Here is a 72,089-nt window from a genome sequence, read left to right on the forward strand (position 1 = left end):
GGTTAAGGAACACTTTGTCTGATAATAGACTTGAGTCATTCATGCTGATGAACATCGAGAAGGAAATTTTGAACGAGATCGACAATGAAGACGTAATCAATCGTTTAGGTCAAACTACCAAACTAATGAAGGGTGCATTATTGTATTAATGATTGTTATATTATAAATTATAATATTTATGTTCTCTAATAATCTGTAAGAATACTAATGTTTTGGGTTACCTTACTTACTGTTTTATTATAATAATGTTTATGTTTTGTAAGAAACTTAATTTTATGATTTTTTTCATTATCATACATATTTTTTAATAAACACACCATTCACAAAAAAAAACATAATTTGCTGATCGCTGCTTATAATTTTGGCCTGCCATCAGTCAGTTTCCCGGTATGATTTTAGTTGCCCATCCACCCCTGCATACAAACTGCAACCGGGCGATAAGTCGGATGAGGTTAAGCGAGCTTTCACATATAGAGTGTTTAATGAGTCTAATTTTAGGTCAGTTACTTCAGTTTTGTTTCGAAATGCGGTCCTGTCGAAAATATGAGAAACTTTTTATCTAAGGTATTAACAAATCCTTTTGCGGAACATTTCAACTGGATGGGACATGGAGACGAAGACGGATTTAAAAACACGTTTACAAAAAAAATGTTATATGTTAAGTGTTATATGGTAAGTCTCTAATTCTTAATGCATAATATACATGTCAGGTGACAGCGCATCATACGAGTTTGAATTACAAGATCAAACGAACTTAGCCTAAGTTCGATCTTAATTATATGAAGGCCTCGTTTCATAAAATCCGATACAACTAAAAACCGAACGAACCTCGAGACCTTCGCACATACATCATTTTTACAATACACCTTAAGGGATTGATTCTGTCCTACCAGATCAGCATAGCTTGTAAATAGTATATTAAGTAACCTGAGAGAATGGTTTAAAGCCTCGGGCTTTAATATCCTTAAGGGAACAAAAACTAGTTTAACCCAGTGTTGCTTATACTATTTTTTTCAATACCGACCGATTTAAATCCATTTCGAAATTCATATGCTTTTTATTATAATAAAAACTATCAAAAAGTACCGGTCACAAGTAGTTACGAAACCGACACGTGGGGTGAAGAAAACCCCAGCTTTCAGGCTAATTTCACAACTGCAAGTATGCAACTGCCACGCGAAAGCAACGACGTGAAGTTGAATACCTAATCGAAAGCTACTACGGCGCTGCTGGTGATTGGCACAAGAATTAAATATTTTTCGAGTATTGTGCGGGAGCTGGGATTTATCACACCCAACGTGTCGGATGCCGGGTTAAGATTTTGTCATATTTACATTGCGGCTCTATAATGGATATCGCCGGAATGTGTTTTTCTTTAAGTTACAAACTGTACGATCCTCCCTTGAAAAAGGCTCCCTCTAAGAAAAAAAATGAAAAGATTGGATCTCGTTGAGTGGTACAGTTGATACTTTTTGATTTGCGCTCTCTTTTCGAGAATAATAAATCAGCATTCAAAGACAGTTTTGCTAGCACAATGCCAACGTCCCTGATTTTCAACGAAGGTCGTGTTACGACGCAGGGTTTGTTTATGGCGTCATTGCTTCAAAATGATGCCACTACACGTGGTCTTTCTAGTATAAGTTGATACGGCCGCAATTTAAAAATAGATCCTTACATGTAACGGCGAAGTTAATATTAATAATTGTATTGACGACAGTTGAGTATGCGAACGCCCTGCTTCAAAAGAATCGTTTTTCTCGAAATTTTATTAACACGAGAGCCGCGTTACTTTACCTCCGACTTTTTATCCGCACAATTTTTACACGAGTTTAAAATTTGACCCTACTCCAATTCAGACCCACGAGCGATTTACGTTTTTTTCCCAAATAGTAAACTTTGCACGGAAGATGTTTGTCTCTAGAATTCTCGTTGATACTTGTTTGCGGACACTCACATGGCAGCCTTCGAACTTTTCCTCGACAAAGAAGAGCAGTGCGTATCATTACAAATACAGACTAATAGGGCAGACTGTAAACAAGCTTTTGTAACATCAAAAATTATGACACTACTTTGCATGTTTATTTTGGAATGTATAATGTACATTAAAAAGAATTATCATTTGTTTAGTACACATAGGGATTATGACTCATACGACCTTAGAGGGCGTGATGAGATACATTCCAAATACTACCTACATAACAGGATAAGCAAATCCCAAAACAACCCTCACTATTGAGCAACTAAGTTCTATAGCAGTCCCTTCTAAAAACCAATAAACTAAACAAATATAGAAAACGAGCTCCTGGGTATGGCTATAGTATGTGCAAAACCAAATTTTAAACCTGACGTTAGTTTTGCTTTTATTTATAGTGTATATGTATGAAATTTCATTTAATTTCGTCCATAAATAAGAAAGTTTGCACTGCACATCCTACACAGAACCAAATTTGGAAAATTGCGCTACATTTGCTTTTATTCCAAGTGGGTATGTATCAAATTTCATTTAAATCCCTTCATGCACAAAAAAAGTTTGCAATTCGGTTTATAAATGGTCGAGATGCGAAACGGGCACTGTGAATGTTGATCGATTAGGCTCAATTTCTGGAATTGCGTTTTATATGGCTAAAGCTATACGCATATTGAATTTGATGCAATTCGGTTCATAACTCACGGAGATGTTAAAAGGGCCTTCCTTATTTTTTGGGCTACATTGCCAATTCATTAATTAGTTTGAATATTGTTGCCTTGGCTTCTGTATTTTAATTTTCCTTCGTGTGCGTTGATATTGTGAATTGGTATAGTGCCGATAACGAGCGTAAGAGATTTATTTTCTGTGACGCCAAAACAAAAATATTCAAATTAATTAATATGACAGCCAGATCTTTATTTATTTTCAGAGGATATTTTGGATGAATAAAATTAAGCGCCTTTCGGAAGAGATTTTGTCATTTAAAAGTAGACATAAGGAAAAACAATACATGTCAATCCCTATGTCTACTTAATAAATTCACTGTATACTAATGAGGAATATTTCAATCACAAGCACGATTTATAATCATAATACCTGCGTTGACGTTTGCAAATACATTTCTATATAAGCACGAAAATAAATCAAATCAAATCATCAAGAAGTGAAGTTACGATAAAGAACATTTTGATTTGACTTCCTATTTTAAAAAGGTTCTATCTAGAAATACTTACGACCCCAATTTCGCGACAGATGACAGCATATTGTTAAAATGTTATGAGCGCTGGCCTAAATAAATACATGGCAAATACGTGCTCTTGTTTGCATATATTTGTATTCAAATGAAATTCAGAAAATCGTCATCCCCTTACGATAGAAGCATTTATTCAAAAAGATCAAAAGGTTAAACATTATACGAAGACGTTCCAGCGTACAATTGCCTGACACGACGTAACTAAATTTTGCATTCAATACAACCACTGGCGAAAAATGAACGGAAAAGTCGCTTGTTATCGCATTAGTGTCTATATGGGACGGGAACTAAGGGGAATTACTGTATATTACTAATTCCACGAAAATACTAGCGTATTTTATTTCTATCTAAACTTTCCGTGAAGTTTTGGTTATGCTACACGCTACTCTACCGTGCAAAGGTAAAACAATAGCCATTGTGAGTAAAATTGCGCGAAGCTTAAACCTGTTGCCGTTCGTTTATTTATTTAATACTGTGTTTAATATAGTAATAATAATACGCGAAGTGCATATTTGATATAAAATATGTGAAATAAGCAAAATTTTTTTACTCATGTGGAAGTAATTTCCCTTACCTTGTTTTTCCAGTGCACTAATAAATAATTTTTTTTTATTTATTCACCGTAATTAACAACAGTCTTATTCCAAAGTATATTGGGAAATTAAAATATGTTTTTAAAGTGTAAGTATTAATTTTATTATGAAATAAGTACGACAAAAAATATTTTTTCTACAACTGTCAAAAAAACCTGTCATTTTCTGACGAATTTCGAAGCGCGAAGTACTAGATTTTTAAACGGTTAATTAATAAGTAAGGTTGCCCTTGACAACGTGCGCGAAATCGTCAACAGTGAAAAAAAGTATTTCGCGCACGTGACAAAGTTGAACTTAAACAGCAAATTTAATTAACAATCGGTTCAGTTGTAGAAAAAATATTGTATATAACGCTAGCGCGAAGTTATTTCGCGCATTTGACTGATATTTTAACTCGGCTTCGCCTCGCTAAAATACCTTCAGTCTCAATGCGCGAAATTGAACTTCGCGCTCTTGTTATATAAATAACTATAAAATGGAATAAAAAATTACATTCCTTCTTCCAGCAAGTCAGAAGAGTTGTCATTTGTGGAAATGTTCTGCCAAAAAGGTTTTCTGTTTTGATCCATCTTACCCACCAATTCAGTTATAATACTGCTCTTTTTTTGTACGGCAATTCCGCGAGGTAACAGCTTGGGTGGCGGAAATTCCAGTTTTCGAAGTCCTTTTTATATTCAAATCCTATGAAACCTTTCGAAAATTTGGTCTCCACAATATCTTTAAATAAGGGTACCTGTTCTTCAACTTCATCTGGAATTGTTTTCTTAATTGTACGTAGTGTGGGTTTATCAGTATCTTTCTTCTTGTAGGTTCGCCTTTTTATATCATTTTGTAGGTCGATAAAATCAGTTGTGCTCATAATTACAACTTCCCAAACTGTTGCAAAATCGTAAAAATCTTATATGTTTTTCTTTTTTCTCATACCCTGCTCAATTCTACCGTGAATGCCATCAGCCGCCGTGTAAGTATGGTCACAGCACACCTTGTGCCGATTTACAATCTATGTTTTTCTTAAGATACGAGCGACTTCTGGAATAGGATCGTCCTAATGTTGAACAAACAGTTTTTTCGTTCAACGTTGACACGATACTATCCCGGAAGTCGCTCGCATCTTAATAAAAACAGATTTTAGACCGGGATCAGGTGTTCTGTGACCGGTAATCTTTCCTGGCGAGAGGTTTACCCATGATTATCTTTGGTTGACAACAGCATGTGGTGTAAAACGGTTTCATACTTATATCCGAATGTAGAAAGAAAAAACTTTTGACATACCTTAACACTTTGGGCAACATCTTCAGTATTATATTCGAAGTGATATAATCTTGTATAGTTTCTCTTACTATTCTCACACTTTCTTTTGGCTTTAACTTCTTGAACATGCCCTGTTAACCATACTCTTTGCCTGTGCCTATCCAAGCTCCAGAAGTCATGATGAATTTTTAATCTTTCTTCTTCTGGTATTTTTTGAATGCATTTTTTCATACATTTGCACGCATTTACTAATAGCGGATGCTAGTTTCTATTGTGCTCTATTTGTTCCTGTAATTCCCTTCTGCGTTTCGTTGTTCTTTCTTTCTTCTTTTTTACACCTACACTTTCAATTTCTTCACCTGTTTCTGCTGTCTCTTCTCCGTTACCTTCAGCAAAGTCTTGTAATTCTAGTTCATCATCCGAGTCATTATTTCCTGCGGTAGGGGTGAGAAGCATGTCATTTCTGCTACTTTCATCACTATCTTTATCTAATTGAGGGTTGTAGTCCAGGTCATCTATAGTATCCATTTCTTGCAAATCGTCGGCGTCATCATTTATTGTGGTATTATAATAGCCTGTCTCATGGTAATCGTGTTCCAAACTTCCTAAAATGGAGGTACTACGTCCATCTTCTGCATTTTTTTATGTTATTGCGATATTATTATCATTGCCTACATTGTAATTTTCAAGAACGACATCAATAACTACAGACCTATAAGCCTACTAAACACTCTCTCCAAGGTCCTCGAAAAAATTATTTACACTCGATTATTGAAAGACATTGAAACACTACATACCCTGCCACCTTCTCAATTTGGTTTTAGGAGAGGGCACTCAACATGTCACCAGCTCCAACGCGCCAGCGAAATTATCTCAACTGGATTTGAAAATAAGTGTTACACCACAATGGCCCTTCTCGACGTAGCACAAGCCTTTGATAAGGTTTGGATCGAAGGTCTGAAGAAAAAGATACTGGATCTGAGCATTCCTAGCTACCTGCAAACAATAATCTTCTCCTTCCTTGAACGTCGAACATTTGCAGTTAAAGTAAATTCTTACACATCACAAATCAAAGCAATTCACGCTGGCGTTCCACAAGGAAGCATCTTGGAGCCACTTCTCTTTAATATCTTTACAGCAGACATACCAACAGTAACAGCATCCCTAGCCATATTTGCCGACGATACTTCCATCATTACACAGAGAACAATATTGGAAGAAGCAGTTCACGAATTACAGAATGCCGTAAACAAAATTATTAAGTGGTACAATAACTGGAACATCAGAATCAACCCACCAAAATGTCAAAGTAAGATATTCACTCTGAGAAGAATTATTGACCCACCCAACATCGAAATAAGCGGAGTTATCATACCATGGAACTCAAAGGACAGTGCAGTAAAATATCTTGGAGTTCATTTAGATACTCGTCTCACCTGGAGTTACCATATAAACCAAAAACTCTCCCAAGGCAACAATCGACTAAGACAGCTTTATCCGTTAATAAATCGAAAGTCCTCACTCAAACCCGAATGCACTACGTTGCTATACAAGACTTTATTACGACCATTAATACTCTACGCTAGTCCGATTTGGCTCAACACTTCCAAAACCAACATTCAGAAATTGCAGCGATTTCAAAACAAAATCCTTAGAATTGCTGTAAACGCCCCTTAGTACATACGCAACAATCAGCTCCACTACGAATTAGGCGTTTCATCTATTCAAGACTTCACGTTAAAATGTGCAAAGAAGTTCGTTAAAAATGCAAGTGCGTGCGACGGTGCAGTGTTTTGCAATCTTTGCCAAAAAAACTTATTCGTTAGATTAAAACTGCCGCAAGATCTTATAGCTTCCGAAGACGATAGTGATTAAGCCAATCCTTTAAATGTTATACATTCAATTTTTATAAATTCGCATGATCCGTCAGAGACATTAGAATAAGTCTTGTCATTATTCTCGTCATTTTGTGCCTTTACTTTCATAAATGTCATGTATAACACTTGTATGTTGATCTGACAATACACGATTTAATTAAAAAAAAAGAATTGAGAGAACAGGAGTGTTATCATCTTGGTTGTTACAGTCATTTCTCATTGTATGTACTATATTTACTGGTGGTAGCCCGTTCTGTATCAAAGAATAGATTAGAAATATTATCATAATGATTGGGTAAATAATATTCTGCGTTCAGAGTTGTAGTGTATTCTTTCTATGTGTCTTTTACTACAGCATTTTTAGACGAGAGAATTAGAATATTATTATTGTCTTAGACCCGTCTTACACGAGTCATAATTATGGCCACAATTGTGATAAAAATTTGAAGTATATTTGTGTTCTTAAAATTATGTTTACGAGAACTATACCGCCCTTTACACGTTTGTCAAACTATGGATATAATTATGATAAAAAATATAGGGAAATTCTGTATTCAGCTGTTGGAAATCTAGGGATTTTTTTGAATGGCAGCAATGTACATACTACATAACCAAAAATAATATATCACATTCAGTTTTCACTATTCTCTGTCACTATATTAACGGTTTTGTGCAATAAGCAATTTCTTGTGATTGTAGCAAATAACAATCTTTTAATAAATGTCGTGGTCAAGAGAGCAGGTCACCATGCTCATTGAAGTGTACAAAAATCACCCTTGCTTGTATGTGGTTAAATCCCCACAATACAAAAACAAGCATGCGAGAAATGCTGCCTTAACAGACATCTGTTCAAAGTTGGAGGCAGTGAAAGCAGGTGTAACGATTGCAGATGTAAAAAATAAGTTTGCAGCTCTTCGACAAAATTTCTTAGTGGAATATCGTAAACACGAAAACTCCATGAAAAGTGGAAGCGGTACAGACCAGGTAAATGCAAATCTACATTGCAACAAATCGTATAGTTCTAAAAATGTATGTTTTAAGGTGTATATACCTACCATTTGGTATTATGATTTAATGCTGTTTGTTTTGGAGCATTCAATTGCAAAGACAGCCATTTATGATAGCATCCCCAAGCCTCTTTCACCTTCTCTTTCATCAGACAGTAATATTGAATCATTGGAATTTACGGACATTTCACAATTAGAGGTTGTTTATGAAGACGAACCAGACGATTCACAAACTGAAGAGGTATTTCCTTATATTTGTCAATAAGTATAATGTTTCGGTAAATAAATGTACTTTAGGAACCTGTCAATGGAGGCGCCTCAAATGTGCATGTAATTGAACAGACGCCACAAACCAGCCGACCACAATCTCAACTAAAGAGAAAAAAGGGGAATGAAATCGACTATTTAGCAGATGCCAGCAGAGCGATAAATGAAATTGCTAATGCAGTTGCACGCAAGAAGCCTGATGTTAGCACTATCAAGGCGGATAGGATTGATGTCTTTCTTAAGTACATTGAACCAAAATTACGCCGCATCAAGAATGACGATTTGTTAGATAAAATAGAAAGCGATATTGTACATATAATTTCCAAGAATTTCAAATAAAATCTGAGTGATCCTATATACATATATATACACTTATTCAAATTGTATGATTAACAATTGTGTCTTAAAACTGCTGCATCCTGCCACTCTACACTGCCAGTAGGAGAACAAAAGTAATTTTTGTATTCATCCCTCACAGATAATGCTGATCTGGAAGTTCGATTTGTTCCCTGTGGTTTCCATGTATCCAATGTGATAATTGATGCTTCGTCAAAATCAGTATAAAATTGTCCACTATTTGTACATAAATAGTTATGTAGTGCCACACAAGCTAAAGTAATTTTTTCTACTTTATTTGGTGACAGACATATCGGATTTAACAATACTCTAAATCTGTTGGCAAGAATACCAAATGCATGTTCAATGATACGTCGTGCCCTTGATAACCGATAGTTAAATATCTTCTTGTCGTGAGATAAACCTCGTTGTGGATAAGGTTTTAATATTCTTGTGGACAGTGGAAATGCGTCGTCTGCAACTATCACATATGGAACATTGTTACTGGATCCTGGTAATGGTCGAGATTGTGGAAAATTTAACGAATTATTTTGAATTGCTTTTGACAGAGTACAATCACGAAACACTCCACCATCACTTATTCTACCATTAACACCAATGTTAATGTATGTAAATTTGCAGCACGCATCGGCCAATGCCAATAATACTAGTGAATGATCCCCTTTGTAATTGTGGTAAAATGATCCAGCCGATTTTGGAGGTCTAAATGTAATATGACGTCCGTCAAGCGCCCCTACACATTGAGGAAATTGCCATAGTTCCATAAACTGATCAGCAATTGATTGCCAACTTTCGGGAGTAGATGGAGTCTGTAATGTAGAAGAGATATATATAGAGAATTGATAAAATAAAACTTTACCATTAAAAACTCATCTTTTAAAACATTAAATATGACTTCACAAACTTCAGGAATGAATAGAGAAATGGTTGATTCATGTATCCTACTAGAATACATCAACGAACGGTAAGACTCTCCGGTTGCAAGAAAGCGAAGCGTAAGTTCAAGCCTGAATAACATGTCTAAAATATATACCACTTTCAATCAGCATTTTCTTTACCTGCTTCTCGCTGAAACACATTGCCTCATAACAGTATCTTGGCGACTGATATGTGGTTCTACCAATCGCAACAGTTTTTCAAATTGGTGGTTAGTTAGCCGTAAAAAGTTTTTATATGCTGCAGAGTCTTCTTGTAGTAGCTCGTCATTTAACATATGTAATATCCCCATTCCCATATTCCTTCTTTCATGCCATTTTCTTGACCAAACTCTTCGCCTGCGACGTGTATTGAACTTTAGGGCTAGCATATTTGTATAAATTGCCACTGATGCAATACTATACAATGTGTATTCGTCAAATTCCATACTTTAAAATTATATTCAAATTACAACTAGGTAGATACTTCGATTAATTGACTACAGACCTGAAGACAAACAAATACTCTATTTTCTTTTTAATGAATTTCAATTTTCAATTACTTTGATAAACAATATCCTAGGATCACAGTTTGCGCATGCTGTTTGCGCATATTATGCACACAAAAATAGAACACGTTCTATTTTTATGGACAAAATTTTTTTTATGGTTATAATCGGTGTATTACACGCACCATATTCTTTCCAACACAATTAAATTCAGAAATAGGGACATATTTATTGCTCGTGTAAGACGGGTCTTAAGAAGTAATTTTCAGCAACTGCCACCACAGGTGGTGTATTACTACTATCATGTTCAACTTCTGTGGGTTCTGGTATATTTGGTACAGAAATATTTTGATTGATGTGATTCGTAAAATGTTCCTCGTTATTGAACTGAAAGTCACCCAGTAAGTTTGTATCATCTAAGCTCAATGAAACTCACAATTATACCACGAGACATGGCGCTAAACTGCAGTATAAACGTCATAGTCTAGAATTCTATAAATCAAACCCATTTTATATGGGGGCAGTACTCTATAATAAATTAGATCCAGAGGTAAAGACTTTAAAACAAATCAAAAGATTTAAAAATGCCGTCAGACAGTTTTTAATAAAAAACGCATTTTATTCAATCCAAGAGTACATGGAGTTTGTATTATAGGTAATGTTATTGTGATATTGTGTGTTATATATATTAATATATTAGTCTGTGATACTTGCTGAAAAAGATTATTTTAAATGTAATGTTATGCTTGTAGTGTTGTGAGCCTACTGTAACTGTATTTTACTTGACGTATCCCATGTTTTTTCTGTATAAAGCCGGTTGGACAAATAAATATTATTATTATTATTATTATTATTATTATTATCAATACAGAAAAGTACAGGAGGTGCATGTAACGCCCCGTGTATATTCATTAGGTAGATTAGATAGGTTAAATTGTTTTCTTTTGTTTAGTTCAATTTAGTAGATACTTTAGCGTAGGTTAGAATATAGATTTTACGGAATTCGAAAAAAAAAGGGTCCGGCAATAACATCACACGTGTGGTCATGGGACAGTTACGTTAAAACCAATAAGACAACATAAACAACCCCGTGTCAGCATTTCTGAGTAAATCGACCTGAACCAAAAATATAAAGTGTCAGATCTAGGCGGGTATGTATTAGACTTTGCTATTGAGGGCATCAAAACAAGCACTTTTTTCCAAATAAACCGAGGGTCCAACGTGTTTCGTTTGGGAGCCACCCCCCAAAGAGTGTTGAAATCTGCATTTCTTCTTTAATTTTTTTCTCAGCAACCATAAGAGTTACAAAGTCGGGTGGCATGTCTTTGAATAGGTTTTTGGGTGTGCTCTTTCCGATTTTGCAATTTTTTTTTCAAAATTCCTACCCCTAAAGGGCGCACCCCTAAACTAGTGTGCAAAAAAAAATTCTGATTTCGACGAAATTTGGTATCTGGGGGTTTTTTAACATGAAAATCACGAATCTGAAATTAGTTTTTGAAAATTCGAAAAAAAAAGTTCCACTGCAATTCTTGGCGGGACAACGAAAATAGAGATAATTCCACGAAATTTGTTGTGTACATACTAAACGAGTTAAGGAACAAAACTGTCGAACAGTTTTTTAAAATAACTTTTCAAACAAAAGTTATACTCATTTGAATGTTGGTCCTTCGGGTCGCGAAGTGTCCCAAGCCTACTAGTAAGCCAGGAGCGTGTTCTTTTGGAAGTTATTTTTCAACCTAAGATTATGAAAATTTTTGATCATAGTGAAAAAGTATCATACGGAAAGTGATTTGACTTTTTCCCCTACCTTATTTAGATAATAAATAATCGATCAGCGCTTTAAGATACCTTGGTAGGTGTTTTAATCGATACATCGGATTTTTTAATCATTTAATGACCGAATTAATTCCAAATAACAAAATATCGACTCAAACCGTTAATCTTTTGTTTTTGCGACATTGTCAACCAACACATGCGAAATTATGGCTTACTAGTAGGCTTGGGACACTTCGCGACCCGAAGGACCAACATTCAAATGAGTATAACTTTTGTTTGAAAAGTTATTTTAAAAAACTGTTCGACAGTTTTGTTCCTTAACTCGTTTAGTATGTACACAACAAATTTCGTGGAATTATCTCTATTTTCGTTGTCCCGCCAAGAATTGCAGTGGAACTTTTTTTTTCGAATTTTCAAAAACTAATTTCAGATTCGTGATTTTCATGTTAAAAACCCCCAGATACCAAATTTCGTCGAAATCAGAATTTTTTTTGCACCCTAGTTTAGGGGTGCGCCCTTTAGGGGTAGGAATTTTGAAAAAAAAATTGCAAAATCGGAAAGAGCATACCCAAAAACCTATTCAAAGACATGCCACCCGACTTTGTAACTCTTATGGTTGCTGAGAAAAAAATTAAAGAAGAAATGCAGATTTCAACACTCTTTGGGGGGTGGCTCCCAAACGAAACACGTTGGACCCTCGGTTTATTTGGAAAAAGTGCTTGTTTTGATGCCCTCTACAACCCGATTTTTTTTTCGAACGGTCGTGTAACACCCTGTATAATTCGAATCGAACCGTATCGATCGCTAACAGCGGCGATTCCTGGAAAAGGGAATTTTTTTTTGTGGTAAAGCGGACGGAGAATTGTAATTTAATTTGAACCAATCAGGGCGATTCGGCCTCAAGGAATTCAAAGTTAATTGGAGATTTTGGGGCGCGTGGTAAAATTCGGGCGTGTCAAAAGGAAAATCACAGGGGGATAGTTTGAAAGTATAAAGAGGAGAATTATCGCGGCGATCGTGGAAGTCACCACGCCGCCGATAATATAGGTTTTGCTTAATTTTTCCGGTGAAGTACAGACGCCGGGAACTATTTGGTGAATGTCAGAAAGTGGCACATCGCGAAGGCGCTACCCTGTACCTAAATTAAATTGTTAAGTTCCGCGTCCGGCAAAGGGTTTTGGTACGGGTCGAGGTATAAATAAATTGGTTAAGAAGTGATTAGTAAAGGGCGGTCGATACGGTGAGAATCGGTGATTTTAGTGCGGTAAAGGTGCTCACTGGAAATCGTTTCGAGCATAAGCAATAAGTGTCGACTTTTTCCCCGGACCACCGGGGTAACCACTATTTACTTGCCCATGATCACACCGACAATAGGCAACGCATTGTATTTCATCGTAACCAAACGACGCGACGGGCCCAGAAGATAACGCGAGTTAAGAGGTCAACCAATTCGCTGAGCCCAACTGCAGGATTGGTCAAGGTTAGTTATAAGTTCGTTATTCAGTTCATGTCTGTAGATTTACGTAGGATTAGGTATGTGTATATTTCGTTAATAGGTGGATTTTTTGCTTTATAATAAGAGTTTCAACGGTAGGGTGGCCACCTATTTTTTTTTTATTATATCTCACTAGGAGGTATTTCTAGCAAATAGAGTGTTTTTTTTTGTAAGAAATCCTGGAAAGGAAAAGCCTATTCGGTGACCAATTCGTATTTTAATTGTCAGTCAATATACTGGTTAATTTTGCCTAGTGTTTGTTGGTTTTTTTTGAACAAGTAAATATACCCACCTAGAAGGAGTTTAAAGGAGTTCGTACGACGAATCCGGGAGAGGTTTGCCCAAGCTATTTTAGAAAAAAAAAAGTTCCTGTAAACATAGGTCCTATTTTGTTCTTTCAAAATAGTGTTACGTGCCAATATTGTCGCCACTAATAACACTAAAAAATCGCGTTGCATTGCAAGGTATGCGTCTGCCATAGCCATCCACACGTCTACAATTTTATTAAATTATCTCAAGCGGTTTTGGAGAAATAATCTAATTTTTAACTGTTTTTTTTATATTAAACTAAACCCTAGGGAACCTACGTTTATAGGGACTTTTTTCAAATAAAATGACCTGGGAAATCAGTATTCTTCACCTTATAATATCGACACCCTGTATAATAAGTATATAAGCAATTAAAAATTCGCCGCTCATGGACGGTTACAGTTTTTAGAGGTTAGATATAATTTAAAAAACTTACATTCTCTTGTTGGGGATTTTCTTCCACATCTGCCGTTTTCTTTTGTAATGCAGAATGCAGCTAGTTTAAGTATTATTTCCACTTTAACAATCAAAAACACAAAATTTAAACACATTCAAGAATACTAACAGTTACTTTTTGCAGTGACCAGTTTAAATGAATTATACTGTAATGTACAATACATTACAATTTTTGTAGTATACTAGGGCATTGTGAAGCCACAATACTGAGGATAATGTAACAATGTTAGGGAACGTTGCTTTGGAAATACACTGCATTATACATTAGCGTGTTTTTCCAGAGTAGTTATGGTCAAATACGGTCTTATTCCACTGTGGATAGGACTGTACATGTCATAATACGGTGTTTAACCGAATTATATCTTGAAAACCAACCATTTGGGATAAACACTGTATTTTCTGTTCAGAAGACAGCGAAATTTCAAATGTAAAGGTTATAATATGTCCGCATTAAACGTCCTATGACTTAGAATTAAGTAACAAAAAGCAAAGCCAGCATTTTAACAAAAATTAGAAGTTAATTTTATATCTTCTGTGATCGATGCTAGCAGTTGCGAAATGATTTCTATGTCATCCATTTTACCTCCTGCATTTTTCAGCTCGGCCACTGTCTTTTCGAACTCCACAATATAGCTACCAAGTGAGTCGGTTCCACTCCTTGCCGTCGCTGCCCGGATTTACCTTATTGACTCTAGCCAGTGGCCATCGTGTTGGCGTTACTACGTCGTCCTTTATGAGCACGACGTCTCCCACCTCTAGATTGTTTGGTTACTCCATTTTCTTCTATGCTGTAGGTTATGGAGATATTCGGTGGACCAAACCTTCTAGAAATCCCTTTTCATTTTTTGTAGGAGTTTCCATCTTGTAATGGACCGGACCGGACCTCCTCTGTCAGATCGGTCTCATCTGGTTGTCGTCCGTTGACGAGATGGGACGGGGTAAGTACCAATAAGTCCTCTGCATTCTCCGGTACTTCACTGTCGCTAATTCTTCAAAGGTCAGCATACACGTACTGTCTGCAATTATCCTCTTCATATGGAACTTGGTGGATTTAACCGGTTTAACTGGTACACGTATGGTATTCCTCGCAGTTGTTTCTGCCTGAAGGCATCGTGGTATATGCCACCACAACTCACTCGTCTGGAGCTGTCGCACTGTTGTTCCTCGGGATATTAGGTCGGCTGGCCAGAACTTACATGATTCCAGATCGTCTTTTCTGTCAAGGTTTGAATTTCGCTAATTCTGTTTCCCCACGAAATTATTGTATTTTTCGAGCTTACCCTTAGTCCATGTTAATGCGATCATAGTAACACTTATTGTAAGAGAGCCAAAGATATCAAAAGAAATACCGTTGCAACGTTTTAGTAAAACTGTAGTCTTTGTCAAGATATAGTAGATTTTCAATTATTCCAAAACTTTAACCTCAATTTTCTAGGAAGAATCGGATTGTAGTTGCTGCGGTTTTATATTAACGGCGCAAATGGTTAACTTAGGAGTTATGGGCAAGAATCTGACACGACGTCCTTGTTGTTTGTGAATAGCAAGACGTAACAAGATATTCCTGCACACGTATAAATTTCCATACTAAAAGGAACTCCATTAATGAAAGTTGACACGTTGAACGGTTTAACATATTTTAAGTTTAATCGCTCTGTCGTTAAATAATTCGAGGTCACCTACACTGCCTTAGTCTACAAAATAATTTTATGTGCCACCCTAATTTGTTCTATTTTGCATTTGTTGCGCACTTACACTTAAAATTACGATTTGTTGATCCAAACATTTACATCCGGAATGAATCGATTGCCAAAAAAGTTTCAAGTACTTGAAGTACGTAGATTAGAAACATTACAAGAAACGTTGCTGGTTGTATTATAAAATTTCATGGCATCACAGATTATTGAAAAAGATGGGGGTTTTATTTTTCCAATTTTCTGTCTTTATTATGGAAAAAATTTAAAACTAATACGGTTGATCGACGTAAAAATTTTTTTCTACAAAGAACCTTAATACATTTTTGCTTTAAAATAATTTGGGGAGCCAACAATCGCATGTTATGAATTTTACATTGAAACCCTTATGATGCGTTACGCAAGTCACCACCCTGTATACTAGTATATGATTACGTTTTTTAATAGTCTACTATAAACGCGTTATATACGGAACTGTTGCTTGGGGAACGAACTATGCTAATTTTTTTTATAAGAAACTAGCTGCCCGACCCGGCTTCGCACGGGAGTTTATAATTTTCGTATTCGTGGTTACATGTTGAGATGGATGTGTATGGTTACAGACAAAATAATACCTTACAATTTGGATTGAATCCCCTTTCCCTAATTATATTTGCACCAAAAAATGATGTAATTTGGAATACACATCAGTTATAATGTTGAATATTCTGCAAGAAATGCTTCGATAGAGGGTTTTTCCCTGAAAGTACTCTTTTATACAAACCTTGCCCTGATAATGAGAAACACAACAAAAAAGAATTATCTAATTTGGTGCAGTCGTTTTGAAGTGATGCGCGTACATAAATTTCGGCGATATATATATATATATATATATATATATATATATATATATATAATATTTGGCCATGTGGTTACGTAAAAACGTTTCAATTTTGGCAGCATCTTGATTGTCCAAAAATATGTGTCCGCATGAATCTGAAATCAATACCTTCTCCGCAAGTAGCCCTAGCTAACTGTCCCTGCACCTAGTAATAATATTTATGCGTTTTTCGAAGACCAAATACGCCATTTTTTAGTGACACGTATGGCAGTTTTCCATTGGTTATAGCGTCCTGAGGTGTCATCTTCGCGATTCTTTTAGGGCACTTAATTTCCACAATGCCATCGCGTCCTATTAATCCATCAGGGCTAGCAGCCAAAAATTGATGTTGCTGATGTACGAAAATACCACACTCCTCTATAAATAAATTATATAGTTCCGAAAAACTCCTCTTAGCTATTGGTTCTTTTTCCGATCCCCACTGTGTTGTTCCCTCGGAAATATGTTGATTTCTATTATCTTGAGCGCACAGTTTTTCCTGTTCCCGATTCACTCGATGTCCTACGAGTATAACTTTTGTTCCGGTTTCTATTCTATTCTATTCTCAGGGGAGCCCGACCGGGCAGCACTTAGGCATCAGAGGCCCATTGTGCCTACCCCCTTTCTTCGCAACTGAGTTCAGAGCCCGTTCCTCTCAATGAAGGATAGGACCCTGTTTAGCCTAAGTTGCTTCACCCTCCTCGGTTCCAGGTATCTGTCTCCAAGGAGTTGATATCTGTCCCTGATCAAAGCGTCACAGTGACAGACCACATGCTCGGTAGTTTCATCTGCCTCGCCACAGAACCTGCACGTGGACTCCTCCGCGAGCCTGCGGTTTAGCCTGCTTTCTGAAAATCAGTAGCGTCCTTCCTTAATGTCCAAAGTACCTGTATCTACGCCAATTTCAATACGATCGGTCACTTTCAAAAGAGTTATATTGCACGCAGACGTACGGACGGACAAGTACGAGTATAAGAATCTGAGGATTGATTCTTAATAATTTAGTGACAGTGCTGTATTGTAAAAGGGCGAAGTCAATCTTTAGTGGCTAACTTTTAGGTGATAGTAATTCATATCCATTCGATAAAGTTGTCACTTGCCTCTTACAACGAGCTTTATAGCTTTTTTTCCGATATGAACTTCCATCTTTTCTAGAAGTGCGCCCCATTTGCATACAAGTCACAATCTAATACAAAAGCCGAAAGCAAAAGTAGCCGATACGAGATACACGGGTGTACCTATACGTACTTTTTGATTTATTTACGAAGGGATACTGTAATCGGATGTTCCTAGTAAAACTCTGAGGTTTACTCATATGAAACGTTACAATGTATTTACAAACAATCCCCGAGTATTAGAATGATGCGGTTCGCAAACTCTTATCCGCAGATTGCATTAATAGGTGTTTGTCTATCGCTGTTACTAAATGATATAGACAAATCATACTAGATTACTGCTTACCTACTATATTTATTCTTATTTGGCTTTTTTACACTAATTTAAACAAAATTACCTATTGTATTATGTGAATTGTGAACAAAACATTGATTTTTTGGGGTCTCTCCCGTAATATTAAACAAATAGGTAAATACCTATCTTTCTGTCCTCACTTTTCGTTTGCTATTGGACGAACTCACTTAGGTGCACCTCCCTCTAGTTTACAAGTCACAGCAATAGACACACCCAATATCGTTAAAATCCCTACAGTTTTTGCAATTGTATTTTGGATTTATTTTTTAAAATATTTTGAAATAAAAAGAAGCAATTAATAGCAAATACAAAACTATCGAGTTATGTGGAATTTTTTTCTTATTGAGTAATTTTTTTATGTCGCTCTCCTTCTTTAATTTTTTATGCGAACGACGTCAAACACATGTTCAAAGTCATGACGTAACTTGAGGTTGAGACATATAGCCATTCTGGATCTATCCTAAAAGACAGAATCCATTTTTAATAAAAAATAGAGCTATAATACTCTAAAAACTTTTGCGTCGCCTTGATAAAGTCATCTTAATTATAATATAATTATAAGGGTAGGTCGACGATGACACGTTGAACGTCGCAGGTCGCCAACCAGTCCTAAAGAACTCTCTCCTGGTTTTGGAGAACAGGGATCAGGTGTAGAAAATTGCACAGAACGCGATGGTGATACCAAAGACTGATTCGACACTAATTTACGTGTAATTTCGGATCTGCACTTTGAATAAGATTGCGGTTTAACAAAAAGTCATCGTAAGGCTAATTTGCACTAGCTGCACAATTTTATTGCCAATGTCCATTTCAAACATTACATGTCCTAATTTCCGTTTTACGCGACCGGATAACCACGGATCACCATATTTACCAAGGTTGTTTATTAACACTGGATCATTTCTTTGAAACTTGGGCACTCTTCTCTCTTGAGGTAGCAACAATGACAACTGTATACGTGGTTGTCTACCATTAATTTTACTATTTAAGCTATCAAACGTATTGTTCATTACCGAAATAAAGTTAGCTGTATCTATCGCGGATTCACTTTTTAGCTGGCCTGCTTCAGTACATGTTTTTATTGCATCAACTGTTTTTCGAAAGAAGTAGGTGATACGTGAGCATCTTTAATTTCTCCATTGTTCTTGCGTTTCCCATTTGATCTAACTCATACGTTCTTGCAATATTGTTGTACTTAATGAGGCGTTTTCCGCCCTGCACATCTACTTGGTAATCTCCATCTAACGAATTGTTACGAAAATTTTTGAATAGATGTGGCGCATCGTATATGAAAATTATTTTCTGCGCGTAAGTGTCGATCTGTCGATGTAGGGTTTATCTTCTGTAACGCCTATTATAGAAGTTTTAAAGCTGCCACGTTGGTGGTCACCTGGTCACAAACAGCAGCTCTTACAAACCAAACCGTACTTTTGGAGTTGTACTGTACAATCACGCAGCTGTTCCTTTTTGAGGCCACTTACCTGATATAGCTATTTGTGTATTAAGAGCGCAAAATGATATATTGTCGATTGAAAGAGAAAGTTTCAGGAGCGCGAAAATCTCTTGAAATCGACAATAAATTTGCACTCGAATTACAAGATTTTTTCTACAATCGAGCAGTTCACATATTTATTTAATTTGATGAATGAAAATTAAAAGTTTTTAGAATTGCTTATAATGACAATTCCAGACGCTGAAGAAAGTCTAGATGAGTTTGTTATTGTATGTTCCGCCATTGTTACTAATTCAACAATTTGCACTTTAGATGATTCACCTTTATTAAAAATTTTCTGTGACGTTTCAATTTTATTATTAATGCTTTCTTCAATGTATCCCTCGGCTGTTGAAGAACTTTTCCAACCTCCATGACGTTTCAGTCAAACATTATCACACAGACTAAATGAATCCACCTACATGTTCGAAGCGTTTTTCGGTGCAACACACACGCGTTGATGTTTGTCGAACATGTACACGCGTACATGTTTGTCGTGATGTTCGATCGTGTGTTTTCAGCTTTAACCTTCAATAGGTTTGTTCGTTCATTCCATACTATATATGTTGCACTAGTTTATGTTAGTGACGTCACCAGTTCACTTCTAGTACACGTAAAGCCGCGTACAGACCTGACGAAATTGCTAAGTGTGGACGGGGAGCGCGAGCGGCGCTAGCGCGGCCTGTCCGAGGCTCGCCGCTATCCATTTACTGTCGGTTTTTCGATGACAGATCATAGAAAGAGCGTGGCGCAGTGTGGACGGATTGTGGTAGGAACGGCTAGATCGCGTATAGTTCGACAAATCAGTTGTAAAAATGGAGCCCAGGGGTGAAGATGTGCAACGACAACTGATCGAACTATATAAATCCAAACCCGTTTTCTATACAGTTCACACCGCTACCATCTACGTTTTTTTTCTGGGATGCAAGAAGCATCGCACCACCGCCTATTAAACATGCTGCAGCTTTCTCCTCGTTCGACATAACACATAACCCCTAAATGTCAAATGTATGCAAATTGCGGATGACTGTATTACCTGTAACGCCTTTAGCCCTGGTGCACGAAGTACAGTTTCGTGCGAGAGAACTGACGGTGAACGAACAAGTTTATTGTGTACTAGTTCACCAAATGAACAGTTTTAGTACAAGAAGTGCGCACCAGTTCAGCAAACGAACAAACCTAATATAATTGTCCTCTCAGCAGAAAACATGTGCAACACAACATTGTTTAGTGTTTGTTTATATTTTCAAAATGATAAAATTAACCGCGAAATAAAGAATCAACACAGCGCATGTCTGATCCCATTCAAACTAGCGGTCGTGTCATAAAACCCACAACCGTTCCCGGTTTGCCACAAAGTAGCAAACCAGTAACCGTCGAGTCTTGTGAACGCGACCAATGTTTCGCTACTGTTATGTATTAAACATAAACAACATACCATGACAAGACAATTTATTTTTAATTATATCGTTACAACCGCGTGGCATGACATTATCACCCTATTTCTAGGTTAAGTGTCCTCCCTAAAGCTCCCCCTCCACACCTAAAGCTTACAATACACTACAATTTCCCTCTTCTTTTTAAAGATTTAATCTAGTGGGCGCTTTTATTATTCTACCTGACCTAGATTTTATCTGGTGAAGTTGACTGTGGTAACTGATTTGTTTCAATATGTTTGGGAGTATCAACTTCATCTTTTTCTACAATCGGCGAACTATTTGCTAAAACACTTTTATTTAGTTCACTTGCACATGTCGATGGACTCGATACACTTTTTGATAAAACACAACTATTTGGTAAGCCCATATTAGGCATGATATTAATTGGCACAACACTATGTGGTGAAACATCTACTTCCTTAGATCTACTTATAAAACTTTCACTACCATTACGCATATCATCTGCATGCACAAATTTAATCAACCCTTCAATCTCCACCAAGTAAGTATTATAACTAAGTACTTTCCTAATTAATCCTTTGTTCCACTGCTTAGTACGTTTATTTTTAACAAACACGTTTTGATTAACCTTAAATAAATTCTTAGTTATAGCTACATTAAAATTTGCTTTGTTATGACTTGAAGGCTTAAGTAGGTCAAATCTTGTACGAGGTCTATTTTTAAATATACATTCGGCAGGTGAAATATTTGTCACTGTCGAAGGAGTATTTCTATATGTAAATAAATAATTTTGCAACCTATTTAGAATAATTTTTTCAGATACTTCTCTACCCTTCTCAGAAAACAAAGTTTTTTCCAACCCTTTTTTTATAGTTTGAACTCCCCTCTCCGCATTTCCATTACTCTGCGGGTGGTACCCTGGAGATTTTAAAGGTTTGATACCATTGGCTTGCAAAAATGACACAAATTCGCTAGAATTAAAAGGCGGGCCACTGTCAGAAACAAGCTCAACTGGCAAACCATATATTGCAAACATATTTTTTAATTGAAAAATAGTTTCCGACGTATCTGTGCCATTTTTCATTAAGACTACTTCTAACCATTTTGATTTTTGATCTACAGCTAACAAAAACGTAAAACCACACTTCTTCAAGAAATCTATATGGATTCTAAAAAAATTATGTGGAGCTGCAGGCCATTGTGACAACGTACTATTCGGATTAGTAAAGTTTTGACAATGTTGACATATATCGCAGGATGCAATAAATTTCTCTATATCTATATTCATGTTTGGCCACCAGCAGTACGAACGCATAAGCATTTTGCTACGAACGATTCCATTGTGTTGTTCGTGAAACAACTTTAGGACTTCACATTGCAAGGTTTTTGGTATAACTGTTTTGTTTCCCAACAAAATGCAATTGCACTCTACTGTAAGCTCGTTTTTTTCTTTTAAAGTAAGGTTTTAACTCATTATCACTAATACTATTAGGCCATCCTGATATTGTAAAGTCTCTTACTTTTACTAAAGTTAAATCTTTCTCGGTTTCCTTAGCAATATCCACCGAACTAAGTGGTATTTCATTTACAAGATTAAAAGAATATAAAAAATCTGGAATTTCAGTTTTGTTTTTACACGGTAAACGCGATAATCCATCAGCATTGCTAATAGAAGAACCTTTTTTATATTGTATATCATACATATATCCAGAAAGAGTAACTGCCCATCTTGTTATTCTAGCCGCAGCAGATGTAGGAATACCTTTATTTTTGCCAAAAATGAACTGCAAAGGTTGATGATCAGTTATTAAAGTAAACCTTCCATACAGAAATTTATGGAACTTTTTTAATGCAAAAATTATAGCAAGTGCCTCTCTTTCTAAGTTAGAGTAATTTTTCTCGCTTGGGGAGGTGCTTGAAGCAAACATTATGGGTTTATCAATACCACAAGTTTTATGGCTCAATACACATCCAACCCCATACCCACTCGCATCACAGGTGACATAAATCGGTAATTTAGGATCATAATGTGTCAAAACATTATCGGACGTTAAGAATTCCTTACTTAGTTCAAATGTCTGCTGACATTCATCTGACCAACTTTTAGAAAAATTTTTACCAGTTTGACACAAATCATATAACGGTTTCATTTTACTTGATAGCATTGGTATAAATTTCCCATAATAATTCAATAATCCAAGATATGATTTAAGTTCAGTTACAGATTTTGGTGTAGCTACTGACTGTATAGCCTCTATCTTTTCTTTTGTTGGATGGATACCATTGACATCAATATAATGCCCTAGGAATTCTACTTTTTGTTTAAAGAATTTGCATTTTGTTTCATTGACTTTAATATTAAACTTTTGCAAACGCTCAAATACCCCCTTAACAACTGTGTAACACTCCTGTAAGGATCTTCCATAACACATTATATCATCTAAGTAAGCTTTTGTGTTAGGTAATCCAGCTAGTATTGTATCCATGATTGACTGGAATATGCCTGGTGCTGAACTTACGCCATAAGTTAATCTCGAATAAGCAAACAAACCTAAATGACCAACAATTTTTGTGCTGACTCACTAACCCTCAGTTGTTGATATGCCCCCTTTAAGTCAATTACAGTGAAATATTTTTGACCATTCAGACAAGCAAAAATATCCTCTGGCAAAGGCAATACACAATGCTCAGTATCTAAAGCAGGGTTTAACGTTTTTTTGAAATCCACACAAATTCGGATATCGTTAGAATTCTTTTTTGGTACAACCACTATAGGACTCGCCCAATCACTATAGCTTATCTTTTTTAGAGTACCCATTTTTACCATTTTTGATAACTCTGACTCTACTTTTTCTTTTAATGCAAATGGCATATCATATGCCCTGTGAAAAACAGGTTGCGCTCCCTCTTTAAGTTTTAAATCTACTTGAAAGTTACTTATACCCGCATTTAACTTTTCGGTAAAAACTTTCTTAAAATTATCTTTAATTTCAAGCACTAAACTAGATATTTCTTTTTCTTCTCTTTGTTTGACCTGATTTTGACTGACCAAACTGACATATTTATTTGACATTTGACTTTGTGACTTATGATATTCGGACATCTGACTACTAACCCTTGACTTATTAAAATTTAAATTGTCTCTCCAATTTGGATTCAAAATGTTTAACCAGTTACGACCTAACAGTGGCTTAAATCTATGATCGCTTTTTAAAACAACTAACGGTAAGTTAACAATGTTATTTTTGTGATTAACAAAAACATCTGTCTCTCCTAATATCTTTACACCTTGACCAGTTATTACTCGTAACTCGTATCTTACCGAATACAGTTTCAGTTCCGGCAGGTACTTCTCATAGTCGTTAACATGCATCACGGTTCGGCACGCCCCAGAATCAATCTCAAAAGTAATCTTCTTACCCTCGATCTCTAACGATATTTTCTCTGGTTCGGCTTTACCTTCTTTTTTCGGCTCTATGGATGCCAGGAATCCCAGGGTTAACGAATCTTCGTCTTCTGTGGATCCTTCATCGACAGCATTGACCTGACTTTTGCAAACTCTGCTTGTATGCCCAACAGCTTTACAAAGGAAACATTCCCACGCCTTAGCTGGACATTTTTCCGGATCGTGTCTTCTTCCACATCGAACGCAAGGCTTCCATTCCTTCCTCGACGATGAGCGACTAACTTCACTTGACTTTTTACTTGGACCTGGCTTGCTATAGACATGCTTACTGACTTTCTTCTTGACTGCTAATTTATCTAGGTTTTCTGACACACATGTGATGTTTGGCTCATTTCCCATCGACTTAACTTGACCCTCCGCTAATTCCATAGCTAACGCAGTATCATAGGCAGACTGGAATGTTAAATTTGCCTCGGATAGTAATTTCTTCTTAATGGTAAATGACCGTAATCCACATACCAACCTATCTCGCAGCGACTCTGATAAAAACTGACCAAACTTGCAATATTGCGAGAGGTTTTTTAACCTGGTTACGAAGGTTTTTATATCTTCATTGGACTCTTGATTGGCATTGTAGAATTTAAACCGCTCCGCTATTACTAACCTCTTCGGACTATAATGATCAATCAGAACATTCTTTAGATCGGCATACGATTTGGAACTAGGTACGTCTGGTGCTACAAGATCTTTCAGGACACTATAGCCTTCGGGACCTATTAGAGTTAACAGCATCGAAACTTGTAGTTTGCCCTCTTCTACCATATTACACACAAAGAGTTGTTCCAATCTTTCTATATAAGAATCAATATCGGACTCCCGAGGATTGAATTTCTCTATTGACCCGATTAGCGCTGACATGTTACTTTCCTTTGACTGGATGACTAAAAAAGAATGAACACTGGGACATCGACAGGTGTTGCAATGCTTTTCGACTTATTGCGCTAAAACATAACGTGTGTTCGACCGGACTCGTCGCCAAATTATTTGTTATGTATTAAACATAAACAACATACCATGACAAGACAATTTATTTTTAATTATATCGTTACAACCGCGTGGCATGACATTATCACCCTATTTCTAGGTTAAGTGTCCTCCCTAAAGCTCCCCCTCCACACCTAAAGCTTACAATACACTACAGCTACCAGCGGCGCCACTCTGCAGCGCTTCAAAAACGCCTCGTAAGAAGGGGCTCTAATACGACCAAATGGATGTTGTATGTAGGTACAGTGCGATCAAAAATGAGTTGCTGCGCCGCTTCAATTAATAATGACGTTAGTAATCATTTGTCGCAACACGCGCGATAGTGCACCAATACTAAAACATAACCTTAAAATTCAAAATACACATTTTTTGACGTTTAATTTCAATCAACAGTTTAACCTTTTTAATTTACAAATTATGAGAAATTACACAAATAGCAAATTAATACAAAAATTGACATGGTTTTATTTCTTGTACAACTTGTTAATAACAATGTAATTGTGTAAATTCGTTCAATTAGTTGTGACGTCATCGTAGCGAGTGCGTTGAGGAAGGTCAAGGCGCATTATCCAAACAAAGTGTCCTGCCATTTTATTTTGCATATCACTGTTGAATTTTTTTGATATTGGTTAAAGAACAAGTGTAAAACTTCCAGAAAGTATGTATTTTTCATTAATAAAACAACTAGAATATATGAAACTAACTTTGGTGTAATTTTTTATGTAATTAATAAAGCTATTGTACCTTTAACCTCACTTAAAAGCTGTATTCTTTTATTATAATGGGTGTATTAATTCACAGTGGCAACGAAACATGTAATTTCGTTATCCATTATTGCGCATTTCTTCAAAGAAAACGGAAATCAATTACGTCGTGGCGAAATTGCATATGAAAGTGGGCACGTTTCCAAATTGACTTTCGATTCGTCGCTATCGCCGATGTTGTTGAAGGGACATGTGCAAGCCAGTATGAAGAACCGTGAATACATTGTTGAAGTAAGTAAAAACAGTAGGTACACATTATCATTGACTAATTATTCATTTTTAGATTTGGATCGATAGGGAAGACGGTATAATCGAAGGGAAATGTAATTGCCCTAGGGGGCAAGCAATATGCCATCATATGGCAGCATTGTGCATTCATGCACATCATAACGTAAGCGTTACCGAGCAGCCCTGTTCATGGAATGCCCCGAAAAAAGCTGTTGATGAACTGCATACCATTAGAGATATATATCCTACGAAACATTAACGGTACCAGCCATTAAGGAGTAACATTGGCTCAGAAGCAATTTCAACCTTCCGCAATGCCCTACAAACCTGCGTAGTAGGGTTTACATGGCTGCTGAACCCTGAAGAAGATGCTCAAAATTACTCTTTAGATGTACCCGTTATCGAAGACATCTTGTTTTCACAATCATACATGTCTTGTGCAGAGAAGTCTGCGTATTTAGCAGAAAAATGCCGTCTCACTGCGGGGATGCTTGAGAATGTGGTACATTCAACAAGGGGCCAGGCTTCAAATGAAAGGTGGTTGATCATTCGGAAACATCGACTTACCGCCAGTAAATTTGGTGTAGTATTGAATGCATGCAACAGGAATAGATTTCCACCATCATTGTTTAAAAGCCTGGTAGAAGGCTACAGTTTAAATTCCCTACTTGCTGTGCAGTGGGGAAGAGAACATGAAAAATGTGCAATAGAGACTTTTCAAAAGTTGTTTGGCGTTGATGTCCAATCAACTGGTTTGTGGTTGCACGAGTGTGGCTATTTGGGGGCAAGCCCCGATGGATTGGTAGGCGACACACACATTGTGGAAGTGAAGTGCCCATATAAATACAGAAACTCTAGCTTAAAGCAAGCTTTATCTAATGACCGAAGTTATATTATTTATAAGGAAAATGAAGAGACTGTCATCAACCGGAAACACAATTATTGGCACCAAATCCAAGGACAACTCCATATGACGAATAGAAGAGCATGTTACCTACTTATTTGGACTCCAAATGAGCTTGAAGTCGTTGAAGTACTTAAAGAGGATGCATGGTTGCAAAATATTACAATTTTAAAAGAATTTTATTTTGAAAAACTTGTACCTTACATATGTGGAACTTAAAATACTAAAAAAAAAACAAAATTCTACATTACTAGATTAATAAACATATATTATTTACAAAAAAGTTAATTTACTTTGGTGTCTAAATAATTGCTTTCCACTTCTTTTATTAGTGGGTTTTGTAAATTTGTTAAAGCTCCCACGGTTTGAAAAATAATGTCGGCATGAGAAAGCATAGTGCTTGGAATAAAACTTAATATTTTAAAGTTTTTCATCCGACATATTGCTCTTTCCACGTGTACTCTTGCGCGAGCAATACACTCAGTCCTTTTTACTTGTTCTGGTGTAAATTGACCCGTATTCAGGAATGGTGGGATATTCAGACTAATACCTGCAGGTAGTATGTCGCCGATTAGGAAACCTTTATCGGCCAATATTAAGTCGCCAGGTTCCAACTGTTCTAAAACACCATAATGCTGAACGATTTTTTTGTCGCTTGTGGATGCAGGATAGAGGGAACTTAAATAAGTAATCACACCGTTGGGAGCCACACCAACTAGACCTTTCCATGTATTATGGTGTTTGTAGGTGCTGTAAGTCTCTCTTTGCGTGCTCATAGATTTTCTAGAGACTTCTGTGTAAATCTCTGTGCAGTCTAATATCAGTCTACAATTGGTGAATGTACTAAAGCAGTTGGGTAAACACAATTGGTTTCTTTTCCGACTTGGAATGACGCACATTAAATTCTCATATAAATTTTGATGTAAAATGTACACCCATGTTAGTACAACGTTTGTGACCGTTGCTTGTGACACATTAAATCTTACTGCCAAATCTAAATGTGGGAAGTTTCTTCTTAACTTCATTAGTGTCATAAAAAGTTGATCTTTTTTACTAATTATTTGTACTTGCCACTTTAAATAATAATTTATCTCCAAATCCTTAAGTAAATTGTAAAGGGCACAAAATACACTATTATTTGGCAATCCAGTGTACATGGAGACTAATTCGTTGTTGTTACATATGCTGTCATATGTGAATTGTCGAGCATTATATTTTTGTTTTAAGTCTTCCAAGTCCTTTTCTAAAAAATAACTTTCACCATAGATTATAGCAGTAGAGATTTGGGAAAGAGGTGACGGACCAGGCTGCGGATCACTGCCAATCTGAACGTCTGTAGCGTATGAAGGACCAGGTTGAGGATTGTCTCTAGAGATACTAACAATCTCCACTTCTGCACTGTGACATGGAATTTCTTGGTCCGGTTCTTGTTCTGGTACGCAACTACTGCAAACAAAATAATAGATTTCACTTATAAAAGATATCCCTTTACCTGCTCTGCGCTATAGGATCACTTATGTCTAACTTAATTTTTTTCTTCTTTGGACTGGTAAACGTAAACCTTTTGTCTTTGTTATGAGCAAACAGTACGGGTCCCGATTCTCGTTTACCGTCTACAAAATGGCAACTACATAAGTATGCACCGGGGCCAGGTTCAACATCTCGCCTATAAACAGCTTCATGTTAAAGTTGTTAATCAAATTGTAGTTGCCAAGTTTCATTAGCAATAAGAAAAACTTGCCTCACTAACTTCTTCCAACGAAGTCTTTCTTTTCCGCTAGCAGGGAACTTGTAAAACTTGTAGGTTTCCCGTACGTTGTAATGTTTACAACCAGGTGCCCAACATAAAACCATTCTGTATCCCAAGCAGGTACTACACACCTACAAAACTACCATTCATAACAATAATTTTTAGGTTATAAAACTTTATTTTTGATATAAAGTTAATAATTGTGAGAAATCATAAACCAAATTGGCATAGTAAGTTCCAGTTCACCAGTAAATTGAAAATACTTACTTTTTATAGTCCTTTTCTTTCTAATTTAATTTATATTAAGCAAAAACAATACAAGCATATGAATTTTACACAGAAGCGCGGTTTGTTTGGATAAAGCACCTTGACCTACACCAACACAGCTGGTATCTACTACGTCATACTAATGGAGCGAATTAGATGCACACTATAAAAACTGTTCGAAGTGATCGCTACCACTGTTAAGACAGGCATCCACTCGTTTCTTCATGTTTTCGAAGACAGCATGTAACTGCTGTTGCGTGATATTCTGAACAGCAGCTTCTATAGCTGCTCGTATTTCGGCAATCGTGTGCAAACGGTTTCGATATAGGTATCACGTTTTTCAGGTGACCAAATAAAAAGTAGTCCAAGGGAGTTAAGTCAGGTGATCTTGGAGGCCAGAGGTTCCTTCCGATCATTCGATCATCAAAGTACTCCTGTACGAATTGTATTGTCGCGGGCTCGCGGCAGCCGTATGTGTACTTGCGTTGTCATGTTGGAAAAAACCTTCTTGCAATTCATCATCGTGAAGTTGATCGATGAACACTTGCAACATCCCACGATAAAGTTCCGCATTAACAGTGTCGTTGAAGAATATCGGTCCCAAAATCCGCCTCCTCGACATCGCTACCCACACGCCTACTTTAAGAGGATGAAGTGGAGCTTCCTGATAGATATGTGGATTTTCTGCACTCCAAGTACGATAGTTTTGCGAATTCACATAGCCACTTAAATGAAACCATGCTTCGTCAGAAAAATAAGTCTTGTCCAATATGTTATCTCGTAAATTTGCATTAAACCAATTGCAGTAATTTATACGGGTTTGCTTGTCTGGACGATGTAGTTCTTGTAACACAGTTACTTTGTACGGGTAAAAGTACACGATGAACATTTCGACGTATATTGTTGTAATCTTCATTATTGTCCGGATAAGTTTCTCGAAATTCCTGTATATACAAACGGATCGAGTACACCTATTACACGCTACAATTAAAAAAACGTTTATTTACAATTCAAAGTCATTTAAAAGGCTGTTTTGGAAAGGGCGAAAGTAACAGGAAGAGAAGATTGTGCAGGAAAATACGTAAACGAGCGAAAGGAGGATTGAATTATAGGTTATGTTTATTGTTTAGTATTGGTACACATATACCTGGCTGCGGCAAATGATTACTAATGTGATATTTTATAAGAGCGGCGCAGCATATGATTATTGATCTCTCTGTATTTAAATTGGAGGCATTCATCGTCTACAAATTCTCCTTCGGTTTTTCGCATATTCAAAATGAACCCATTTCTTTCTGCGTTTCTGGTTTTCTATGGAAATTGCAGCTAAATAAATTTATCTAAACTTTGCCCATCTTACAATAGCGATGTGTCGACGTTCTTAATGACACTGCCTAAAATCAGCGCCAGTTGAGTGTAAAATGTGAATACTAACCAAAATTGTTATTACAGTCCAATACTGCACGTCGGTGTCCAAGCATTTTTGTTGCAACATAAACATAGCGAACACTTTTGTACACACAGTTATAACATTAATGCTAAAACGTTTACAACTTAGCAAATTATAATTGACAATTCTGATGGCCAGATCCGTTGGTGACGTCACATATGACTTAAACGCGGGCAACATTACAAGTATAGGGATCGAGCAATCCTACATTATATAGCATCCTTGGCCTGCAGAAACTGCACTATTGGTTGCCTATATGATTATTTACGTAGACGCAGCTCAAATTTTGAACGGTTGTCCCTATCCGCCTTCTAGTTGGACTTGGTACTTGTGGGTGGTTTTAGTGACCGTTTGCCATTGCGCAGTGCACTTAGCATTTTTATTTGGCGCCCAACGTGGGGCACACAGCAACATAGAGCCGAAATGAAACCGGCTAGTGGAATTTTATCTGCTGGAGAGGCTTTATCGCTACCATTTGATAGTGGTATGTATTATGAAAAGATTTACTAGCTAAAACTCCAACCCAAAATAATTACCTACATGTTGTTAAGCAAAGTAAGAATTAATCAGTACTTGCAAAATCAAAAAGCCATTTAACCCCAACAATAGGTAATTGTAATTTAATTTTAGAGCAATGTAATTCCTAATTGATCGCAGGAGTAGTTAATTGCTTTACGCCCACTCTTTATTTTAACCTTCGCTCGAAGTCATCAATTTACCCTCAAGAGTGAGAAAGCCAGTTCATCTGTTGAAAGAGCATAACCCCAATCCATACTGATCGTAATTGATGATTTTGGCTAAGGTGATACAAATTACATAGAAGCATCTCCATAAATGTATAACAATAAAGATAGGGGGTGAGTTTTTTTTAGCGTCAAGCTTGTACAAAATATACTCTCGAACCACCTCTTCAGATATTGTGAGGGCCTATTGATATTATCAAGTGCTTCCTTTCTATAAAAGAAACTGTCTGCCCCATTAGCTTACTCCCGTCGAACAAAAATCACAAGCTTAATAACTAGGTACTTGCTTCCATTAATTTTAAAATTTCTGATATTACTTATTATATTAATTGAAGATAAATTACCACTCATGTTATTGCAAGACGACAGCATTTTCAAATAAATAAATTGGTACGACCATTAATTCTGTTTTCTGAAGCAAAACGCGGTAAAAGTATTACAAAGTTAATTGCACAATCACTGTTCCAATGGTATTTAAAACAAAATTAAACTGAAAAGTATATCTGAAATTGTGATAAGAATAATTAATTGTAAGTCACTAATGTATGATCCCCAAGTTAATTTAAATTCACGTTGTTACCTACAGATGCGCCGTTATCATACAGGTCGCACTGCTTGTTCGTCGATTACCTTAAACACGAACATTTGCTTATTCCATAATTTCCGCAATGCGCACCTTCGTCAACTTGACACTTTTCAATTACAATGGTTTCCATTTATGTACAAACAGTTAGATATATGAAGGTATAGCAATACACATAAAGGTTAAATGTGTTTCAAAAAGCATCTTGTAATGCCATTCAAGAGGTACGACGTTCTATCATAATGTAATTATTAACGATCTTCGAGATCGTTTATAATTTTGTATTGCTGTCTGTCTGTCCGTGTGCACGATAACTTTGTGTAGAAACATCCAATCGCTTTGAAAATACACATGTTCTTCAGGACATAAGAAAGGTCGCTATTGTTTTTCGGCTACGTAGACCAACGGGCTAAAAAGTTATAGCCCAAAAAACTGCTCGGACCGAATTGCATGAAATAGTGTATGTAGGTAGGTAGGTACCTAAAATAAAAGTAAAATTAATGCCGAATCAAAAAATTTGTTTTGCGAAATGTTGTATATATGGACCTCGAATAATAGCTATTTACGTAACAAGACTAACAAGTTGCAAATTGACTGTCTTTGGCGCACTAGACGTGTATGTGTCCAATGAGAGCAGTTCATTTGCTCCAATTTCAAAATCATTCTGCCAAGTTCATTATCGGAGCTTAATCTAATTATACTTCGCGGATATTCAATTCATTCTTTCAGACGCAAACTAGCTTCTAGAGAAGAAATCTCTAAAATTAGGTACTGTTATCTTTAGGCCTAAAAAAATGCGCTAGTGTCTTTAGGTACAAGGGAGGGACCTTTTGTATTTAACGCTATTTTCTGGGGCGTCTGGTGAATATCTTGTATTTTATTCTCTGTATCTGTTACGATGAACCTTATCATTCTTATGGCCATATGCACCGTGGTATCATAAACCAAGCTTAATATTTAAGCTCGCTGAAGTTGACAGTATGGTATGCACCGTAGTAAAAAAGGAGCTTAAGCGCCGTTAATATTAAACCTTCATTTTTGGAGGCTTTAGCGTGTTAAGCTGAGCTTTGTTACAAACTAACCTCACTTTTTAAATTATAAAATATAATCTGCTCTTGTAGAAGTCGATTGCGATGGAAGTTGAAGATGAGATTATACTAGACGATGATCATGATTTTCTGGAAATAATTGAGTTTGGATTTCCTCGAAAATTTTACCAAAGACCAAATTTCTTTGAAGAAATGGATGACCTTAATTTCCTGAAGCGATTTCGATTAACTAAACAGGCCACAATGTCAGTTTTAGAACTAATAGAAAATCAGCTGGAGTTTGAGAATGATTTGTAAGTGACTGTTTTAAGCACTATACGAGTTATAGTGTATGGGCCAGCATTATGGCACTTTTTTATCAAAATAATCATAGGGCGCTTATTATTAATTATGTTGTAGGAATAACAGTGTATCACCAATCAATCAGCTGCTAACCACGCTTTTATTCTATGCAAGTAGCAGTCATCAAATAAACGTTGGTGATTACATGTGTATGAACCAAAGCACCGTTTCTCGTATTGTGAAAAAAGTATCACAACAAATTGCTGCTCTGCGAAATCAATTCATACAAATGCCTACGACTCCTGAGGAAATAATTTCTACCCAAAACAAGTTTTATAGAGTAGCACGTTTCCCTCGGGTAATAGGATGCCTAGACGGAACACACGTTAAAATTCGATCTCCAGGTTAACTTATAAAAATTTTATAACAGACCTAAACTATAACATTGCAGGAGGGGAGGATAGTGAAGTCTACAGAAACCGCAAGTCATATTTTTCAATAAATGTGCAACTTGTGTGTGATAGTGACTTAAAAATTAGTAACATTGTGGCCAGATGGCCCGGTTCGGCACATGATGCTACTATTTTTAACAATAGTCGCTTAAAGACACTATTTGAAGCTGGACACTTTAGATCTGCTATTATGCTTGGTAATTGCTGTTAATATTAAATACATCATAATGTACTTCTAATTAGCTGGCAGAAAGTAATGTAATCTTTACTTTAGGCGATAGTGGATATGGCTTAAAGCAATATTTACTAACACCACTTTTAAATCCAATAACTCGACCACAACAATTATATAACGAATCCCATATTCGTACCCGCAATTGCATAGAAAGGACAAATGGTGTATGGAAAAGAAGATTCCCAGTGTTGTGTTATGGGCTTCGATGTGAGATGGAAACTGGCTTAACAATAATTGTGGCTACAGCAGTTTTGCATAATATTGCAATTAATATGCGTGACGATGTTCCACCACCTCCAAATGACATCAATGCAGAAGAATTGGATTATTTAATTGCACAAGGACAGATTCCTGTTATAAATGTAAATGAAAATATTAATTATGATTTTAGGACAGACCTGATAAATAATCATTTTGCAAATTTATAATATTAAAGGTAGTTATAAAAAACGAAATTGTTATTTATTACCACATGTAACATATTATTCTACATATTTTTCATTTGCTATTTGAATATGCAGTAACTCAATTTCCAATTCACGTTTCTTAAGAACAAGTTCATTTTCTGCATGTAAATGTTTAATTTGTGCATCTACTAAGCTTAGTCTTTTGTCGAGTAACAGATTGTACTTTTTTGCTATCTCAGATGATGTAAGTGTCTTGACTACTGTTGTTGGTCTTCTTCTGTTTGCATTCTTTGGAGTGTTAACCTACAAAACGTTGCAATTAAAAGTCATCATACGATTAAAAAAATTGTTACCTTGTTGGGTGCTGGGGCATTATCAGGTTCCGGTATATTTTCTTTCTCTTCTGAGAAACGTAGAATTGCACTTGTAGGGCATTGTAGCTGTTTTGGAACATACTTTTTCCAATTCATTGTTGGGACTGGCATTTGGATAGCGTTAATGGAACTCTAAAATTTGATTCAATCAGATACATTTTTGTCCAGTACAAATTGTAACCACTACTATCGATATACACACAATTAAGTTACTGGTTTAGTTAGGTCTATGTAACCGTTCCTACTAACTATTACTGATAAAAACTTACCTGTGCTTCCACATTAACAGTATCCGCTACACAGTTTTCGGTAGTTGCAACTTCGCATGGGTATGCCTCTAATTCAAGAACAACTTCCTCATTACCTTCAATGTGGGGTATCTCCGTTTCATCTGCATCATCATCAAATGGATTTTTAAGACCCAACAAAGTTTTCTCATTTAAAATGGCCATTAAAATGTCATCCATCAGTGTATCGTCCCCATCTTTCTTCTTCTTTGGCGGTGGACCGCCACCAGTTAATAATGCTTCTCTTTTATTAGTAGCTAAAGTTTTCCGGAGCTCTTTTTTTCGGTTTTCATAGCATTTCTTGAGGCTCAGTGCATTTCTGTATGTGGTGCAGGTAGATGAAGCATTAAACTCGGCTTCTATTTCGTCCCACGCCTTTTCTTTTTGTCCCGTTGAAACGCGATCAGTCTTCTTGTCCTCTAGGATCTTGTAATATTTTTGAGATATAATCGTTAAAAGATGAAGCTTCTCTGTACTGGAAAAGTTGGGCACTCGAACTTTTGCGTTGCTCATATTTGTATAGTTTTAACAAAGACGTGAAATCTGTACAATACTACAATCACAATTCACAATGTTATTTGAGGTTATAACATGTCAAACAACTGAGTAGACGAAGTGCATTGTGGGTTAAAAATGCTACGTTGCCAAACATATTCACGGTTTACCAAAACTCGGTTTAGTTTGGTACGGTGCATTACCAAAAATTATGTATAGCGCTTAACTACTTAAGCGAGCTTACGTAAGCGCAGTTTAAATAAAAAACGGTGCATATGGCCATTAATCACTAGTACTCCAGGTAACTCCGTAAAAGGGTATCGGGAATATCTTGTGTTGAGTCCGACACCACATGCGCCATCACTTGACCCTTAAAATCATCTACCTCTAATAAAAAAACTTGTCCTTCGTAATGATGACCACCACAGCCTTTTAGTAAAATCTTATCTTTTGTATCAATACTTAATCCTAATCTTCTTACTTCGTTATCTTAAATAACTATTGTAGTACTGTTTCAGTCTAAGTAAGCTTTAGTTTAGGTATTTGCACATCTATGAAAACGTCCTTAAAATATTTATTTAGATTTGGGATTGAGGGGGGGGGGCTCCCTTCCATCTAGGTAAGATTTACCAACTAAAACCCTTTCCTCTGCCTAGTGTAGCATGGCCGGGCATCACCTTTCGATATTCTTCACGACCATACATGGCTGGCGCAGATGGTCGGCGCCACGATGTTCCCGCTACTCCCTCTCACTTTCCCGTGTCTCTTTCTCTCTAGTGCCAATCACCTTGGTGATCCACCCTCTCTCCAGCATTATTTGGACGATCCTATCCTCGCCAACATGTTCGCCTATCTGTTTCCACACTGATTCTCTGTTCCTTTCCCAGCGTCTGCACGCAAGTACAGCATGTCCGGGGGAGTCCACCTCTCCACAGCCGACACACGTATTTTCTCCCCCTGCGCATGGGGTATATATGACAAATTTTTGTCGAGCATCTTGATCTTCCCCTCCGATTCCGTCAAATGCCCCAGTACATCTAGGTGAACAGGAGGAATTCGCCTTTTCCCGGTGAGGGGGGCCAGTTTTGTCTTCTCGTCTGGGATCATTCATCCATTCGTTCACCCTCTCGATAGTACGGCTCATTTTTTCCTTAGCCTTTTCCAGGTCCCTACCACGCACTATTAAGGTTAGATCATCGGCAAAACCCACCATCGCAACCCCCTCCTCCTTGGTGATCCTTAGAACACCGTCGTACATTATATTCCACAATAACAGCCCCAGCACAGAACCCTGTGGCACTCCCGCACTGTTCACGAATTCATATGTTGCTCCCAAGGGTTTCGTCGACACCACTATTCTGTCCGTTAAATAGTTCTTTATCAATCGTACTAAATATTTTGGCACTTCGAAATCGCGCATAGCTTCTATGATGGCTTCCCTTGACGCCGAGTTAAAAGCTTTTTTAACGTCTAGTGAAGCCACCAGACACGCTTCTCTTGTCCTCCAAGTCCCTTCGTATTTTCTCTGCTACAGGTACCGGTTTGCCCCCGCACTCTCTACACCTTGTCAATGCATACATTGTGACAGAATCCAGAAATGTCAAAGAAATATCTTGATAAATAAAGAAGTTGGCACTGACTGCGCATACGCACATCTAATTTTTGCAATATCAGTTATGTTTGCTTTTAGCAGAATCATCTGTGATTAAAATATCAAAAAGATATTAATATTGCGCATTAATCTGCCATATACGATACGTTTACTTACACTAAAAGCAACTTTGGTTAAAAGTTCAAAGACATATCTATTGCGCAGTCTGCGTATGCGCACATCAGATTTTTACTAATGCGATATGTTTGCCTTCACCAGAAATATCTGTGCTTAAAATTTCCACAAAATATATTAATAAATAAGGAAGTTGACATTTTGTTTGATTGGGATACTTACTACTTCAAAACGTGTATTTCCGTCAAAAAAGTGGGGGGGGGGTCATTTTTTACCCAAATGCAAATGGTTAAATAAGAATCCATTAATAATTATTTATAGACTAAGAGCGTTTTACAATGATTACGCTCTACGCTCCGTCCCAAAGTACTATTACCAGAATATATAAAGAAAGCAATTATTATGAGGGAAAAATTATATTTAGTATTCCTGAAGAAATGGGTTCAAGTTTTAAAGTTCGAGACGTTTTAGTGCTTTTAATTGCTGACCTGCAACTTCTTATGAAATGGTGACACATTACCACACATTTTAGGTACAATAGTATATAATACATAGAGATCACCTCAAACTGCCTGAGAATTCTTTCACTCTCTTCTGCGATTTGGTCTTCAGTTAAAGGAGGTTTGCCGAGCTGCTGGACCATAGTCTAAGGCACAATCGAGCTGTAGGACGAGCTTTGCGTTTCTGGGTTCGCTTCGTAGCAGTTTTCAAAGCACTACAATGACATTCAAAACCTGTCATTAAAAGTAAGTTATCAATAAAATATTCGACCCTATTTCGGAGATGATACTTTTATTATAGCGTAAAGTTGTGAGGTTTGCTCTATTCTGAAAAGATCTCCTCTGAATTAAATTTAGTCTTTTGCCCATAGTAAATCCATAGACCCATAAATAATTCGGCACGATTGTTTGTTTCATTATCTATGAGTGAAGGAGCTTTACGTACCACAGGATTTTGTGCACCTATAAATGAATGACCGAAAATTACTATCTATTGTATTTTAAAAGGTGCAGAATTGTACCCCATGGATATGTCGATATAACCCACTACTTTTTATATCAAGAAGTCTGCTCTTACTGCCGTCTCCCACATTGGTACAGTTGTAATCTATGCACGTCGAGTCATCCAAAAACATAGGCTGGGCCATTGTTTAAATCATTAATTAGCGTACCAATGTCCCCATGTGCGTTATCATTATCGCCTTCTCCGGACATTTCTGTAATTTTTTTATTATTTCCACAGAGAGAAGTTTTCTCGCTGCTAAAGAAACAGTTTTTGTATCATTTTTTATTTTATACAAGCGTTTACCATAATTATTAACGACATGGTTTTTACATTCCACTGTAAGCACCTAGAAATTACACGATGACATTTTACGTAAAGATTTGTATACTCTTCCTTATACCTGCCCATATGAAACTTTTTCAATAATTTTCGCATAGAAACTCGAATCGCCGTCGGCTATAACTTTTTTATACCTCACACCATATACTCTTTCACTTTGCATAAATCCCTCTACAATAATGTCACTCTCCATTGCAACAGAGGATCCTGTCCAGTTGCGAAAGTAGGTATGTGTTGGCACTTCGACATTTGCATTTTGAGATTTAGTGCATATAATGCAAAATTTATTTCTCACGCCCATGTAGAGAATTCTGCCGGTTCTTTTTCCTATAATTACACCCTACAAGATATAGAAATATATTTTCCTGTAATTTATATTCTACTGCATACCACTCCATAGACTGCATTATAATTATGACCATAGCTTCATTTACTCCAACCCCCATCTGAATATACTGTAATCCAGGGCATACCATCTAAGTCGACGTCTGCGTTCTCAATGGCGAGATTCTTATCATCAACTGCAGCATTTTCCATTTCTATAAGGGATGATGACATCCAGACCTGAAACATTTTACGGTTTATCTACTTACATGTTGTTGTCTCTTACGTGACTCACTTCTTCTTCAGTCTGATAATCGTACATTATGCATCAAGGTAGAGAAGTCCAGTATTATCGCCTGAGCATCAAGGTTACATCTCGAGGCCCTTGCGCCGAGGGGTGTAAGGTGCGAAGGCAATAATAGACTTCTGTATCGTCTGCTTCGACCTCTTGCTCTTTAGTATAGGGTAAAGTTGAGATAGTCGCCCCTAGGGTATACATGCCTCTACATTCAAATTTTGTGGTAAAATCGACACTAGCGGCTTCGCGCTTGTTTGTGGACAAATTTAGTACTTAAAATCAGTTATGGTGACATTTGTTGTGGTATAGACGCCCCGTATCTTGGATTAATAAAAGTAAAAAGGTAGGATGCTTTATTTACTTGTAATCAATAGGTTTGTCTTTCACGAGATAAGCTTTAACAACAATATGCATGATTTATGGCAAAAACTTTTGTTATTATAAGTAGTATATAACATAACCTTGCCTATAGAACTGCTGTTTTTAGTGTTAAATGGCGGTAACTTTAAAAATTAAGTGGGGCATCTATACCCACAAAAAAGGATAAATGCCCCACTTGTGTATGGGATATATGGCAATTTTGTTATCGTGATTCTTTCGGTATTATTGATGATTAGTACTACCTAAATTAATTAAATTTATTTCAGAAAAATGCCTAGAAAGTATCAGCGGAAGGTTAATGTTAAGGGAAGAGCCTTGTGGTCGGAAGAGGATTTAGCAGCTGCTATGAGGAATGTTAATAATAGCGAAATGGGTGTGAATGAAGCCAGCAAAGCCTTTAACATTCCATCAAGAACATTACGCAGACGATTAAAATCAGGAAATTGCAAAAAACAATCGTTAGGAAAGGGTCCGGCATTGGGATTTGAAAATGAAAGGAGACTTGTGGCCCATATACAAAAACTAGAAAAGGCAGGATTTGCCCCCAGTCGTTGGACAGTTCGTAAACTGGCATATGAGTTTGCAAAGAAACTGGGAGTAGAAAATGCATTTTCTATTTTAGCGGTTGCGTGTGTGCTCTTTTTATTGGGTTTCTTACATCTAATTTATTAACAACAGAACATTTACATATATACAGGGAATATTAATCGTCGCCGAAGAGTCGTCTCATGGTGGCTTTCCGGTGGCGGTCGCGGATGATGAAACGGCGTGGGTCGTTCACGGAGATGGTGGCCGGATCGATTCCGTGGTACGTTGCAGGCTGCTGGCAGGAGCGTAGTTTCCAGGCAGGCGGTGCCTTGGTCGGGCTCGGCGGCAACGGCGATACCGGGATCGGCAGAGGTGAGCGACGTAGAAAGCGCCGTAGAGCGTTGCGCCGAGATCGCTTTTCCTTCCGCGGGGTTGTAGGCGGCATCAATGCTGCGGAGAGGGGACTTGATTATGTTTCCCGGGCTATGAGGAGCGCTGCTTCGCTGGCTATGGTAAACGCAGCGGTGAGATCGCTGCTATGAGGAACGAGCGAATCTGATTCTACCCACGGCCGCTCCGGCTTATAAAGGGCCGTCCGCGCGTGGGGGTTGTGCGAAACTCGTTGCGTGGGAGAAACTTCTTTTGTTTCACTGCCGGTTGCGCGGGTACCTGGTGGCGTTTGCACGTGATCGACATGTGCGTCTGCCGAAGGTGTGCGTGATCGGTACGTGTGCCACCACATATACCCCCTTGCTGGCGATGGAGTCGCGGTGATTGTGGCTAACTGGAAGTGGACTCTGGGTTTGGTCTGTCTTCCGCTTCTCGTTGTTGTGGGTGTGACTGTGGTCGATTTTTGCCCTGTTGTTTCTTCCCTGGTTTTGCGTGGTCGTCCAACAGGTCGCTTCGCTGTCTGCGGCTCTGCTGGTAGTGCGATTTTTGGTGATTTTGGTGGCCGTCCCACGGGTCGTTTTGCTGGTGGCGTAGTTGCTGGTGGTGTCGTTTTTGAGGTGTCTGTCTGTTCCTCGTCTGTTTCCTGGTATGCTGGTTTCACTCTGTCGCTGGAAATGATGATGTCCGTACCGTGCCGTCGAATTGTTGTAGTCTTGTCGTTTCTTGTAACTACAGGATATGGTCCTTCGTAGGATGCCTGTAGTGGTCGTTTCGCTGCGTCCACTCGGATGTACACATGCGTTGCTGTGTTGATATCCTTGAGTTGGAATGTACTTTTGTGTGTGTTGTGATTCGACGCTGGGGTAGGCTTCATGCTTCGTATTTGCTTTCGTAGCTGCGTAACGTAGGTTTCTGCTTCCAGTTGGTTGTCAGGCGTTGTGTCGGCTAGGAATTCTCCTGGGAGTCGGACACCTTGGCCGTAGGTCATTTCCGTTGCTGTAGCCTTGATGTCCTCCTTCCATGCGTTCCTTATCCCGAGGAGTACGAAGGGGAGTGCTTGCGTCCAGGCCCGGTCGTGGCAACGGAGGGATGCCTTGAGTTGGCGGTGAAAACGTTCGACCATTCCGTTGGCCTGGGGATGATAAGCCGTGGTCCTGATTCGTTGGAACCCGATTAGTGCTTCCAAGTTCCGGAATAGGTGGGCCTCGAACTGGCGTCCTTGGTCGGTCGTTACTCGTAATGGGACCCCGAATCTCGCTATCCAAGTATTTACGAACTGTTTGGCGATTGTTTCGGCGTCGATGTTTGATATTGGTGTTGCTTCCACCCAACGTGTGTAGCGATCGATACACGTCAGAATGTACTTCTGTCCTTCGCTTTCGGGTAGGGGTCCTACGATGTCCATGTGGATGTGTTCGAACCGGCTATTTGTAGGTGCGAAGGTTGCCACGGGCGTTTTGTTGTGCCTCATGATTTTTGAACGCTGGCATTGTTGACACTGTTTTGTCCATCGGTTGCAGTCCTTTCGCATCCCGGGCCATACAAACTTACTGGAAATGAGTTTGGCTGTGGCTCGCGATCCTGGGTGGGACAGTTGATGGAGGCTGTCGAATGCTACCTTTCGAAATTGGGGCGTGAGGTATGGTCGTGCGGTTTCTTGTGACACGTCGCAGTATACCGTCTTGTTTCCCTGTAGAGGTATGCGTTTTAGTTGTAGGCTTGTGCTACTCTGTTGCAGTCTCCGTAGCTCTGGGTCGTTCTCCTGGTTGTCTGCTAGAGCTTCGAAGTTGATTCCACCGTTTACTTGGTCGATTCTTGATAGGGTATCGGCGACGACATTTTCTTTACCGGCGATGTGTCGGATATCCGTTGAATATTGACCTATGAAGTCCAAATATCGGAATTGCCTGGGCGTACACTTTTCAGGTTTCTGGCTGAACGCGTAGGTGATTGGCTTGTGGTCCGTATAAATGGTGAATGTGCGTCCTTCGAGGATGTGGCGGTGGTGTTTTATGGTTTTGTAGATGGCCAGGAGTTCCCTATCGTAGGCGCCGTACTTGCTTTCTGCTACTGATAGTTTTTTCGAGAAGAATGCGAGTGGGTGCCATTCTTCGTTGACGTTCTGCTGGATTACACCTCCTAGCGCGAAATCTGATGCGTCCGTCGTGATTGCTAACGGTGCGTTCGCTACTGGGTGATAAATTAGGGCAGCTTGTGCTATTTGTTGCTTGCATTGCTCGAACGCCTCGTTGGCTGCAGGTGTCCAGTGTAACGGCTGGTTTCCTTTCAACCTTCCTTTGAGCATGTCATGGAGAGGTGCTTGTGTTTCTGCTGCCTTGTTGATAAACCTTCGGTAATAGTTTATCATGCCCAGGACTTGCCTCAGTTTCTTGGCCGTGTCGGGGCGTGGAAATTCTCGGATGGCTTGTACCTTCCTCTCCGTGGGCTGTGTTCCTCGGCTGGTCACGCGGTAGCCTAGGAACTGTATCTCGCTTTGTCCGAAATGGCATTTGTCCGGGTTGACTACCATTCCGTTTTCGCTTAGACGTTGGAAGACCTGACGTAGGTGTTCCATATGCTGCTCCTCGTTTTCGGATGCGATGAGGATATCGTCGATGTATGCGTAACAACATCTTAGGTCGCGTAGTATGTCGTCCATAAAACGTTGGAACGTTTGTGCGGCGTTTCGAAGTCCGAACGTCATGAATGGGAATTCGAAGAGTCCGAATGGGGTTGTTATTGCTGTCTTGGGTATATCTTCCTCGGCCACTGGTATCTGGTGATACGCCTTTGTTAGGTCGATGGTGGAGAAGATTGTTTTCCCGGCGAGTCTTTGGGCGAAATCTTCTATATGAGGAATGGGATATCGGTCTGGGACAGTTCTTGCGTTGAGTGCCCGGTAGTCACCGCATGGTCTCCATTCGCTGGTCTTCTTGGGTACCAGGTGCAATGGTGATGCCCATGGGCTGGACGAGGGTCTGGCTATTCCCCATTGTAGCATCAGCTGGAATTCTTTTCGCGCTGCTTCCAGCTTGTCTGGTGCTAATCTTCTGGGCCTGTGTGCTACCGGTGGGCCGTCTGTGGTTTGTATGTGATGTTTTGTTGCGTGCTTTGGAGTTCCCATGATTCCTGATGGTTTCGTCAGCGATGGAAATTCTTTTAGCAGCTGGTGATATTTTTCCGCCTTACAAGTACTATATACAATATTTACATGGTCTGCGGCCTTCCGTCCTTGGTGGGTTAGCGAGGTCTGCGAGTCTACTAGTCGCTGATGTCTCACGTCTACCAGGAGCTTGTAGTGGGATAGAAAATCTGCGCCGATGATGGGCTTCTCGATGTCCGAGACGATAAATGTCCACGGGAAGTTTCTACGTAACCGCAAATCCAAATTTAAGGTGATGGTGCCGTATGTGTTGATCGTAGTTGCGTTTGCTGCATATAGTTTGTATGTGGATACTGGTCTCTTGTCCGCCACCTTGTGGATTGGAAAGGTGCATACTTCGGCTCCAGTATCGATTAAAAATTCGGTATTCGTCTGTCTGTCTGTGACGTGTAGGCGGCTTGGTGTGTTGCGCGAGTCGTGGACCGCCTTTAACGACTGGCCTGTCCGTTTCCCGTATTCTGTTTGCACGGGGGTTTGCAGTTCCGGGCGTCGCTTCCGAATCGGTAGTGATACCAGCAAGTGTCGTACTGTGTTTGTGGCGTTCGGCTACGGCTGGATTGTCTTGTACCTTGACCTCGGCGGTCTCGGGATCGCCCTCTTGTTTGTGCCTTGAGCTCTGCGATTTCTGCGGTGAGCTTTGCGATAGCTTCTCTAGTGGCGTCATCTTGCTGAACTGCGTTGACTTGCGGGGCTGCTGTTGCGTGGACAGCGTCGGCCAGGTCGGCTGATTCAGTTAGCGTGGCCTGGGGCTGGACTGCCAAGATGGAAGTCTGCTCGTCCATATTGACCGCATCAAGTCGTTTGGTACCGCTGTTCCGGCGAGGGTCTGAAGGTGTCGTAAAAATTGCGAAGGTTTCCTGTCGCCAAGCTCTTCCCGTTCTAGGAGTTGTCGCATCTTCTGTTCGTGTGTTGCGCTCAGCCGTTTTACGAGCTCCATTTTTAACGTGGCGAATCTGTTCTCCTGTGGTGGGCTTGTCAGGATGTCTCTTACCTCGCACGCGTACTTTGCCTCCAGATTGCTGGCGATGTATCCGTACTTTGTTTCGTCGCTGGTGATGCCGCTGATCCTAAAGTGGTTTTCAACATGGGCGAACCATAATTCCGGATCTGTGGGCTAAAATGGAGGTATTTTCATCTGCACCCTGTGTACTTCGGGTCGATGCGTCTCCTGTCGTTCCATTTCTCCGGTGGGTTGCGGAGCTCCTGTCTCTAGGTCTGGCATGATGGATCGTTCTGCTCCGTTGTTGCTGATCACGTCGGGGTCACCAGTTTTGGCGGTTGCGTGTGTGCTCTTTTTATTGGGTTTCTTACATCTAATTTATTAACAACAGAACATTTACATATATACAGCGAATATTAATCGTCGCCGAAGAGTCGTCTCATGGTGGCTTTCCGGTGGCGGTCGCGGATGATGAAACGGCGTGGGTCGTTCACGGAGATGGTGGCCGGATCGATTCCGTGGTACGTTGCAGGCTGCTGGCAGGAGCGTAGTTTCCAGGCAGGCGGTGCCTTGGTCGGGCTCGGCGGCAACGGCGATACCGGGATCGGCAGAGGTGAGCGACGTAGAAAGCGCCGTAGAGCGTTGCGGCGAGATCGCTTTTCCTTCCGCGGGGTTGTAGGCGGCATCAATGCTGCGGAGAGGGGACTTGATTATGTTTCCCGGGCTATGATGAGCGCCGGTTGTGCAGGCTATGAGGAGCGCTGCTTCGCTGGCTATGGTAAACGCAGCGGTGAGATCGCTGCTATGAGGAACGAGCGAATCTGATTCTACCCACGGCCGCTCCGGCTTATAAAGGGCCGTCCGCGCGTGGGGGTTGTGCGAAACTCGTTGCGTGGGAGAAACTTCTTTTGTTTTGCTGCCGGTTGCGCGGGTACCTGGTGGCGTTTGCACGTGATCGACATGTGCGTCTGCCGAAGGTGTGCGTGATCACCACACTATAAAAGGAGAAGAAAAGGGCATAGCAGGCCACCATTGGCTGTACTCCTTCTTAGAGAGGAATACGGATTTGAGTGTTAGACAAAGTGAGGGTTTATCTCTAGCCCGTGCAAAGGGAATGTGCCGTTCAGAAGTGAATGCCTTTTTCGATCTGTTAGAGAAAACATTACTAGAGCACAATTTAATTAATAGTGGCAATAAAATCTTTAACATGGATGAAAGTGGTATCCAGTTAAACAATAAGCCCAGAAAAGTGATTGCAACCAAAGGAAGCAAGGATGTCCATGTACTTACGTCTGTGGAAAAAGGGGAGCACGTCACGCTAATTGCGTGCAATAACGGTGAAGGTGTTTTTATGCCACCCGTTTTAATTTTAAAAGGTACTAGGAAAAATCCTGATTTCATGGAGGGCTTACCTACAGGATCCGAAATTTACATGAATAAAAAGAGCTCATACATCACTTCAGAATTGTTTATGAAATGGTTGACGGAACATTTCGTCCCTAGGAAGGGCGAAGGCAAGGTAGTGTTAATTTTGGACGGGCACACCTCCCATACGACTAATCCGGAAATGTTAAATTATGCAGAAGCAAATGATATTATCATCATATGCTTACCGAGCCACATCACTCAAGCTCTTCAACCTTTAGACAGGTCATTCTTTAAACCCATGAAAGATTATTTTAAAAAAGAAGCGGATTCGTGGATGCTTCAAAATGAAAACAGAAAAAATGACAGACGAAATATGGGTGCCCTGATAGGGCGCGCGTGGAAAAATGCGGCTACCCCTGCAAATGGCATGTCTGGATTTGAGGCCACGAGTATATGCCCTTTCAATAGAACTAGAATTCCTGACCCATTTTTTCCAAATCAGACTCTTCTTTGAACCAACAAGCCGAGACTCTTCAAAATGGAAATGCTGCATCCCAAAAAGTGTCTACAGATTCCCCCCTGTAGAAGATTTATACATTACAGAACCTCACCAGGAGTCAGAAACTGTCAGTTATGTAAATGGTGATACCTTACGTGAAAACCATGAAAACCTTCCTGGAACAAGTAAGACAAATACTGATTCTTCATACACTGTTGATTTCGACAATTTACCTCAAGACTTCTTTGAAAATAATGAAAATTATATAATTATCGATTCTCAAAATGAAGGTTCTTCTGAATCGCAACCAACAAACGTAAATTTAGAGAAACTCCATCCAAATTTTTAAACGACTTGGCTCCTATTCCAACCATACCTTTAAAAGCTCCTAAAAGAAATCAATCAGCCGCTGTACTTACAAAATCTGCAAAAGGGCAGAAAGTCAAAAATAATAACACTAAAAATTAAAAAAAAAAGAGACTAGTACCAATAAGAACCAGCAAAATTGCAATTGTGTTGAGTGTCTTGAAGACTATTATCAAACCACAGAAAAAGTGGATTGGATTAAATGTGTGGAGTGTAACAACTGGTTACATGAATCGTGTACCATGTATGGTAACAAGTGTAACGATTGTGGCAAAAAACTTAAAAGGCTGGAGATATGCAAACGAAAACTGGTGTAAGAAATAATGTAAAACCTTATCATTTGTATTGTATTAAGAGTTCATTTCATTAAATATTTTTTATTTGGTTTTTGTATCCATTTGTATTGTTTTTAGGATTGAGGTTGGGTGGATATTTGTGAATCATAGGTGTAACAGCTACCTATTTCTTAGTACTAGGGCGTCTAACCCTTAACTGAGGCATATATCCTAAGGCATATCTACCACACATGTGGGATAAATGGCCATTTACAGTACGATTGTTTATGACAAATAATCATGACGGCATTGATATTATCGCATGTTGGAGCTTATTCTTTAGTAAAATAATTAATTAATAATATGTGTTCACTTTTACTATAGGTTAGTTATTTCAAAGTAATGATTTTATAAAAGAATTTGCTTAAGTGGGGCATATATCCCAACTTTACCCTATTGTGTCTGAGAAGCTTCTCCATGATTTTCTTCTTCTCTGGATTCTTTTTCATCCTCGTGTTGGTCTTCATCGTTATCATTTTGTGAGTGTGATACCATAGCAATGCTTATTTCCTGCCAATCTTCAGAACTTTCCACCTGCATTCCTAATTCTGCGCATTGTATTTTAGCATCCTCTTAACGCTTTTAGAACGACGGCTTCAATCTTCTCATTCTCAAGAAATATTTCAGGTTCTACAATTTTTAATCCACACCGCCTCGACTTCTAACACATTTTTCACGAGGGAAAACGAACTTTTCCGATAAATCGTTAATTATATTGTTTATACTTTCAATTTTATTAATTCGATTAATGATGTCCAACAAACTAAAATTGACAACAGTCGCAAATGTCGATGATAGAGAGCGAGTTGTTCGGAATATCTGCTCATATGGTTGCGAGCTAAAGATCCAGGGGGTAAACTCGCAAGATTCCGGTAAACTAGCGTCGTCTCTGTACTTACGGATCAGTTTAACCATTGTGTGGGCGTTCATTCCAATACATGTATATGCGTTCAAAGTTATGAATTTATGACATTTGTTTTTAGAGTATATTCTGGCTGCCTTCGTAGCCATTGTCTCCAAATTCTAATGTGTAGATTCAAAAAACGAGCAAGATTTTTGTTTCGAAAAAGGAACGGCGGAAAACAGTCATTTTCCATTTATTAAAAGATCGGTAATTTATCGTGTTTATGTAATACGATATAGGTACTGCAAACGGAAATACGCGCCGAGACCATAATCCATTTCCCTATAATTTAATATTTCTGTTAAATTCTTAAATATTTGCGAAATATTCGCATATTTGTGTCATATTTGCACATTTGTGCGATATTTCCATATTTGCACCATATTGTTATATTTGCCCAATATTTTTATATTTGCAACATATTTTCATATTTGGGCGATATTTTCACTAGATTTCCATATTTTCACTCTGGTGTACACCATATTTCTAACCTTGTTAACCACTCGCGCTTACCTTATACAACATAATGTTTGTCGCTTGAAACCATAAGCTCTAGCAGCACCTTTGATTGTCATATCTTTCTTAAATATAGAAACTAAACACTTCTTCACCTCTCCCTCGTTGATAAAAGCGCTCGTTCTTTTTTTTATCCAGTGGCGAGGCATATAACATAAAGAACTATGCCTACACGGTGCCAAATGTACCCAACCTCGTAAAGCAAATAAATACTTCGAAAGCTTTGATATAATATAGGTTAGCAATTTAAACAGTCGTAAAAGACACCAAGGAATTACAATGTAAGTGCTTTTTAACATGAATTGAACACCTGGAATTCAATAATTTGCCAAAATATTGAAATTCTCTTAATTTAAATGTAGAAAAATGCCTATATCAATCGCTGCACCACTGCCGAAACTAGACCATTCTCCCCTAACCGCTGCCATCGTACACATTATGTCCGTATAACTCAATAACTTAACATTCTACAAATAGTCTACAAAGTCCATAGACCAGCTAAGCGAATTACCAAATTAACCAACTTCAATTTCAAAAAAGCAGATTTTCTTAAAATGTACGTCCTTTTTCGCGATATCAATTGGTAGGAGTCTCTTATCCTGAAGAATTTCAAATCGGTAGATGATGCAGTAACTAGCTTTAATCAAACGGTAATGAACATTTTCGATGAATGTGTCCCCAAAGTTACAATTAGGAGTGCCAATAAGTATCCTAGCTGGTTTAATATAGACATTATTAAGAAAATCAAACAGAAAAATAAGTTTCGGTTACAGGGCCAATCGGAAGACTTCATTGAAGCCAGAAAAGAACTCAAAAGAATGATCCACATTGCTCATAAGAGGTACATTAATCAAATTGAAATGGATCTGCGGAAGAATTCCAATAAATTCTGGAACTACATCAAGTCGTTGAGGAAGAATAGTCAACTACCTGGAGTTTTTGAGTACAAAGACACCTCGTTAACGGACGCCAGAAGCATTGCGGACGCCTTTGCATCCTTCTTCGAGTCAGTCTACACTATGGAGAGGAACGATGACCCGGAAGATGACGTGGAATCGGACCTGGTGCTATCCAAATTGCACTTGACTCAGTTACATGAATCCGAGATACTGGAAGCAATTAAAAAATTGAAACCGAGGTCGGCTATGGGCGAAGATGGAATCCCACCCTACATCGTGAAAGGATGTGCATCTTTATTGGTAACCCCCTTACTACATCTATTTAATTTAGCTTTGCAAACATGTACATTCCCTGAAGCTTGGAAATGCACCAGAATAACACCAATTCACAAAAGTGGAAGCCGAAAATTAGTTGAGAATTATCGCCCAATTGCAATTATACCAGCAATAGCGAAAATTTTCGAAAGAGTGATCTATACTAGACTTTATTCCCATCTCAGCAGTATAATTGCAGATCAACAGCACGGTTTCACGCGGAACAAATCAACGATTACCAATTTAATGCAGTTTACGCATTTCTCAGCAGGAGCCTTGGATGAGAGAGCCCAGGTGGACTGTGTTTATACAGATTTTGCGAAGGCATTTGACACAGTATCCCATCAAGTCTTGCTCCGTAAACTTAATCCGACCGTCAAATTCTTGAAATCATATTTATCTCTCCGTAAAACAAGAGTGAAATTCAATGGTGTGAATTCAGCCGAATTTTATCCCTCATCAGGCGTTCCCCAGGGAACACTTCTTGGTCCTTTTCTGTTTCTCTTATACATAAATGATTTACCGCGAGTGATAAAAAACTCGAAAGCACTACTATTTGCGGACGACCTAAAACTTTTTAATAAAGTCCAATCCCCAAGTGTCTGTTTAAATATTCAAGAGGACATTAACTCAGTAATTAAGTGGTGTATCAAAAATAAACTAAAACTAAATATCAATAAGTGTAAAGTCCTTACTTTTACTAGATCGAAGAATCCCTTACTTTTTGACTATAAGATGAATGGAAAGGTCTTACTACGGGTCACCTCCGTTAAGGACCTGGGCGTGTTTTTCAATACCAACCTTAACTTCAACTTACACATTGAATGCCTAACAAATGAGTGTTACAAACTTCTTGGTTTCGCTATCAGAAATACACTCAATTTCACGAATATACAGACAATGCTAACCTTATATAATGCGTTTATTAGATCCAAGCTTGAGTATGCTGCATGTATCTGGTCTCCTCAAACTCTCAAATACTCAGACATGATCGAAAAAGTGCAGAAAAAGTTCATCCGAGTAATGTTTTTTAGGTCAACCCAAAATTATCCACATTTGATCTCTTACGGTACCCAGCTTAATTACTTAAATAGTACTTTCGGCTTAAATATAACGAGGTTAGAAACCCGACGGTACATTGCCTCCACAATTTTTGTCTTCAAAATTTTACACAACTTGTTATACTCTCCCGAATTACTTCAAGAAATTAAGCTTAAGGTACCATTTGTTAAGCTGAGGCAAAATAATACTATTTTTGTAGTTAACAACACAACTTCCCCACTTATTAAGATCTTGATCACTTTAAATAAGTTATCCTCAGTTAATGATATCGACTTTTTTCACGATCCCCTAAATTCAATAATAAATAAAATTAGATCTTAAGCCCTAATATTTGTTCAGAGCCCCAGTGCCATGTAATTGGAATTTTTATTCTGTATGGTTTCTGGTTAAATAAATAAATAAATAAATACATTCTTATTAAATGTTTCATAGGTCTAATGTTATTTGCAAATTCCACACCAACTGCAAGGAATAGTTGAAAACAAGCCAAATTTAAAGTCTTACGAATAAATATATTCCTGTTCCCCATTCATCTGTAGTATTTCGTAAATATTATGCATAATGATCTATAAATGGAACAATTCAACACATAAATGACTAACAAACCTAATTTTACATCTTGATTTTGATGAAGATGTGATGGAAATAAAATTGAATAAAAATGTGCAGTGATATAGGAAATAGATTGCAAATATTGTTTGTTGACTGTTGTAGTACTTTTAACATGGTAAGGGGTTGTGAAGGCACCTGAATGCTAAAATATTGACGTTTGCAAAATTGTCAAATACTACTGACCTACGGAAATTATAAATAACAATTACAAGATAACAACTTTTAAAAGTATTAGAATTTCATATTTTCACAAAATTTTAAATATTTCAAAAAGGTATATAAAAAATCGCATAGATTTCACTTTGTATTCCGGTCGATAGTACGTTTTAAAGTAACTTAACGCGAAACTTGGATATTTCGTTCAGTTGTTGAGGAATGCAGCCAAAAGCACAATTCTCATATGAAATTTACTTTCTCATATGGTTTCGCCCACTAAACAACCAATCTCACAGGCATAGCAACTAGCAAGTGACGTCAAATAAATAATTGTTTAAAATGATCTTGACAGTTTGTTGTTCAATTTGTTTAATAAATTAACCAAAAAAGCTAAAAAAAACACTGATAGGTATACTAGAAACTGTTGCAGCTTTTTTTAATAACCTCGTGACAAAACGCCGTTATACGCCTTACGCTGAAGTGTCAAACTAAAAAATATTTTATAAAATTTAAACATTTTCGTTTAGATTTAGGTTTCTCCGGCCCTGAATCACTATCTTGATTTTTTCCTGGAATAGAGAGTCATTATCTTGTGGGGTGTAATTGTATCTCCGAGAGTCATTTTTGTTGTCATTTGGACATATGTTCATTGTGTTTTTACCACCCGCACGTTAGTAAGAGACGTATTACGGATATCCCCGATTTACTTCGTGTGTGAATTCATATACAGGGCCTTCAAACTTAAGTAAGCACTATTACCAATTTGGTAATTATAGGAGATACAAGGTCGGTTAAATTAGAGAACTAGTGTGTTTTTGTCGCTAGTCGGTTTGAAATAAAACAAAGATAATTCATGATGGCTTTACCGTTTTGATGTAAGAGGTTCATTGGAAATGTACTTCAATTTCGAATTAATTGTCGAAAACGAAATTAAAGAGGTTTGCTTTTCATTACTGCGACCTTCCGTCCTTTGTATAATTTTACCGAATGAGAATGTCAAGTGTTACTTAACTTTCAAGTGTGACAGAATACGCTATTACGAAATATTTGATTTCATTTAGTTAATTTGGTATTTGATTTGTATGTATTTTGGAGACGTGAAATGTGATTTGTGTCTCCTTCGTTACGTATTTGAAATAAGTTTAAATGCTGACCGCTTTCACGCTATTTATTATACAGGGTGTTACATGACCGCATGTAAAAAAAATCGGGGTGTAGAGGAGATCAAGACAAGCACTTTTCTTTCCAAGCCTCTATCGGGTTTTGTTTTAAATTGATAACTGAAATACCTATAACTCTCGCCAGGAAAGATTGCCGGTCACAGCACACGTGTCGATTTACAATCTATGTTTTTCTTAAGATCCGAGCGACTTCCGGAATAGGATCGTGCCAATGTTAAACGAAAAATCTTTTTGTTCAACATTGACACGATACTCTCCCGGAAGTCGCTCACATCTTTAGAAAAACATAGATTGTAGACCGGGATCAAGACGTGTTCTCTGACCGGCAATATTTCCTGGCGAGAGGTTTAAATACATTGACAGTTCATCAGCATGTGCATCTACAGATGTTTTTTGCCTCTTTTGTTTTTTATGGACCAAATTTTTGTGTGTTGCCGAGAAATCAAATTCGCCTTCTCCAGCAGAACCCGATTCGGAACCTTCTTCCGACCGAGCTATTTTTTCTTCGTTGAGATCTGCTAGTTCATTGCGAATTTTCCTTATCCCAGATGACAGGGCAACTCATTGAAATGCGGTCCGCAACAACAGTATTAATTCGCTCGCTCTTCCTGACTGATCTGTTTCCCCGCAAACACTGGTGATCTACTACTACTAGAACCGAGACAACGGGAATCGTACCGATAGCTCAAGCAGATACTCCGGTCCCTAAAACCGTTACGCACGGGTATGATACGCTGTTGATACGTTTTAGTGGGCACAGTAGTCCGTGTTACATTCTGTGCTTGATATGTTCATAGTACGGCCATGCTACGGTACGGTGTAGTGGGCAGATACCTTAATGATCAAGGATTACGTATTTAAAGAAGTTTATCAAACAGCTGTAGTTATTATTTTTTTGAACATCAGGCCGTAGCTAAAAATTACAATAAGAAAATGTGGTCATGTTTAATTTCAAATAAAGTGCATTTGCCTGGTAGTTATGTATGTATTAAGAATTATTCGGCATGTCCGTTTCCGGATTTAGTGTTGTTGTTGTTAATGTACCTACTCACCTCGTGTAATATTTTGGTCATTTGTGTGTCTTAAATTAAGACTCTTAATATACAGTGAGTTTTTTTTACTGTAAACGTATTCCCTATGTTCAATAAAAAAAAACGCATCAATCTGTGAGGTGTGCGCGATTCACATTCGCACCAGCAAAAGGCGCAGCTTGCGTTGACTATGAACAGCAACCCTCTTGATGATGAATAAGACTCAAGATTTTTTTAAAGAAGCCATGTGACGCCATGTTATAGCAACTTTGGGATAAATTTTTCTTAAACTTACAATAACTTGACCTCACAGGGCACGCGTTGATACCACATTCATTGTGAACCAACCTTTAATTATTTGTAGGTTATATGCATCTGGTATTTTACTCATTTCACCTATTTAATACATATTGCAAATAAGTCCCGAACTCTCCTAAAACTGTTCTCACTTTTGTACCAAATTACAATTTGGACCTTCATCTCTACAGTAAGCATTTTGTTTAAATTAAATTGGACGGCAGTATTTTCAAAAATGTGATGGCTGTCAATTTTATCTACTATCCATTTGAACTACTCAATAGATGGATACGTTTTTTTTTAAATCGAATCGAACATATAAAATTACATTGCATACAAAATCCTATGTTCGCATTAAAAAAAATCACTGTATAGCCTAGTGGATGTCCACTGTCCGGTTATTGTGAAACGCATAACGGCAACCTCGTTTGTTAGTTTGTGCGACTTACCATTAAAATATCCTATCTAATACGAGTAAAAAATGTTTGCTCAAGCAAATTAAGTTACGAATGCGCTCATCTATGAGCTTTCTGGTCGCCGAAATAATTGAATGCCTGTCGATGAGGGTTATACATGGCACGTAATAAAATTATACAAATGTACCTACATTTAATATGAGAAATGAATGGAGTTAACTACGAGTTGAATGGGACACAAATTACATACAATTTTCTAAAATCATAGAGACTTTCACGGTGCGAAGTAATTAATTCCTAATTGAACGGTAGTGAATACCTATTATCTATCTAAACTAAAGCATATATCATAAATCAAGTTTTCTAAAACTGCTATAAGCGTTGGAATTGTAACCCACGCGTTCGGATAGCGTCTCTATCCGCAAACCGCTTGTAGTCACATCAATATCCTTCATTACCGCAAACAACAATAACATGAGTCGCTATATTAATCACTACAACCCAATGTTCGTCGTTGGTTAGGAAAATAGTGCTAATTTCGAATAAAAAACGGTGCCTGGTAAAACTTTCAATTTCAACACGTATTAAAAGAATCCTCTCTCTGTACAAAAATTTTTACATACATATCTCATTGTGATTACAAACTGGAAATCACGACAGTTTAGGTTTAGGTTAGGTTATTGTCTCATAGCGGAGATGCAAATAACTCGTCTTTGTGATATATTTCATGGTACCAAGAGTGATGCTGTGTAAAAATATCTCTTGACGGGACATGTCAGTTTATGCTCCGATTCTCCGATCATTATACACTAAATGAATCCATACTGTATCCCAACTATTTCCAATATCGGTACTTCATATCTCAGCAATTTCACGGAGAATTTTTCAATGCATCATTCATGCTTTCATATATGAAGGAAATGTCAAATGTAGGTATTTAAGTTTACCCTTCGATGCATTCATTCAAAACTTCAATCAATATTGCGATTAGAAAGTGGAACAGATTTGGCAGCATACCTACTCTAAACACGTGCGTTTGTGAAAGCTTCCCACAAAGGATACGAGCCAAAGGCACCTTTTTCATTTGCAAAAAGCGATCCGAGAAGATATTTTATTTCAATCTCAAATTACAAATATAGTTCCATATGTCATATTTGAAGTAACGTTACTTAACGAACCTTTAAAGCTCGACGTGTTTTAATCGCCTTTTTACGCACACTCAGGCGTGTTTTAAACAGCAATTCTGATGCAGTTATAATAAAATTGTATATTAAGATACAAGGCTATAATCAAGCACGCGCAACGAGTTTAATGACACGGCGCGAAGCGGAGTGCCTTTAACGTTGCAAGTGCTTTAAAGACCAATTATACACGTGTATCTTATAGTATTTTTTATTATACCTGCAGTATAATTTAAAAATAGGAAACAAGTACAATGAAATCACATTGACGTTATACTCGAATACATGTCTAATTAAGTGGGCTGGGTGTTCGTAATTTCACGATTGCCATGGAAATGTCACTTGACGTTTGCTTAAAAAAATCATCGTCTTTGTGAATAAAACGATTTCCGTTGAAAAAGATAATACACCGTGCATTCAATCGCTTGTTGTAAAATCTAAACAAACGTTGGTAGGTGTAAAATCCAAATCCATTAAAGCCTATTATAAAGAATGTCTAAACAAACGTTGGTAGGTGTAAAATCCAAATCCATTAAAGCCTATTATAAAGAATATGAAAAAGTTGTTTCCATGGATGAATAGGAAGTTACTTACGAAAAAAGTCTTAAATGCATCGATAATGATGGCATACATATATGAAGGAAATGTCAAAGGTATTTAAATCTTCTATCTTTTGGTGCATTCATTCAAAACTTCAAACAATGCTGCGATTAAAAAGTGGAACAGTTTTGGAAGCAAATTATCATATCATCGCCTGGGAAAGGTCGAGAAAAGACAAAGAAAATACCGCTCCCGGTTATCGACACCCCGTTCTCGGCGAGGTTCGCGTGAACGCGCAAGTGTCACTCGCGGTTCACCGACAAGGCCTGTTTTGAGTTCTCCCGCTGGTTCAACAGCGAGTGTTTTGGAAGATTATGATGACTACGCCTCCAATAAGGAAAATGAATTGACAAATTTTGGTAAGTTGATTACTCGTTTTGTACGAGTATAACGTGCACAGATTTTGAATATTAATTTTTTAACAAATTGGCTCGTTTGGATTAAAGCCGAAGGCCTATCTACCTAGGGTGGTAGAGTAATATGTACTAGTGTGGTACTTATTGCTTATTATTATCGGGATGTATCTCGACAAACTGTCAGTGAGCACAGTGGCCAATTGTTCGGCTCCGAACTTTTGCATTTTGTACCTAGTGTGGTACCTATTTATTGTGGCTGAGAGGTAGTGCAATACATGTTCAGAGTGTACTTGTATGCACGTTGCCCCAATGTTGGGGTTTTTTAGGTCAAGTTACCTTTGTTTTATCTAATGACCGTTTGGTTTTTTAGATGAACGGGATGGAAGCGAGACAGGTGGAGTGCTTGCTCCTGATATCCTAACTTTATTAGGCGAGGATGTCGCTTCAGAAAAAGTATTTTCTGATCCTTGGCAACCTGACTTAGCTTCACGTTGGGGAAGGCTTCTAAGAGCTGGTCTGCCAGAGGAGCAGAAATCAGTTCTTATTAAGAAATATCTTCCTCCTGAAAACTGTGCAGAGTTGATACCGCCGAAAATTAACCCTGAAGTTAGAGGCGCACTTCAAGAAAATACAGCTCGCAGAGATCTCCGGTTGTCACAGTTGCAAACTCAACTTGGTGCAGCAATTTCGGGAATTGGATCAGTTGTTACAAGCATGATTGCAGGAACTGGAGAATTTAAGCATTTCATCGAAATTCTTAGTGACGCTGGACGACTGCTTTGTGATATGCATCACGGAGAATCAATTTCAAGGAGGGAGCTGATATCAGTTAACCTCAATAAGGACGTCAAGGATACATTGAAAAATACCCCTTTAACTGATTGTTTATTTGGGAATGATTTAGAACACAGTCTAAAAACTGCAAAGGAGCTGGAGAAGTCTGCTAACCAATTGAAGGTTCCAAAAAAGATTGCAGTGTCTCGAGCTTCTGTTTCATCAAAACAGGGAAACTTCAAACGCCCGTTTGTTCAGAACAGAGGAGCACAGCAAGCGGGTCCAAGTTTTCGTGCTCACAATATTCAAACCAGGGCTCCGGCTTACAAATCTGTCAGAAGACAGGAACATTACAAATTACCGCAACCTCAGCAAGGGAGGAGAGGTCGCTGACTTCGGAGGTTAGGGCTATCGGTGGTAGATTAAAAAAGTTTGTTGATAGATGGGTTAAGCTCGGTTTTGACAAAACTGTTGTCTCATATACTAGGGGATTTCGTGTTCCCTTTCATATAAGACCCATGCAGATCTGTAGACCTGCAGAACCAAAGTGGTCTTTAAGCGAATTTAAGATAATTAATGAGTTGATACAGGATTTGGTTAATAGGAAAGCCATCTGCAGCTCACAACTGTACCCGTGTACCGTACTTGAATCGACTTATTTGAACTTTTGTGGTGTGTGGTGTTTTCTGATTTAATTCAAATGGAGGACGACAAAGATAAGGTATATATGATAACAGTTCTTATATATGTTTTACTTAGCATAATGATTTCGGCAACCGATTAATATTTGCTTTGTAGTTGAGTTGTTTCAAATAAGCAGAGAGCTGCGAGAAGCGATGACCACCATGCATTTGCTATAACTAATTAACACAGAACAGTGCCACTCACTGCTTATGTGAAATAGCTTTCAATGAAACTAACGAAGAATGATTGTATTTATTTAAGTGGAGGGTAAAAATCTAACAAATGAATAATGTAGGTATGTGATTGCAACTTTAATTACAATTTTAGATAAAACAGATTAAGAGGAGGAAACCCTATTCTAAGTTGGGTCTTAAGTACATCAAAAGTGGCGTTAAAAACCAAGCGAAAAAAGGAATTCTAGAAACATTACGAATGTCAAAAACTAACGTACCGTTGGTTCATAATTTGCCACTGGCTTCAACTTCATCTCTGATTGTCACTACAACCTCGACTTCAACCTCAACTTTAATCACTACTACAACCTGTACCGCAACTTCACCTTTGACCTCGCCCTCAACCACAACTGAAATTGTGAAAAGTGGAAACATTTTCACTGGTGAACTTAAACCTGCAAGTTATGTACACTCTTCTCCAAGCTCTTCTCATGAACAGTTTGCAATTTTTTCTTTTGATGATGTGCAACAGCATCTACGTGTAAATTCAGATGTGGCTTCCGTCTCTTCTTTTAACTTACATAATGCTTTATGTGAATGGGTTGTGGGATCACACATTAGTCATTCACATGTAACTGAGGTTTTGAAAATTCTCAAAAAAGTCAAAGATGTAAATCAGCTACAAAATCTACCCAGTGACTGTAGAACGTTATTAAGAACGACATCAAAGAAAGATATTGACACTGTTGATGGTGGAAATTACTACCACTTTGGAATAGAAACTGGAATAACCTACATCTTAAATAAATTTAATGTGATCAATCTTACTAAAATTGAATGTGATATTAATTTAATATTGACGGGCTGCCCATAGCAAAAAGTTCAAGCTCTCAGTTTTGGCCCATTTTGGGATACATTAGTAACTTGTCTGAGAATACAGAGCCATTTGCTATAGGCGTTTATCATGGGCACAAAAAACCTAATTTTTCAGAATTTTTAAAAAAATTTGTCTTAGAAGGTAGCTTAGAAAAATCGGGCATTTCCTTCAAAAATCGAATCATACCATTTCAATTTTCAAAATTTATTTGCGATGCTCCAGGAAAAAGTTTTATTTTGTGTATAAAAGGGCATAATGCGTACATCGGTTGCAGCAAATGTATTACTGAAGGAACATTTATTAACAGCAGAATGACATTTCCTGATCTCTCAGCAACTCTGAGAAGTGATGCAAGTTTTAGAGCAAACGTATATGAAGAGTACCATACAGGAAGAACACCATTGGAGGAATTAAGTGTAGATCTTGTTGACCAATTCCCATTGGACTATATGCATCTGATATGTCTAGGTGTTATGAAACAGCTGTTGTTGTTTTGGATCAAAGGAAATATTGCAATTAGAATGACCAAAGAAGATTATAATTCAAGCATTGTTGAATTGGAAAAATTTAGAAAGTTCATTCACCAAAGAGATTTTTCTCGTATGCCCAGGTCTTTACAAGAAATAGATAGGTGGAAGGCATCAGAGTTCCGACAGTTTTTGCTTTACACTGGTCCTATCATTCTAAAAAACAAACTGAAGGACGATCAATATACTCACTTTATGAGTCTACATTGCGCTGTACGTATCTTAACGTGTGAAAAGTTGTGTTTAGAATATAACGAATATGCAAAGCAGCTGCTGAAATACTTTGTTGAAAACTTTGATCTTTTGTATGGGCCAGAGTACATTGGTCATAACGTCCATAACTTAATTCACATACCTAACGATGCAGTCAGATTTGGAGTGTTAGACAATTTTAGTGCTTTCAAGTTTGAAAATCATATGTCTGAAATTAAGAACATGTTAAAAACTAGCAATCGACCTCTAGAACAGTTCATAAACCGAACATTTGAAAAACGAGCATATTAAAAAAAACCTGTAATTTCCAGTGACATACAATTTCACCATAAAATTGATACTTATTGTGAACCTCTATTGAACAATAATCTTGTAGAATCTTTTCGATCATTCACATATTCAGACATGGTATTAGGCACTTTGGAAAAAATTAGCTACTGTTGCCTCACGAATAAATCTTTTGTAAAAAATTGTGAAAGTTATTCGACATATTAATTCAAATAAGGGCTACATTATTTTCAGAAAATGTAATCACATGACACCATATTTTTTTAAACCATGTCCATCAACTCTATTTGATTGTGGTATATTGGAAAAATTTAGTGAAGATTTAGGTGTGATTGAAATTGCCAATATAAAATCAAAATTATTGAAATTTAATACAATTTTTATGTCTTACAATCATCATAAATAATGTTATTATTGTATTTTATCCTTTTTTTAAAATGTATGTAGGAATTAGGTTTCAGAATTAGATTAATTTTAGTTTTAGTTTTAATTGTAATTTTCTCTATAATTTTATAGTAAGTTATTTGCAATTAAGGGCAATTGAATAGGTACCTGATATTTCATTTGTGTCAGTAATGGTTTTTTTTTATCTGCCTAAGTTTTAAGCAAGATTAAGATTGCCTCAATTGTGTTTCAGTTACCTTTTTGTGTTGTGGGATTTATCTTGGATGGTGAAGAGTACATCTCTGCAGCACCCACAAAGTGGTTGCAAATGTATGAAGACACATTTAAATGTGCATGGCCTCCCCAAAAATTAGAAAAAAAGGCTATATTACACGCAGCGAGTCCGGAAGATGACTGGACAATTTATGACAATGTTCAACTGTACGGAAAATATTTAACCTATAAAGAGGCTCGTTATCGAGAATTAAAAATAGCCAGTTACGAATCAGAATCCGACCAAGCAACTAGAAAAAGAAAACCTAACAAAAAATATGTGGATAATGAAATACCTTCACCACCATCACTTCCATCACTATATGTTGGTAAGTCATCCATTTATTTTACATATTCTGAAAATTGCTTTATCAAAAAAACTGTGCTTGCATTATCCACAAAGCAGTATACTTTGGAACTATATCTTTAACTGGTATTAATCAGGTTTAGTACTATAACCCAATCTTTTTTAATTTTACCTTAGCAACAATTGTTATTTGTGTTCAAACTTTAAAATATTAACTATAGTCATTGCGAAGAGAATAATGCAATTCATTGATCCCCTCATTTAGTAATAGTTTTTGTAAGTTGCACTTATAATGATGCAAATAAAACAGTATTTGCTGATTAGATTATATTTTCTAACTTAATTATAGTGAACGAAATTGAGGATGATTTTGCTGAGAATACCCAAAACACAGAATCAGATGCCACTAGCGAGCCAAGCAGTTCTAGTCACATAGAGGCTGTGGTTCCTGACCTGAACGATGAGATCCCAATTGTTTTCGACATATTGGAGGAGCCCACTATTTTAGGTACCTAGTATCACTACTACTACCCATGTAGGAGCTTATTATTTTTTTCTACAACTGATACTTAAAAGTGACATTAACATTTCAATAAATGTGTATGAAATTGTATACTTTGCACCCAAAACTTAAAAAAAAAGTGTTTACCATCGCAGTAAGGTAGATCAAATTCAGAGCCGACCTATTATTATAAAAGTTTGTAAAATTACCAATTTAAATTTTTTAATGAGTATTTAGTTGTAGAAAATTTGTGTCAGTTTCGAATGGTTGCTTTGTCTCGATCTAACGGCCTTAACAAGCAACCTCCATTCTCATCTTTAAAACAGTTGTTTCATGCACTTAATAAAAAACAACTATTAAACAATTCTACATTACATATTATTATTTTACTAATATTGTTATTATTATGTATTGTTTTAGCTCCTGATAAGTGTGGAATGAGTGACTTTGAAAAAACGTTGTTAGTACATATTGAAGAAATTAAGGCAACTTTGGAAGTTATGTCTTTAAGACTTAGGCATGTTGAAATATGCTTAGAATTACGTGCAAACACAGATCGGATTGAATCAAATATGTTTACCGAGTTGCCATGTAAATCACTAGAAGACGTGCAAAATTTGGAGAAGAAATTACAGGATGACAAGGCTTTACAGAATTTGGTAAATAAGTAGTAAAACAGTCTCTTGAAGGAAACTGATTAAATGAACTGAATTAATATTTATTATTTGAATGATGCAAATCACTTAGTAATGAAAGTTTGTGTTGTTCTCTGCATCTACTGTCAAAAACCATTGTTTTCAAGTGTTTATTTTCAGATAACTATGCTAAAGTATATTGGAGGGGCCAATGGAAAATCCTGCACAAGCAACTGCTTAAAAAAAATATTTTCTAACCTAGTCGGTCAGTTCTGTAGCTGGACTGGCCAAAAAGGCAATTTTAAGTTAGCAGACCTAAGACTGATGATAGCAGTTAACGGTAGAGTTTGACATTCGATTAGCTGGCATATCTTTTAAATTAAGGGATAACATCAGGAGTGTCGTCAATTTGTAAGTAACCATTCATAATAGGTTCAGCAACTTTGCAATTATTTTACACTGACGATTATGAGGTTATCATTTATTTTGTTTAGTCTTACTTGGTGGAACTCCATATTTATCTCAAGATGAATTACTGTGTTTTAATTCATCTTGAAATGATTATGAGGTTGCAAATTTATTTATATAAATTGTTTATTGCAGAAGCGGTTAGGAGCAGTTTTACAATTACGGATGCTGAATTTCAATCAAATGTACAATCTTGGTTTCAGCATGCCAAAACCAGACATACGAGAGAAAAATAAATATTTCTACATATCCATATTTTTCACGTTTTATAGATTATATTATTTTATATAGTAATTACCTGTATGTAGTATATGATGTTATAGAGTTGATGTTTAGTTTTTTTTTGTTATAAATAATTATTTATATACAATATTTAAATAAATAAAGAAACATTGAAAGAATATTTCTAAGTTAATGTTTATGAAACCTTTTGTAGAGATCGTTACGGGACTGTTGTTAATTTTATATTTCATCAATGTCAATTTTATAGTATTTCGCTAATGTTAGAGCTGCGATGTGGTTGGTATGTTGCTTATGTAACTTTACTGAAACATTTTGCGTAATTATAACATATTTGATATCATTGTAAAGAGAATTTCAAGCTCTTTAAAAATATTATAGAAAAAAGTAACCGTTCTATTTAAACAAATTTATTTTCTTATTCTCGTTTTTTTTAATATGTAGCTTTATCAGTTTTGCCTCTTCCACTTCCACAATCACACTGCATACACACTTAAAAATTTGTCGGTGGCCTCTGCACATTCAATACGTTCCACCCAGGGGCGGATTAGAGATGTTTGGTCCCCTAGGCCAATAAGAAGTTGCCGCCCTTTAAAATTGAATAAATAATTTAAGCATAAACGAGCTAATTTTTTAATTAATTTTATTATTAGGTCATTTTCACACAAAGTACAAACAATATTATTCTTTTACACCACCTAAAAATATATTTTTATTTATCTATTTGATTTTAAAATAATATTTTTTGGCGAAAAAATACTGCATTTTAACTAAGCAAACAAAATCTTGAAATTGAAAATTTGAATTTTGAAAATTGAAATTTTGAAAACAGTTTTTTTTTGGGTCTGTATATGGGGTTACAAAGGTGTTATATTGACGAGTGGGGTGCTACAAACTGCTTGAGACCTCTTACAGTTGCGATAGGATTTTTAAAACTGGATACCCGCCAGAAGTTACAGTATAACAGAAAAAACACGACTAAAACGCCATATCAGTCCAAGATTCCAAGTTCCACTCTTATGGTATAAAGGTTGCGATTCCTTTCTTTATATGATCTTATGGTACATGCAATGAATTTGGTCAACCCTACCGCATAAACGGCAAGCTAAACTCCTAGCTAAACTACGTGTAATAGGAACTGGAGGTTGCGTCATATCTAGTTTATTTCTCTTTAATACCCGCAAGTTGGAAGTGGCTTAATTTATGACTTAAAAGTTCATATAAACATAGGTCAGCAAACGCTTTACAAATTTTTATATTAATACCGTCAATTCTGACAAATTTACAGGGGTGATCATAGTTAGTTTAGACATTATTATATGAGTGCCGGAAAAATTACCACTACACCTCGGCGAAGTTAGTAAAAATAACGCATGAAAGGACTTGAGATTGTCGTAAAAACGGAAAAATTAAAAGAATGCTTTGAGTTCGCTGAAAGAGAATACTTCTAAGAGATTTCCCTGCAAGTTTGTTTTTTTGCTAGCAAGTACACCGATCAATGTACCGTTGGCCCGCTGTAAAATATTACTTTTTAGAAAATTGCAGAACGCTTTGAGAATTTATTACGAGTACTGAAATTAATAACGACAAACAGGGCCTTGAAGGGTTGTAGACGCGTATCCTATTATGAGGAGTTTTGCTTAGAAATTGTATCAGTTATGCGTGCAAAGTGGCGATGAAGAACTCTTGAACTTTGGGTCTAAGACATACCAGCTTCGAGAGATCACGGCTTTGGGATAACTCGCATTGAGACATTTCAATTTTGGCAGAGCTCTGTTCGATCCTAAAGCGCAATGGAAAAATTCGTATCGAACAGCGAAAGAGATTTCAATATATGTAGGTACCTACTCTAACTATATCCTTAATATTGTTTGAAAGCCGAAATTTATAGACCTACAAAATATTTGTAGAGCTGCTTTTCTCCTTTTGCTTAGTTCTATTTCTATTATAGCATCATCACATTTTGTCTGTATATTGTGTAAACAACGTAAGATGTACGTTATTTTTTGTTCAGCTCGGCGGCGTATGCTGGACACCCTCTGTAGTTGGCCGGATGTTCCCCGGTGCAGTTGGCACAGGTGGGCTTGTCTTCCCGCGGCTTGGGGCAGTCTGCGGCTTTGTGCGGTCTTGCACAGCGGACGCACCGGGGCGAGTACCCGCAGTTAACGCTTGAGTGCCCGAAACGCTGACACGCGAAGCACTGCGGGATTTCCCTCTGGGGTCTGAAGACTTCAATTTTGACGCCGTAACAGTACAGCATGTTGGTTATGCTGTATATTGCACTGGCGCCGGGCAGGTTTTTGATGGTGGCGAGGAACACGTTGCTGTCTTCGCGACCGCTTGCCTGAAGCTTCCTCACGTACGAGGGCTGGAAACCTCGGCTCTTCAGCTCTTCGGCGATTTCTTCGGGGCTGAGGCAGGAAGCGAGCCCCTTTATCGCCACCTTGATCTCACGTTCGGTGGAAAGGGTGAACGTGTGGAACTCGATTGTGTTCCGACGTAGGTAGTCTTGAACCATGCGAAATTGGTTGGCGCTTTCCGCAGGGATTCTGGCGCTCTTGCCTGCAGCTCGGATGTTTACTGGCTTACCGGCAATTGCTTCCAGTCCTCTCGCATGGGCCACGAAGTTGTCCAGGCTAGGTGGTATTCTTGGTTGGTTGGTGACGGTGCTGGTTATTGCGTTGTTGGTAGGTGCGTGGGGGGTTGACGGCGCGGGGTCGGTACGGCGGGTGTTGGCGTTTTTGGCGCTTGCGGCACCTGCGTAGCTTGCCGGTCCAGCGCAGTCCGTTTCCGAGGGGTTTCACTCGGATTCCGTGCGGTGGGTTTCCTTTCGTCGTTTGCTCCGCTTAATCGCGGGGGTAGCAGGTGGTGGTGGTGGTGGTGGTACTTCCGCCAGATCCATCGCGACGGCATTATCCTCGTCCGGAAGTGGCGCGGCTGCTAGCGTGGTAAGTGTTGGCGGTGAGGTGGATGCTGGTGGTATGGTGGGGGCTCGTGGCGCGGTGGGTGTTGATGGCGTGGTGGATGCTGGTTTCATGGCGGATGCTGGTATCGTCGCGTTGGTGCGGTACGGGTTGTTGCTGTTCATGGTGGCTTCTGGCGTCGGAGAGTTGTTGTTAGCAACGGTTCCCCTGTTGGGCACTGCTCTGAGAAGAGCACCTTATGCGCTGACGTCTTTCTCTCTTCTGCTTGCGGTTGAGAGCGGGCTGCTTCCTGAAGTGGCGATCCGCTCCGAGTGATATCGGAACGGCACGACTGGTTTTGGCTGCTTACTCTTGGCGTTGGAGCGCTGGTGATGGTTACACGACCGTTGTCTGCTGAACGCCAAAAGTCTATGCATAAACCTTTGAAAAACTCGGAGCGCATTGGTGAGACCGAAAGGAACTCGATTCAATTCATACTGTCGTCCAGGGGGTTACAAATGCGGTAAACTTTTTGGAGTTTTCCATCACACGAATTTGGTGGTACCCAGAACGTAAATCTAGACCGGTGAAATACCGACATCCCTGCAGTATTATCTATTTGATCGGCTCTTTCACGGTCTTGGAGTTTAGTTTCCAATAGTCGACGCACATTCGCTCTTGTCCGTTTTTTTATCAGCAAAATGGGCGAGGAATAACTAGATTCGCGGATAACGTCATTTCCTAACAACTCATCGATCATTCTCTTGACACTTTCCTGCTGACTTATGGGACACACGATAGGGCATCATGTAGGTAAACGGAGTGTCATTATTTACAGTTAATCTGCATAATATTGGGGGGCTGAATCAGAGCTCTCGGTCCGTTACAGGACCTACGTTAATACCTTCCATCGGTAGTGACGTGCCTTGGCTTGTATCAATTCTTAGATTCTGGTCCACTAGCCATAACACAAGACCATACCGTAACTAAAAGTTCATTTGCCCCAATTTCAAAATCATTCTGCCAAGTTTATTAAGGGTATTCATTATCGGAGCTTAATCTAATTATAGTTCGCGGATAGTCATTTCCTTCTTTCAGACGCAAACTAGCTTCTAGAGAATAAATCTCTAAAATTATTTACTGTTATCTTTAGGCTTAAAAATATGTGCTAGAGTATCTTTAGGTACTAGGGACTAGCGTTGGGCAAAAAAATCGATTAATCGATTATAATCAAACGATAATCGATAATCGGGTTTGATTATTCTATTAAATTAATCGATTGATCGATTATTTGATTAATCGATTATTTGATTAATTGATTATTTGATTAATCGGTTATTTGATTAATCGATTATTTGATTAATCGGTTATTTGATTAATCGATTGTTTGATTAATCGATTATTTGATTAATCGGTTATTTGATAATTGATTTTTTGATTAATCAATTATTAAGTAAATTTTAATTGATTATTATTAGCTGGATCATCAGTTTACGCAAAAAGGAGCACTCACAGCTCACAAGTACATTTCAAGTGTTATATTTTTAAGGTCTCGTTTCTGCTTAATTTAAATTTTTTTAATATGAATGCGGACATTAACCTAATAAAAGGCGCGTATGCAAAGATCAGCGGTAATGCAACAGATAGTGATTTTCATTTCATAATGTCGTTGGCCGTCTTAACCTTAGCATAATCCTTTTATTTTACCGCGATAAGCACGTTGCTATAAATGTGAATTGTGATGGCTTCCAGAAGAAGTATCTTATGGAGCTATTTTACAAGTACGGATGGGGGAGAATCGTCAAAATGCGATTTATGTGAAAACCTAATTCGTAACAAAGGGAACACGACGAATTTGAGAAACCATTTAAAAAATCGTCACCCAACCCAATTACTTAAATTAGAAAAAAAGGAGAAACACTTCACGAGTTCAGAGGAATCAGAAGGAAATCATAACGAGCGAAACGATTCAGGTGGCGAATCAAGCAGCAGTTCCATCGTAATAAGGTAAGATTTTCATCTGCTTAATCACTCAGATTCATTACACTGTATCTGTATCATAAATACCTAATTGTTTACATTACGGTTTTATTCTTGCATAATACAGATAGGTTCCTTCTTTGTAATTTGTAATAGTAAGAACTACCGCTAAAATGCGGGACAATTTATCATTTGTATTTGGTAGGTCTCCGTTCTGTCGCTCCTCGCTCTTGCACTACTTTCCTCAGATTTTTTTACCAAAGTATGCCTACCTAAATCACCAATGTCAAACTTTACCTGAATTGCAAATAATTCTAACTTATTTAGTAGTGCACATTTTCGCACATTAAGAAAATGTAGTTCGTTTCGATCTATCAATGTTGACGTTATTATTCATAACACGCTATATAGATACAGGGTGTGGCTGACCGATATGCCATAAATTCAAGGGATGTCGAAGGGTCACAAAAGATGACCATTTAGCCAGATTTCGTAGTAATTTTTTAAAGGCGCTCTAGCAATGGCGCATAAATAAATTCTTATTAATATTCTTCTTGGTAGGACGTAAAAATCAGAATGATATAATTATCTAGTTGCAGTTTGGTGGACGTGGATGAAGACTTAATAAATGAATCATCAAGACCAACGCTCTCCGAAGACGCTTCCAAAAACACAATTCGTTCTGTACCATCTACTTCTGATGCAAAACCTATAACTGGAAATGTCACCAAAACGACAAAACAACGTCGAATGGATAATTATACGTGTACAATTAGTGAAAAAACCAAAATTGATCAAATGCTGACAAAATTTATAGCATTAGATATGCAATCGTATAATTTAGTAGAGAAGCCTAATTTTAAAAAATTTGTCAACTCTCTTAATCCGAGTTATACGTTGCCAAGCCGTAAAACTTTAACTTATAATTATATTCCGACATTATTTCGTAAAATAAGAGAATCGGTTGCTAACTCATTACTAAATGTAGATCATTTTTCCTTTACGACTGACTGCTGGACGTCGATTGCACGACAAGCCTATATTGCGATCACCGTGCATTTTATTAACAATAGTTTTCAAATCCAAAGTGCATGTTTAGGATGTTATGAATTAACCGATGACCATACTGGCGGCAATATTGCTGATGCGTTACATTGTGTCCTAAATGAATGGAACATTGGTGAAACACAGCAGGTTGCGTTCTCTACTGACTGTGGCGCGAATGTGGTAGCAGCAATTCGCAATCTAAACAAAATTCATATTCCCTGTTTTGGGCATTGTTTAAATACAGCGGTAAATGACGCCTTAAGTATGGAAGAATTAGTAAATGTTATTAAAAAAATTAAGAAGATACAATCAGTATGTGCACATTCGTGGAAATTGAACAGAGAACAGAAAAGGTGTCAGGAGAATCTAAATTTACCCCTAAGAAAAATTCCTTCATATTCTCGAACGCGTTGGTGGTCGCTTTTACATTTAATGATTGTAATTAATGAACAACAACACGCCTTGCGTGATTTATTTCATTCTTTTGGTAATGGAAAATTTAAAGGTTTTATATTAGACAACAAGGAAATGGAAATCATTGCGGAGATAATTAATTGCCTTAAACCAATTGAAGAGATTAGTGAACATATGTCTGGAGAGAAGCACGTTACAGCAGGAATTATTATTCCGTTGTATGAAAAATTAGTAAATTTATACGGTTCGCAAGCCGATAGTACGCAAATATTTGAAGATGCGATAAATATAAAAAACAACTTTATGTATTCAATACTTGCAAAGTTACGCGAGAGGTACATAAATAATAAAGAAACCTACAACGCACTATGCATCTGCACATTTCTGGATCCCCGATTTAAAACTAAATTTTTTACGACCGAAAAACAAGAAGAGGTTAGACAACTGGTTACATTTGAATGCGAAAACTTAAATTTAAAAGATATAGACAATGATCAACATCAGCCCAATAAAAAAATCAAGACGGGACTTGCGGCCATTTTGGGAGACGTCTCTAATGATACAGAAATTCCAAATGTGAATGATGGTTTGGAACAAGAATTAAATCATTACGTCCATAGTCCTGTTTTGTCCTTGGATGGTGATCCCTTAAATTGGTGGAGCGTAAATAAAGAATTTTACTGTAGACTGGCAAAATGTGCACAAAAATTTTCATCTATACAAGCAACAAGTGTATCTTCTGAACGAGTTTTTAGTAAGGGAGGCTCTATTGTAACTGATAATAGAGCTTCGCTTACTCCAGATCACGCAGAACAATTAATTTTCATTGCGTGTAATGCACTGTACGTTACATAGATTATCTACTTTTCTAGTAGTGAGTAGTATTATTATAAGTGTACCTATGTTATTCAATAAAGAATATTCTGCTATACTGGTACATTATAAACACTAAACAGAATGAGCGTTTCACCAAATCGTTCTTGTAAGACACGAATGCAATAAGAGTACAATGGTAGGTATTACATAAAACCAAAAACCATAAATCAATAATTATAAACAGAGATATACTGTTTGATCATAATGAATAAAAAATTATTTTATTTTATAGCGGATGTTAAAACGTCACTTTAAACAGCTAAAATGAATTAAGATTGTATCATCAAAACTAAAGCACACCTCACCGGAGAGTAAGCTGCCTAATCATTTATTTTTATTTATTTATTTTTATTTTTGACCTTCATTTTCAAATGGGCAGGGTTTCAGCCAAGGCTGTTCTACCCACCAACCCACTATGCATTTGCAAATATCCATTCCCAAACCCGGATTCGAACCAGGGACACTTTGTTGATTATTGATTAATCGATCTGCCTAGTAATGAACGATTTGATGAAAAGAGTAATGGAATTATTTTTTATTTTTATTATTAAATAATTAACATATTAATGCATACAAACAGATATTTATCACTCCTTGTATGTGACAATCGACTTTTGATTAAACGATTAGGTGATTAATCGATTATTTGATTAATCGATGATTTGATTAATCGATGATTTGATTAATCGATTATTTGATTAATCGATTATTTGATTAAACGATTATTTGATTAATCGATTATTTGATTAATCGATTATTTGATTAAACGATTATTTGATTAATCGATTATTTGATTAATCGATTATTTGATTAATCGATTAATCAGTGTAATCGATTATTTTTCATAATCGATTATCGATTATTCAAACCCGTAATCGCCCAGCCCTACTAGGGACTATATAACGCTATTTTCTACCATCTACCTCTAATAAAAAAATTTGTCCTTCCTAATGATGACCACGGCCTTTTAGTAAAATCTTGTCTTTTGTATCAATACTTAATCCTAATTCTTACTTCGTTATCTGGATTTCTTTATCTGGATTAGCTGGATTTTTAACCGATCGGGAAAAATGTTAAGGAAAAGTCGTTGCTGTTGTGCGGTAGTGTTCAAAAAGATTGTTAGTTATGGCCGAGGGGTCAACCACCCATTCAAATGTGTACACCTATTACAATTTTTTGGTAATATATTACCAAAAATTACTCCCAGTTCTTACGTTTTATTACTTGTTATTACGCATTATTACGAATAATGTATATACATGTATATTAGACAAAATAAAAACTTTATTTAGTGTACAGTTATTACATTGTCATTCTAAAGAACAATATCTGAACTAATCATTTTTTTTTCAATTTCAAATGTTTAAAATCTCGAAATTAATATGTCAATACTTGTAATAGATACCTAAGTATTAGGTACTTTGGATTTTATCTATAACTATATACTTATAACCTAAAATCTCTTTTGATTGCTTTATATTTTTCTTTAATTCTAATTGAATCATTCCTTTTTAACGAGAAGGGCTCATTCCCTTCTAATTGGATAGGGCCATAAAAAATGAATTCTTCTTTTATTTGTTGAATGTCTTCTCTTTTTGGCCAGACAAATTTATCAAGATTTTTTACTAAAAATTTTATTACATATGTATTTTTATCAACAGACTCAATTATT

The 72,089-nt window shown here is 37.5% G+C and overlaps 5 protein-coding genes across 7 annotated transcripts; 2 read left to right on the forward strand and 3 right to left on the reverse strand.

The window, feature by feature from the left end:
* Positions 1–7,464: 7,464 nt before the first annotated feature.
* LOC116168342 lies at positions 7,465–8,573 on the forward strand. Of its 3 annotated transcripts, none has more exons than XM_031485897.1 (3): positions 7,465–7,926; positions 7,984–8,190; positions 8,247–8,573. In XM_031485897.1, the coding sequence occupies exons 1-3, from the start codon at positions 7,663–7,665 to the stop codon at positions 8,553–8,555; spliced, it is 780 nt and encodes a 259-aa protein (XP_031341757.1). In that variant the 5' UTR covers positions 7,465–7,662; the 3' UTR covers positions 8,556–8,573. The 3 variants fall into 3 exon arrangements, with proteins under 3 accessions (XP_031341757.1, XP_031340378.1, XP_031341054.1); XM_031485194.1 differs by having other exon boundaries at positions 7,474–7,538; positions 7,642–8,190; XM_031484518.1 differs by having other exon boundaries at positions 7,465–8,190.
* Positions 8,569–9,712, reverse strand: LOC116167588. The gene is made up of 3 exons (XM_031483365.1): positions 9,632–9,712; positions 9,433–9,580; positions 8,569–9,382 (listed from the first exon to the last, which is right to left on the reverse strand). The coding sequence occupies exons 1-3, from the start codon at positions 9,658–9,660 to the stop codon at positions 8,606–8,608; spliced, it is 954 nt and encodes a 317-aa protein (XP_031339225.1). The 5' UTR covers positions 9,661–9,712; the 3' UTR covers positions 8,569–8,605.
* An 18,008-nt stretch (positions 9,713–27,720) lies between these two features.
* On the reverse strand, positions 27,721–29,144 carry LOC116162110. Its single transcript, XM_031475646.1, has 6 exons — positions 29,032–29,144; positions 28,783–28,956; positions 28,594–28,736; positions 28,188–28,533; positions 27,841–28,115; positions 27,721–27,776 (listed from the first exon to the last, which is right to left on the reverse strand). The coding sequence occupies exons 1-6, from the start codon at positions 29,142–29,144 to the stop codon at positions 27,721–27,723; spliced, it is 1,107 nt and encodes a 368-aa protein (XP_031331506.1).
* A 4,054-nt stretch (positions 29,145–33,198) lies between these two features.
* On the forward strand, positions 33,199–34,531 carry LOC116160523 (putative nuclease HARBI1). The gene is made up of 4 exons (XM_031473735.1): positions 33,199–33,425; positions 33,532–33,818; positions 33,866–34,063; positions 34,141–34,531. The coding sequence occupies exons 1-4, from the start codon at positions 33,217–33,219 to the stop codon at positions 34,527–34,529; spliced, it is 1,083 nt and encodes a 360-aa protein (XP_031329595.1). The 5' UTR covers positions 33,199–33,216; the 3' UTR covers positions 34,530–34,531.
* A 23-nt stretch (positions 34,532–34,554) lies between these two features.
* On the reverse strand, positions 34,555–37,106 carry LOC116160525. Its single transcript, XM_031473736.1, has 3 exons — positions 35,152–37,106; positions 34,862–35,014; positions 34,555–34,811 (listed from the first exon to the last, which is right to left on the reverse strand). The coding sequence occupies exons 1-3, from the start codon at positions 35,680–35,682 to the stop codon at positions 34,584–34,586; spliced, it is 912 nt and encodes a 303-aa protein (XP_031329596.1). The 5' UTR covers positions 35,683–37,106; the 3' UTR covers positions 34,555–34,583.
* Positions 37,107–72,089: the final 34,983 nt, after the last annotated feature.

Source organism: Photinus pyralis, unplaced genomic scaffold (genome assembly GCF_008802855.1).
Source record: "Photinus pyralis isolate 1611_PpyrPB1 unplaced genomic scaffold, Ppyr1.3 Ppyr1.4_LG1, whole genome shotgun sequence".
NCBI lineage: Eukaryota > Metazoa > Arthropoda > Insecta > Coleoptera > Lampyridae > Photinus > Photinus pyralis.

Excerpts from the sequence above, each read along its gene's own strand:
- LOC116160525 (XM_031473736.1), bottom strand. The coding sequence starts at position 35,682 with ATGAGCAACGCAAAAGTTCGAGTGCCCAACTTTTCCAGTACAGAGAAG. Across the intron at positions 35,015-35,151 it reads CTGTTAATGTGGAAGCACAG|AGTTCCATTAACGCTATCCA; the intron begins GTAAGTTTTTAT and ends ATCAAATTTTAG. Across the intron at positions 34,812-34,861 it reads ATGCCCCAGCACCCAACAAG|GTTAACACTCCAAAGAATGC; the intron begins GTAACAATTTTT and ends AACGTTTTGTAG.
- LOC116160523 (XM_031473735.1), top strand. The coding sequence starts at position 33,217 with ATGGAAGTTGAAGATGAGATTATACTAGACGATGATCATGATTTTCTG. Across the intron at positions 33,426-33,531 it reads CTGGAGTTTGAGAATGATTT|GAATAACAGTGTATCACCAA; the intron begins GTAAGTGACTGT and ends ATTATGTTGTAG. Across the intron at positions 34,064-34,140 it reads TAGATCTGCTATTATGCTTG|GCGATAGTGGATATGGCTTA; the intron begins GTAATTGCTGTT and ends TCTTTACTTTAG.
- LOC116167588 (XM_031483365.1), bottom strand. The coding sequence starts at position 9,660 with ATGAGGCAATGTGTTTCAGCGAGAAGCAG. Across the intron at positions 9,581-9,631 it reads TGTGTTTCAGCGAGAAGCAG|GCTTGAACTTACGCTTCGCT; the intron begins GTAAAGAAAATG and ends CATGTTATTCAG. Across the intron at positions 9,383-9,432 it reads TAAAAGATGAGTTTTTAATG|ACTCCATCTACTCCCGAAAG; the intron begins GTAAAGTTTTAT and ends TCTACATTACAG.
- LOC116162110 (XM_031475646.1), bottom strand. The coding sequence starts at position 29,144 with ATGGTTTTATGTTGGGCACCTGGTTGTAAACATTACAACGTACGGGAA. Across the intron at positions 28,957-29,031 it reads CGTTGGAAGAAGTTAGTGAG|GCGAGATGTTGAACCTGGCC; the intron begins GCAAGTTTTTCT and ends AGCTGTTTATAG. Across the intron at positions 28,534-28,593 it reads TGGCAGTGATCCGCAGCCTG|AAAAGGACTTGGAAGACTTA; the intron begins GTCCGTCACCTC and ends GTTATTTTTTAG.
- LOC116168342 (XM_031484518.1), top strand. The coding sequence starts at position 7,663 with ATGTCGTGGTCAAGAGAGCAGGTCACCATGCTCATTGAAGTGTACAAA. Across the intron at positions 8,191-8,246 it reads ACGATTCACAAACTGAAGAG|GAACCTGTCAATGGAGGCGC; the intron begins GTATTTCCTTAT and ends AATGTACTTTAG.